Genomic DNA, 72,089 nt, shown 5'->3' on the forward strand with positions numbered 1-72,089 from the left:
ATGTATGGCAAAACCAATACAATGTTGTAAAGTAAAATAAATAAACAATTTAAAATTAAAAAAAAAAAAAGAAAGAAAATTGCCAGTAGTTAAAGCTTTCTACTTTCTTCCTCCCTGTATGAGTTATCGTCTATTGGATGAGTTCTTGGAGATTTATTTTGTAATATTCAACACATGATGTTAGCTCAGTTCAGTCACCGAGTCATGTTCTACTCTTTACAACCTCATGAACGGCAGCACTCCAGGCCTCCCTGTCCATCACCAACTCCCGGAGTTTAACCAAACCCATGTCCATTGAGTCAGTTATGTCATCCAACCATCTCATCCTCTGTCGTCCCCTTCTCCTCCTGCCCTCAATCTTTCTCAGCAGCAGAGTCTTTTCCAATGAGTCAGCTCTTCGCATCAGGTGGCCAAAGAATTGGAGTTTCAGCTTCAGCATCAGTCCTTCCAATGAACACCCAGGACTGATCTCCTTTAGGATGGCCTGGTTGGATCTCCTTGCAGTCCAAGGGACTCTCAAGAGTCTTCTCCAACACCACAGTTCAAAAGCATCAATTCTTCTGTGCTCAGCTTTCTTTATAGTCCAACTCTCACATCCATACATGACCACTGGAAAAACCATAGCCTCGACTAGACGAACCTTTGTTGGCAAAGTAATGTCTCTCCTTTTTAATATGCTGTCTATGTTGGTCATAACTTTCTTTTCAAGGAGTAAGCCTCTTTTAGTTTCATGGCTGCAACACTATCTGCAGTGATTTTGGAGCCCCCAAAATAAAGTCTGACATTATTTTCACTGTTTCTCCATCCTTTTCCCATGAGGTGATGGGATCGGATGCCATGATCTTAGTTTTCTGAATGTTGAGCTTTAAGCCAAATTTTTCACTCTCCTCTTTCACTTTCATCAAGAGGCTCTTTAGTTCTTCTTCACTTTCTGCCGTGGTGTTATCTGCATATCTGAGGTTATTGATATTTCTCCCATCAATCTTGATTCCAGCTAGTGGTTCATACAGCCCAGCATTTGGCATGATGTACTCATGGATACAATATACACCTGTTCTTTCCCAATTTGGAACCAGTTCATGGCTCCATGTCCACTTCTAGCTGTTGCTTCTTGACTTGCATACAGGTTTCTTTGGAGGAAGGTAAGGTGGTTTTGGTATTCCCATCTTTTTAAGAATTTTCCACAGTTTGTTGTGATCCATGCAATCAAAGGATTTAGCATAGTCAATGAAGCAGAAGTAGACGTTTTTTAGAATTCTCTTGATTTTTCTATGATCCAAGAGACATTGGCAATTTGACCTCTGGTTCCTCTGCCTTTTCAGGAATTCATTTACTAGGTTCATTAAGACTTGTATCTAAGAAAAAGAACTTTTTAATTGCAGTGATAATTATACACTTGGATGAACAGAACATATTAATAGTTCAGCAATCAATGACTATTAAATTCTGCTAGAACAGTGTATGTTATGCTAGATATAGTTTGCTTCTTATTATTTAATTTCTTATTTATTTCTTTCCACCATTATTTTTAAAATTTTAATATATTTATGATTTCCCTGTCCATCTCTTTTTTCTTTTAATTATGCTAGTGGTTTATTCATTTTAGTTAATTATTTTATTTTCAGGAATGAGCCGTTGAATTTATTAGTTATGCTTATTTTCTGGATTACAATTTTTAAGTTTCTAATATTCTTTATCAATTTTTTCTTCCTGCATTCCTTCAGATAGTTTAAATTGTTTTCTAGTTTCTTGAGATGAAATGGTTAGTTCACTTATTTTTACTCTTGTTTGATACAGAGTATTGCACATTTTGCTGTGTTCTATTGGCTCAATATGTGATATTTTCATCATTGTTATTTTTCAGCTCTTGTAATTTTTTTCTTAGAGAGTTAGGAAGATAGTGCTTTCACTTATCCTGACAATTTTTTTAACCCCCCCCCCTTTTTTTTTTAAATTTGTGGAGTTAGTATTTTATGATCAGGGAATAGAGCTTGTGTTGGTTGTAGTTTTTGGGATGGATCTTCCTGGTGGCTCAGTGGTAAAGAATCTGCTTGCTATGTAGGAGACACAGGTTCAATCCCTGAGTCAGGAAGACCCCCTGGAGTAGGAAATGGCAACTCACACCAGTATTCTTGCCTGGAGAATCCTGTGGACAGAAGAGCCTGGTGGGCTACAGTCCATGGGGTTGCAGAGAATTGGGCATGACTAAGTAGGTATGCACTGAATTTCTTTATGTAATATATGATCAATTTTTGGGACTATTATAGAGACCCTTTTAAGTTGGTATATGCTCTGTTTTCAGTGTGAAGTTTCTAAATACACGACTTAAGGTGGGCAAGGACTTGAATAAGGGACAAAGGGTAAGGAGCTACCAGAGATACCCCACAGGTTTTTGACTTGAGCAAACTGGTGATACGCACAAAGTGGTAAGGATGACCTTTGAAGTTTTACACTACCAGTTGAGATGTTGAACAACTCTAATATCATTTACTGAAAAGTTTTAATTCATTAAAGTCATAGTCTTAAACTGACACTTAAATTATCCATTTGGAATGTCAAAGTGAGATAAATGAATCATTTGAAATGTACTGTTTCTTCTGAAGAAGAGTTTTCATGTTTTGCTTCACTTTAGTTGCCAGATTCTAATGGCTTCCTGTGGCCATAACTAAATATTCTTAATGTCTGTGGCAAGAGCCCAGTTTGGTTACATGCCAAAATTCTTAGCATATCTTGTGGTACGTATAAGAACATAAAAAAGAAAAAACCTCTGGAAGTACATGTGTGTGTGTGTTTATAATGGAACTAATAATAGTGTAAAGCACTAGGAATGAAGTTAGAACTGTGTTGGATAAGGAGCAGCCTTTTCAGGGGATCATCAGAACTGGTAATTCACCAGTGTTCTCTCTCTACTGTTTGGACTATTATGTAGCACTGGGAGCTGAATCAACTCCTAGAACAAGAATCCATCTGATTGCTGTGATTTCTGCTGCTTCTAATTCATCCAAGACCAATGTGGATTCAGCTAGTGGAGTCATCTTTGGAGCTACAGAGAGCTGGGTATAAATTCCAGCTTTTATATCTCTATTATCTGTGCATCAAGGGGTAAATTGCATCTCTTGTCCGTCTCTCTTTCTTTTTCTTTTATGAAAACATCTGTAACAAAATCCACCTGAAATGTCATTTTGAAGATTAAATGATTTGTGTGAAAGCTAGGACATTGGCTTGCCCAGTATTATCTCTTCATTGAATTTAAGTCTTTGGAATACATGCTTTGGGAAATAAGAACTCAATCTAGGTTATGTAACTGACAGACTCAAGTTCCCTTCCTTAATCAGCAGTTTGGGGGCTTCAGAGTCCAGGAGCAGGGTTTACTCTCTCCAGGGTGAGAGAGTAGGGTGTCACTGTTTAGCGGTGTATGATTGTGTATGTGTGGTGATGTAGCCATGGACTCTGCAACCCTCTAGCTGGGGCCAGACCCCTGCCTCATCTCTCTAGTGATGTAATGTTGACCATAGTCATTAATCTCTCCAAGCTTCAGTTCTCTCCTGCTTTAAAACTGGAATACCAACAGTGCCTGACTCAGGGTTGTTGTGAAACACAAATTCAGTAAAGCCTGGGAAGCAGTGAGACTGCTACTGAGGGCAATTACCTGGTCATCGTCTCAGAAACGTGAGCCCGATCATTTTCTCTGTGAATGCTCGTTTCTGAAAGTTGAAAATAGCTTAAGTTAGACTTAAGTCATGAAACGGATGGTCTGAAGATTGTTTTTTCTTGTCTGTTTTCAAATTTTGATGATCAAGGTTTAAGGCAGAAATATTGAAATGCAGAAATAAAATGCTTCATTAAACCATCACAACTGTCTTAAGAAGGAATGTGACATGGATACTCTAAAGTAGCAATTAAGGTTGCCCCAGAATTAAAAACTACAGGTCTTCTATGGAATTACAAATTTCCTAAATATTTAGTCAGATCTATTCTACCCTGGTGGCTCAATGGTAAAGAATCTCTCTGCAACACAGGAGTTCCAGGTTTGATCCCTGGGTTGGGAAGATCCTCTAGAGAAGGAAATGGCCATCCACTCCAGTATTCTTGCCTGGATAATCCCATGGACAGAGGAGCCTGAGGGACTAACACTTAGAAAGGTAAAACAGAAACAAACAAACAAACAAAAAACAGGTCTATCTGTTTATAGGAAAGGCTATAAAGAGGGTTGAAGAAATTTAGGAGAATACAGAAATACTTGGCCACTCAGCCCCGGCTGGTTCATGACATTAACTAACTCTGGAGGGCATCCTTTCTTTCCTACTTCCTTCTTTCCTTTCTTTTTTTGGTTGACAGATTTGATTGAAATCTGTTTTTATTTACTGCTTTGTTTTTTAAAATAAAAGTTAATTGAAGAATAGTGGATTTGCAATGATGTGTTAATTACTAGGTGTTGGGCTGTCCTGTGTTATTTTTCAGCAAACCACAGGGAACTTCTGCATTGAGTTAGAATGTGTAAGTGGCAGCATGGGGTGAGGGGGGCTTTCCTTTAGAAGGATCTTTGGGTTCCAGCTGTCAGAAACTCCAGATGCCTCTGGCTATTTGAATGACACATCACAGGGAACAACTCCTCTTTTTGAAGGTTAAAAAACACACTATTTCTTTAAACAGAAGTAACAGATTTAAGTGAAACCATTTATCAAAGACCCCTGGACCCATGAACACGAGGGCTGCCCTGTGCCAACACCATAAAACCATGCTGCGAGTGCTAAAGGATGACTAAGTTACCCTATGCAATGCAACTTCTCAGCTTGACCCCAATCCTGGTGTCCCACTCTGTCATATGTATTAGATGATAAAACAAAAATAAAAGGATGGGTGATGCAAGACATCACACTTAGCATATAGAAGAGCCTGCATACCATTAATCCAAGGAAGATGGGTGACTTCTTAAAAAATTAATGTGTCTATTTTAATTGGAGGATAGTCACTTTACAATACTGTGATGGTTTTTGCCATACATCAACATGAATCGGCCATAGGTATACATGTGTCCCCCTGTCCTGAATACCCCCCCAACACCTCCCTCCCCACCCTATCCCTCTTGGTTTTCCCAGAGCACCCGGTTTGAGTTCTCGGCTTCATGCATTGAACTTGCTCTGATCACTTATTTTACCTATGGTAATATACATGTTTCAAGGCTGTTCTCTCAAATCATCCCACTCTCACCTTCTCCCACTGAGTCCAAAAGTTTGTTCTTTACATCTATATCTCTTTTGCTGTCTTGCATATAGGATTGTTGGCCCCGTCTTCCTAAATTTCATATATATGCATTAATATTTATTATTTGTCTTTCTCTTTCTGATTTACTTCACTCTGTATAATTGGCTCCAGGTTCATCCACCTGAAAATGGAGTTCCTAAGTTCTGGGAAGACAGCTGGGAATATAGCACCATTATTTAGGGAGGGACTCATGATTGGATTCATACTTTCACAATGAAGTATTAACAGAAAATAGGGCAGAAGTCAGCCTATGTAGAGATAAACCTTTCTTCCCACCTGCATATCCTAGGCTTTTTGTTGTAAATATGAAACCTTCCCTAACAGAATTTTATTCCCATGGAATCTATCAATAAATCCCTGGGCTGCAAAGTTCCTTGATTTAGGCTAAATCTGCAGATGTTCTGCAAAAGATACCTATTACACAAAAGCAACAGGGACTTAATTTCCAAGGAAGTATGTATGTTCTATCTGGGGCTTCCCTGGTAAAGACTCCACCTGCAATACAGGAGAGCCCAGTTCGATTCTGGGTAGGGAAGATCCCCTGGAGAAGGGATAGGCTACCCACTCCTGTATTCATGGGCTTCCCTGGTGGCTCAGATGGTAAAGAATCTGCCTGCAATGCGGGAGACCTGGGTTCGATCCCTGGGTTGGGAGGATCCCCTAGAGGAGGGATGGCAATTTACTCCAGTATTCTTGCCAGGGGAATTTCAAGGACAGAAGAGCCTTTTGGACTACAGTCCATGGGTTTGCAGTCGGACATGACAACAACTAAGCACATGTTCTGTCTATCCTGGCAGGCGGTGGAGGAGTACTGTGGGCCAGGACTCTAGGGACTTCACTTGCCCTGAGTGGTTTAGATTCCTCCAGGAATGCAATGAAAGTAACAATCCCTTGTACAAAAGGAGTTCAGTCCTTGCAGCAGGTGTATCCATCTATGCACCTTGCTTCCCTCTCATATCTTTAGTCTGTTTCCCCAATTATGTGTTTGTGTGTGTTAGTTTCTCAGTTGTGTCTGACTCTATGGGCCCCCAAGGACTGTAGCCCACCAGTCTCCTTTGTCCATGGAATTCTCCAGACAAGAATACTGGAGTGGATATCCATTCCTTTCTCCAGAGGGTCTTCCTGACCTAGGGATTGAAATTGGGTCTCCTGCATTGTAGGCAGATTCTTTCCCATCTGAGCTCTTTGGGGACTTCTTCCTCTATAAGACCTTTCCTCAATTTCTGGAGGGGCCACATCTGTGTTCCACCACTGGGGGAATGTCTCTTCCCTCAGGGTTTCTCTGGTGGCTCAGAATTCTCAGCAAAACACAAAGGACTTACTACAGAGTATTCCAGCATCAGGGCTGGATGGTGAAACACAGATGTGGCCCCTTCAGAAACTTGAGGAATGGTTACATAGAGAAAGAAGCCTCCAAAGATATAAAAATAGAAATTGCCTTTAGTAGTTGCTTCCAACTACAAACTCTCAGTATTTGGGAGGAAAAAGGAATCATTGGGCAGCAGGACCATTGTGGAAGATAGTGCTGGGCTGGTCTGATTTGCAGACGTGGGGCAGGTGCATCCGCAGACCCAAAACTCAACTGAGCAATACACTTCACTTTCCTGTAACTGAATGTAATTTGTATTTTGAGCTCATAGTCTTCAGATTAGTAGATCGTTAATCTCAGTCAGTTTGGGTTTGCATCTTCCTTCCATCAGAGTGGGGGCGGATGTGAGAGGAGCACCTCATGAAAAAATCAAAAGGCTGTAGTTTTGGTCCCATAGTCTTACAGCCCTCATTTAGTTTTGAATCTATTCATTTATGTTAACAACCGGGTTCTGAGGTTTGACTTTGGACTGAATCTGGAGGGAAAGGTAGGCAACTGAGGTAATAATAGAAGAGCAGGACTGCACCAAAGCAGTCAAAGGAGAAAGGATAAGGTGGGTATTCGATGTATAACTGGTAGTCAAGCTTAAATAGAGTGCATGCAGGCAGAGATGGGCAGGACATGGAATTGCAGAGACAGGGTGGGGTCAGACAAAATTGGGGACTTTGTCCTGTGAATTATGGAAAATCACTGATGACCTTTAATTGATGTGTTAATTAATGTTTGGTAAGCTTGTTATGGAAATTGTGTGTAGAGTAGGTCAGAGGAGAGAGAAAAAATGTAAGAAAAAGGAGTTAAAATGATGTAGACAATTTTGATCTCTTGAATACTCAGTGGTTTTTGTGAGCAGGAGATTACTGCTCACAAAATTAGTGGGATAGAAATTTTACCTCAATATCTAAAACATTATTTTTGATTGTTGAAAGCTTTTAATTTATGTGTTCTGTTGTTTTGAGGTCTATTTTCGGTGTTTGCTATCAACTTTTGCATACATATTTGATTTTGGCTTTTTCAATACATGCATTTCATCTTGAGGGCACAAGGCTTGAATTTAGTGACTGTTTAATGCCAAGAGCAGGGTAGGCTGCAAGCTCTGCTTGCTACCAAGGTCAGCTTTCAAACATCATGACTTATGGCTCTGAGTGGAGGTCCATTGAGAGCAAATGGGCTTGAACCCATCTCTGCCTTGAACTATTAGTTTCTATTGATGTGAAATTGACTATTGCAGAGTTGCCACTTAGGCAACTCAGAAACAGCATGTTTCTTAGATTTTTTTTTTACCACTTGCTGTACATGCATGTCTCAAATTGAGTTTTAAATAGATTTTTTTTTTCATCTGAACTGCATAAAGTGTTATTTAACAATGGCATTTTTGTTAAGCCAACATTTTATTTGTTTACCAATTTTTTAGTGCATCTAATGTTTGTCAGAAGAAAATCTTAAGGATGTGTTATTAACAATCTAACGATCAATATTAAGAAATACTGAAATTAATGATAATAGTTATAGTTAACTGAGCAATGTATTATGTGCCAGATACTGTGCTATAAATTTGACCTAGATTTTGTTGTTGCTGTTTAATTGCTAAGTCATGTCTGACTCTGCAACCCCATGGGCTGCAGCATGCCAGGCTTCCCTGTCCTTCACTATCTCCTGGAATTTACTCAAACTCATGTTCATTATGTTGGTGATGCCATCTAACCATCTCATCCTCTGTCGCTCTCCTCTCCTGCCCTCAATCTTTCCCAGCATCAGGGTCTTTTCCAAAGAGCTGGCCAAAGTATTGGAGTTTCAGCTTCAGCATCAGTCCTTCCAATGACTATTCAGGGTTGATTTCCTTTAGGATGGACTGGTTTGCTCAAAAGTCTTCTCTAGCACCACAGTTCAAAAGCATCAATTCTTTGGTGCTCAGCCTTCTCTATTGTTCAACTCTCACATCCATATATGACTACTGGAAAAACCATAGCTTTGGCTATATTGATTTGGTTGGCAAAGTGGTGTCTCTTCTTTTTAGTATACTGTCTAGGTTTGTCATAGCTTTCCTTCCAAGGAGCAAGCATTTTTTAGTTTCATGGCTATAGTCACTGTCTGCTGTGATTTTAGATTTAGATTTTAGTTTCTTGGAACCCAAGAAGATAAAGTCTGTCACTGTCTCCACTTTCTCTCAATCTGTTTGTCATGAAGTGATGGGACCAGATGCCATGATCTTAATTTTTTGAATGTTGAGGGTTTTTTTAAAAAATAAATTTATTTTTTTTAGGATAATTGCTTTACAGAATTTTATTGTTTTCTGTCAAACCTCAACATGAATCAGCCATAGGTATACATAAGCCAGCTTTTTCACTCTTCTCTTTCACCCTCATCAAGAGGCTCTTTAGTTCCTCCTTACTTTCTGCCATTTGAGTGGTATCATCTGTATATCTGAGGCTGTTGATATTTCCCCTGGAAATCTTGATTCCAGCTTAAGCTTCATCAAACCCAGCATTTTGCATGATGTACTCTGCATAGAAGTTTAATAAGCAAAGTGACAATATACAGCTTTGCTATACTCCTTTCCCAATTTTGAACCAGTCTGTTGTTCCATGTCTGGTGCTAATTGTTGCTTCTTGACCTGCATACAGGTTTCTCAGGAGACAGGTAAGATGGTCTGGTATTTCCATCTCTTCAAGAATTTTCACAGTTTGTTGTGATCCACACAGTCAAAGACTTTAACCTAGTCAATGAAGCATGAGAAGATTTTTTTTTTTAATTCCCTTGCTTTTTCTATGAGCCAACAGATGTTGGCAATTTGATCTCTAGATCAAACTGAGCAATGTATTATGTGCCAGATACTGTGCTATAAATTTGATCTAGATTTTGTTGTTTCTGCCTTTTCTAAATCCAGCCTGCCTCTAAATCTCTGCCTTTTCTAAATCCAGCTTGTACATAGGGAATTTCGGTTCATGTACTGTTGAAGCCTAACTTGAATGATTTTGAGCATTACCTAGCTAGCATGTGAAATGAGTGCAACTGTGTGGTAGTTCGAACATTCTTTGGCATTGCCTTTCTTTGGGGTTGTTATGAAAACTGACCTTTTCCAACCCTGTGACCACTGCTGAGTTTTCCAAATTTGCTTGCAAATTGAGTGAAACACTTAAATAGCATTATGTTTTAAAGTTTTAAATAGCTTAGCTGGAATTCCATCACATCCACTAGGTTTGTTCATAGTATGAACAAACAAATAGTGCTTCCTAAAGCCAACTTGACTTCACACTCTTGGATGTCTGGGTTTAGGTTAGTGAGCATACCACTGCAGTTATCCAGGTCATTAAGACCTTTTTTATATAGTTCTGTGTATTTTTGCAACCTCTTCTTAATCTCATCTGCTTCTGTTATGTTCTTGCTGTTTCTGTCTTTTGTTGTACCCATCTTTCCATGAAATGTTCCCTTGGTGTCTCCAGTTTTCTTGAAAAGATCTCTAGTGTTTTCACTTTATTGTTTCACTCTATTTCTTTGCACTGTTTACTTAAGAAGGTTTTCCTATCTCTCCTTGATATTCTCTGGAACTCTGCATTCAGTTGGGTATATCTTTCCCCTTCTCCTTTGCCTTTTGCTTCTCTTCCAGCTACTTGTAAGGCTTCCTCAGACAACCAGTTTTCTTCTTTCATTTCTTTTTCTTTGGGATAGTTTTGATCACCACCTCCTGTACAGTGTTATGAATATCTGTCCATAGTTCTTCAGACACTCTGTCTACCAGACCTAATCCCTTGAATTTGTTTATCATCTCCACTGTATACGATAAGGAATTTGATTTAGGCCATACCTAAATGGTCTAGTGGTTTTCTCTACTTTCTTCCATTTAAGCCTGAATTTTGCAATAAGGAGCTCTTGATCTGAGCAACAATCAACTATAAATTTGATCTATACCTTTTGAGAAATGTCTAAAGCAATGCTACAAGAAATGTATTCTGATCCCAATTTTACAAATGAGAAAATTAAGGTCCAGAGAGATTGAGAAACTTACTCAAGATAACACAGGTCGTAGAGAGCAGAGGATGTGTGACTTAACTAACATATTGTATTCTAGGTAAGGTCAGAGATGTGAAAGCAAATCTGAGAATTTTACCACGCAATAAAATGAAAACTAGAACATCAATGAACTCCACTTTGGTTAATGACAAACAAAGTCACAGTGTTACAACTGACAGTGTGAATTCTTACTCTTAGCAAGGAACTGACATGGTTAAGATGCAGCTACAGTTGATTTGCTTCATAGGTGGATGATGCTGCTAGCCCAGTAGTATAAGGCATGCATAAATGGAGTGACTTTTCTGAAGTGGTGTTAGATTTTTGCTGACTCAACCACACTCTTCTGATTTACTTTGCAACAGATGGATTCACATTTGCAAGGTGGCAGCCTTCAGGGAGTAGAGGGTAGCAAGGTGATGACATTAGCATGTTAGCCTGAACTGTAGAAGGATCACCCTTCTAGTTATCAAGCCTGAAAATCTTTATGGGACTTAACTAATTTATTTTAAATAAATGCATACTTTGATAAGATAGGTGCTATCTTTTTTTATGTCATTAGCCATTAGTCATTAGGAAAAGAGTTTCTCCTTGAGAGCTCAGGACATATATTGTCTCTGACAATTCATGGGTTCTGATAAGTGTCTGAAAGTCAGAAGGGCTTTTCGTCATTCAGGGATTTTCTGGTAAATTTTAACCAAAATTTAGAAAATCAATAAAACATCTTAATTGGGAGCTGTTTGAATAATTCCTGTAGACTACCTAAACCAAAATTTCCTTCATTTAAAGTGTTCACAAAGGAATCTTTTAATAAAAGATACTAAATCATTTCCTGTACTTTGTAAGCTTTTGCTATGACTGAGATCCAATAATAATATTCAGAAATGTAAAGAATGCATTTAACACAATTCTTTTATATTATTGAATGATATAGTATAGCTTTTCTGTAATGAGATATTTGTGAACTTGTTAGGCTGTTGGTTTTATGCATTTAAGTAAAAAGTGTTGAATATCTATCCTGTGATATGTGAATATTTTAGAAGAAATATAATATCTTACATTATTAAATTAAAAATTGTGAGATGGGTTGTCACTAATATCAGCAACAATATTATCAGGATTATTTGTTATCCTCTTGAGTTTTGGTTTATTGTGTGTTCAATCATTTATTCTTACAAAGGTGTTAGTAGTATATATTTTTAAAGTAATGTGATTGCAATATGCTTCGTTACTTTTTAAAAGTCCTAGCTTGACACATTGGATACTGTGATTTGAAGATCTTCTTCTAAGGGAGTTTATTTTCAGACTGAATTTAGTAGCAGTAATAGCACATGAAAATTTAAATGAAAGAAGTACATCACTAGTTGCACATATTAAATTATATCAGTTCCATCCTCAGTTATACAGAGGTTTTTTGTGAAAATTTGGCTCATATATTTTTATCTCTCCTTACATCAATCAGTTTTTCTTGTAAACAAGTCAGAGTTGTGTGTGGGAGTATAAACTGGGCAACATTTTCTGGACTATTTTTTTGCTACACACATTAAAAATCCAAAAACAGTTATATCCTTGACACAACAATTATGTTGCTATGTATTTATGCTAAAGAATTAAAGGGATACAGAGCCACCAAGCAGACAACCCACAAAATGCAGAACAATTATACCAAAGAAATTCTTGTACTGTTAAGAAAGTTCTAGGACCCACAACAGACTTCCCAACCTGGGGATTTGGCAAAAGGACAGAGAACACCCAGGGAATTTGACTTTGGAGGCCAGTGGGATTTGATTACAAAATGTCCACAGGCCTGGGGAAAAGACTCTCAGAGGGCACAAACAAAACCTTGTGTGCACCAGCAGCCAGGAGAAAGGAGCAGTGTCCCCACAAGAGACTGAGTCAGACTTGCTGTGAGTGTCCAGGAGTCTCCAGCAGAGACTCAGGCCAAACAACAGGGAGGGAACACAGCCTTACCCATCAACAGAAAATTGGATTAAAGACTTACTGAGCATGGCCTTGCCCATCAGAACAAGACCCAGTTTCTCCCACAATCAACCTCTCCCATCAGGAAGCTTCCATAAGCCTCTGGTTCTTATTTGTCAGAGGGCAGATAGAATGAAAACCACAATCACAGAAAACTAACCAAACTGATCACATGGACCACAGCCTTGTCTAACTCAACGAAACTATGAGCCATGCTGTGTAGGGCCACCCAAGACAGATGGGTCATGGTGGAAAATTATGACAAAATGTGGTCCACTGGAGAAGGGAATGGCAAACCTCTTCAGTATTCTTGCCTTAAGAGCCCCATGAAACGTATGAAAAGGAAAAAAGATATGACACTGAAAGATCAACTCCTCAGGTTGGTAGTTGCCCAATATGCACCTGGAGAAGACTGGAGAAATACCTCCAGAAAGAATGAAGAGACAGAGACACAATGAAAACAACGCCCAGTTGTGGATGTGACTGGTGGTAGAAGTAAAGTCCAATGCTGCAAAGAACAATATTGCATAAGAACCTGAAATGTAACTGGAAGTGGTCAAACAGGAGATGGCAAGAGTGAACATCGACATTTTAGGAATCAGTGAACTAAAATGGACTGGAAAGGGTGAATTCAATTCAGATCACCATTATATCTACTACTGTGAGCAGGAATCCCTCAGAAGAAATGGAGTGCCCTCATAGTCAACAAAAGAATCTGAAATGCAATACTTGGATGCAATCTCAAAAACGGCAGAATGATCTCTGTTTCCAAGGCAAACCATTCAATGTCATGGTAATCCAAGCCTATGCCCCAAACACTAATGCTAAAGAAGCTGAAGTTGAATGGTTCTATGATGACCTACAAGACCTTCTAGAACTAACACCCCAAAAAGATGTCCTTTTCATTATAGGGGGAAAAAAGTAGGAAGTCAAGAAACACCTGGAGTAACAGGGAAATCAGGCCTTGGAGTACAAAATGAAGTAGTGAAAAGGCTAAGAGAGTTTTGCCAAGAGAATGCACTGGTCATAGCAAACACCCTCTTCCAAAAACACAAGAGATGACTCCACACATGGACATCACCAGATGGTCAATACTGAAATCAGATTGATTATATTCTTTGCAGTTAAAGATGGAAAAGCTCTTTAGAGTCAGCAAAAACAAGGCCAGGAGCTGACTGTGGCTCAGATCATGAACTCCTTATTGCCAAATTCAGACTTAAATTGAAGAAAGTGAGGAAAACCACTAGACCATTCAGGTATAACCTAAATCAAATCCCTTATAATTACATAGTGGCTGTGACAAATAGATTCAAGGGACTAGACCTGATAGAGTGTCTGAAGAACTATGGACAGAGGTTTGTGACATTGTTCAGGAGGCAGTGATTAAGACTGTCCCCAAGAAAAAGAAATTGAAAAGGCAAAATGGTTGTCTGAGGAGGCCTTGCAAATCACTGAGAAAAGAAGAGAAGCTAAAGGCAAAGGAGAAAAGGAAAGATATACCCATCTGAATGCAGAGTTCCAAAGAATAGCAAGGAGAGACAAGAAAGCAGTCCTCAGTGATCAATGCAAAGAAATGGAGGAAAAAATAGAATGGAAAAGACTATAGATCTCTTCAAGAAAATTAGAGCTAATAACGGAATATTTCATGTAAAGATGGGCACAATAAAGGACAGAAACGGTATGGACCTAACAGAAGCAGAAGATATTAAGAAGAGGTGGCAAGAATACACAGAAGAACTATACAAAAAAAATCTTCATGACCCAGATAACCATGATGGTGTGATCACTCACCTGGAGCCAGACATCCTAGAATGCAAAGTCAAGTGGACCTTAGGAAGCATCATTATGAACAAAGCTAGTGGATGTGATGGAATTCCAGTTGAGCTATTTCAAATCCTAAAAGATGATGCTGTGCAAGTGCTACACTCAATATGCCAGCAAATTTGGAAAACTCAGCAGTGGCCGCAGGATTGGAAAAGGTCAGTTTTCATTCAAATCCCAAACAAAGGCAATGCTAAAAAACTACCACACAATTGCACTAATTTCACACTCCAGCAAAATAATGCTCAAAATTCTCCAAGTGAGGCTTCAACATTATGTGATCCAAGAACTTCCAGATGTTCAAGCTGGATTTAGAAAGGGCAGAGGAACTAGAGATCAAATTGACAACATCTGTTGGATCATAGAAAAAGCAAGAGTTCTAGAAAAACATCTACTTCTGCTTTATTGACTATGCCAAAGCCTTTGACTGTGTGGATCACAGCAAACTGTGGGAAATTCTTAAAATGATGAGAATATCAGATCTCCTCACCTGCCTCCTGAGAAATCTATGCAGGTCAAGAAGCAACAGTTAGAACTGGGCATGGAACAACAGACTGCTTCCAATTGGGAAAGAAGTACGTCACAGCTGTATATTGTCACCCTGCTCATTTAACTTTTATGCAGAGTATATCATGCAAAATGCCAGGCTGGATGAAGCACAAGCTGATTGCTGGGAGCAATATCAATACCCTCAAATATGCAGATGACACCACCCTTATGACAGAAAGTGAAGAGGAACTGAAGAGCCTCTTAATGAAAGTGAAAGAGGAGAGTGAAAAAGCTGGCTTAAAACTCAACATTCAAAAAACAAGATCATGGTGTCTGGTTCCATGACTTCATGGCTAATAGATGGGGAAACAATGGAAACAGTGGCAGACTTTATTTTCTTGGGCTCCAAAATCACTGCAAATGGTGACTGCAGCAAAGAAATTAAAAGATGCTTACTCCTTGGAAGAAAAGCTATGACCAACCTAGACAGCATATTAAAAAACAGAGACATTACTTTGCCAACAAATGTCCCGCCAGTCAAACTATGGTTTTTCCCATAGTCACGTATGGATATCAGAGTTTGACCATAAAGAAGGCTGAATGGTGAAGAATTGTTGCTTTTGAATTGTGGTGTTGGAGAAAACTCTTGAGAGTTCCTTGGACTGCAATGAGATCAAACCAGTCGATCCTAAGGGAAATCAGTTCTGAATATTCATTGGAAGGACTGATGCTGAAGTTGAAACTCCAATACTTTGGCCACCTGACGTGAAGAACTGACTCACTGGACAAGACCCTGATGCTGGGAAAGGTTGAAGGCAGGAGGAGAAGGGGATGACAGAGGATGAGATGGTTGGACGGCATCACTGACTCAGTGGACATGAGTTTGAGGCTCTGAGATTGGTGATGGACAACTGGCATGCTGCTGTCCTTGGGGTCTCAAAGAGTCAGACACAACTGAGCTAGTGAACTGAGTGCACTATTATTCAATGAAGATGTTTATGATCTTTTTCTTTATACTACTGAAAAAGTAGGAATAAGTTAAATACCAATAATTGGGGATGAGTTAATTATATTCTCTATACAATAAAATTATATTGCACAATTAAAATCATGCAAAATAGTAATGTTAATTTTAACATTAAATGAAAGATTCTAGGAATAATTCCTAAGTTTTAAATTGCACACCATTCTGAGAAGCAGGATGAAATCTGGCCCTATCCTGCTCCATCCCTTCTGTGATTTGAAGCATCCCTTTGTCCATGTTAGCCACTTAGTAATCGTTTAGGTTATCAGATGCACTATTGTGGTACCATGGTGCTTGTGTTTAAGTGACCCTGATTTTACTGAAAAATGGCCCCAACTCTCAAGACTAGCTATGTTGGCAACACGGATACACCAAAGAGAAGCCATAAAGTGCTTCCTTTAAGTGAAAAGGTAAAAGTTCTTCATGGATACGGCAAGAAAAAAAATTGTGTGCTGAGGTTGTTAAGATCTACAGTAAGAATAAATCTATCTTTGAAATTGTGAAGAAGGAAAAAGAAATTTTGTGTTAATTTTGTTGTGGCACCTCAAACTACAAGCTACACAATATTTCCTTAGTTGAGATGGATATGCATTAAATTTGCATAGTAAGATATTTCAATGGAGAGAAAGAGACCACATTCATGTAACTTTTATTAAAACATATTGCTATAATAGTTCTATTTTATTCCTAGTTATGATCATTACTCCTTTACTGATTAACTTTTAAACTTTATCACAGTTATGTACATATAGAAAGCAACATAATATAGATGGGGTTTGGTGCCATATGCAGTTGCAGGCATTACTGGTGGTCTTGGACCATATATCCTCAGGGAAGAGAAGACTACTGTATTTAATTCTGCGCTTAGTCGCTCAGTCATTTCCAACTCTTTGTGACACCATGGACAGTAACTTGCCAGGCTCCTCTGTCCATGGGGATTCTCCAGGCAAGAATACTGGAGTAGGTTGCCATGCCCTCCGCCAAGGGATCTTTCCAACACAGGGATCGAACCTAGCTCTCCCACATTGTAGAGCTGAGAGAAGCCCAAGAATACTGGAGTGGGTAGCATATCTCTTCTCCAGGGGGATCTTCTGGACCCAGGAATCGAACTGGAGTATCCTGCATTGCAGGTGGATTCTCTACTAGCTGAGCTACTGGGGAGGCCCACTGTATTTAATATATACCATTTAATGCACTTAAATACATTTCAAAATTCAATCTTTGTAACAATCTAATACCTGGAGATATTATACAACACCTGAAAGCCACATATCTGGTAAATTATGAAAACTGGATTCAGACTCAGGTATGACTCTTTGTAAATCTGAAGCCTATCAGACTTTATGAATATTTAATCACATGATTTATAGTGAAGCGAAAGGATGCAAAGTACTATATACAATATTATCACATTGAAAAAATTTCTTAAATGCATGGAAGGACATTACCAATGTAAAAGTAGTTACTCCTGGGTCTTGGGGCTACAGATGATTTTTTTTTTTTTTTTAGATTTTGCTTTGTTTTCCATGTTTTAGGCAATGAGCATGTGCTGCTTTTGTACCTAGAAAAACAAGTTTTTTCTTCCCCAATTTCTCTACTGCAAGATGTTAATTGCAGCATTATTTATAATATAATTTGGAACAACTTAAATGTCCAACAATAGATTTGTTTAATGAAATGTTGTTCACCAATTCAATGGAATAATACAAAATAAAATGATTTCTATGAAGTACAGGCAAAACATTGGGATAATGTTTATTAAATAATGTTCTGTGAAATCAGGGGGAACATAAATATTATTTACTCCAAGGGTACAGTGATTTATGCCATGATTCTGTATGTTCTGTATACACACTGTGAAAGACTGGAATGTATGGGATAGTTGAAGTTGTTGTGATGATGGTGAAGTTGGAAGTAATACAAATATTTTATCTAATGTTCTAATGGTGAATAATAATGTAAAAACATAAAAATCTCTGTAGCTAGGTAAATAACTAGATATATAAAAGGAAACATTTGGTCTATCTTACTACTTTCACAAAAGTCATTTACATCTCAGTGAAAGTCTCTCAGTCATGTCTGACTCTTTGTGACCCCATGGACTGTATAGTCCCTGGAATTCTCCAGGCCAGAATACCCAACCAAGAGATCAAACCCAGGTCTCCCGCATTGCAGGAGGATTCTTTACCAGCTGAGCCACAAGGGAAGCCCAGGAATACTGGAGTAGGTAGCCTATCCCTTCTCCAGCAGATCTTCCCGACCCAGGAATCGAACCGGGCTATACAATTAGACAGGTGTGGCTTGACTTAGAAGTATTAATTCACTTAATATAATTCAGCATCATCAGAAATAACACAACTACAAAGGCAGAGAGGCCCTGATTTTCTTCTCCTTCACACTCACCAGAGCAATTCTTATAGATTGCTGCCATCTCAAATTAGAAAGCAACTCGAGTAAAAGTCCCCCAGACACGTTGTTTCTGCTGCTTTGACAAATGCCATGTACTGTCTCCCTGAGGTCACTGCAAATGACAGGATGTGAAAAGTGAATACACAAAAATGCTTCCCTAGCACTCTCTCCTCCCAGGTTTGCTGAGTAAGTTGGGCGGTGCGGAAAACCAGCGACTCCAAGCCGTGAACTTCTGGAGAGGGCATCCACAAAGGCAAAACTCTCTCTCCTGTCTGGAAGCGGCGGTGCGACCTCAGCAAGTATTTTGCCTTTGGGGCGTCAGAACAAAAGCTGGCAGCTTGTAGTGTTCTTTCAGGTACAGAGGAAGCCAAATGCTGTGCTGCCTGTTTCTGCATCAAGTGACATACCTGTCTCCTTCCTAAGCTGCTTCCTATTCAAAGGTTGTCACCAGTAGATAAAAATGCATTATTCTGGTTACTCAGCTGGGTGCCAGAGACAGTGAGCTTAGCGACAATAAGTCAATGTCAACTAGGATGGCACAATTTAGCTGTTTTTTTTTTTTTTTTTTTTTTTTAATATTTTAGCACACTATTGGTTTTTCATGAAATGTAATTGTACTGTAGAAGTATGGACTTAAGCTGCTATGACAGTTTGGGGGCTGATTTTGATGTTTCAAGAGAACTCCTGGAGAAAGAAAGAGAAAGATGCACGGCAGGAGGTGGTGTTTCTTATTGGGACATAAAAATCCACAAGTTCAAGACATTTTTAGAGGTGGAAGTTCGCAAGTGATCGTTATTTTCAGGGTCCTCAATTTAGGATATTTGAGAGAGGTTTTCACAATAATTTTGGAGATTATTCTTAGCACTGAAAACATCTCGAGGAATTCTGATCTAAAGAACAATCAAAGAGCATGGTGCCTAGGGACACAGGTAAAGCTTGTAAATCTGTATATGACACAGCTTGGTGTCCCTGACAGCAATGCTTAGTACCATCAGCGCAGGGTCAAATAGAAACATCTGCTCTGAGTTTTTGGATTGACATTTAACAGCGCATATAAAGATTTGAGAAAGATAATAACTTAGAAACTATGAATGGATTCTATCACTGAAAAATCACTTAATCTTTTAAAAAATGCATAGTAGTAATAGTGCTTAATGGACTGCATAGTTCTTAATCACTCAAAAAAGAAGGTAGTTGTAATAACACAGAAAATTCAGACCAATCCAGGTTGGGCTTTCATTATGTGTCTTCTCATACCTATTTCCTGCCTTTTCTACCAATAGTCCCCCGACTTTCTAAGATGTTCCGTCTAATGGAACCATCCTTTTTCATTCTCATTCAATTTTGGGGGGGCCGGTTTTACCTACTCCTGATTTCAAGGTTGAGTTTTGATAATCTTAAATTGAGCTGGTCATCCCAGTTTCAGAGTCATACAGAGTTCAGAGATAGACACACAAATCATTCACAGGTATTAAGATGTAAGGAGATACTTGCCAGGCTTTTCTGGAAAAGAGAAGATTCTGCTTTTCTTCTATAGCAGATATACAATAAGCACGTGAGTCTCTTAGGTTTATAACTAAGGCATCTATTTGGCTACCATTACAGGTAGAGTCTGTTCATGTGTCTCTCTGTGCGTGTGTTGGTGGGAGGGGTCACTGGGTGTTGCTTAATGCCCATACAGGAAACTGAGACTGTAGAAGGCAGTGCAGAGAAATAAACTTGGTTCTGGGCAATGGTTTTTGAACTGCATGATCAATCTGCCTGAACTAGAAATTACTTTTGGTTATACATTCTCCTCATTAAGCTCATTTGATTTTTGATGTCTTGCAACATATGTAGCACTAACTGATACAGAATTTCAAGATTTTTTAACAGGAAATTCAACCATATGTTCAAAAAGATTATTTTATCTTTTTATTGAAGTATACTTGATTTACAGTGTTGTGTTAGTTTCAGATGTACAACAGAGCGATTCAGTTATATATATATGTATATGCATATGTATTCAGATTCTTTTCAATTATAAGTTATTATAAGATATTGAATATTGTTCCCTGTGTCATATATCAAATCCTAGTTGTTTATCTACCTTATATATAGTACTGTGTATCTGTTAATCCCAAACTCCCAATTTATCCCTCTTTCCCCTTTCTCTTTTGGTAACCTTAAGTTTATTTTCTATATCTATGAACCTATTTATGGTTTGTGAATAAGTTAATTTGTATCAATTTTTTAGATTACACATATTAGTGATATCAAATGATATCTATCTTTCTCTGATTTATTTCACTTAGTATGATAATCTCTATGTCCACCTATGTTGCTAAAAGTGGCATTATTTCATTCTTTTTTAAGGCTGAATAGTATTCATCTTCTTTATTCTTTTATCTTTATTTTTTTTAAAGATCTTCTTTATTCTTTTATCTCTTCTTGACCATTTAGGGTGATTGCATGTCTTGGTTATTGCAAATAGTACTTCAGTGAACACTGGGGTGTATGTATATTTTCAAATTAGAGTTTTCTTCAGATATATGCCCAGGAGTGGGATTGCAGAATCAAATGGTAGTTCTATTTTAAGATTTTTTAGGGAACCCATAGTTTATTTTCTTAATAAGGTGCAATCTTTTTGTTAGAGAATGGCACACAGATGTTCTGGAGATCAGTGGTGCAAGGAGTTAATTCAGGGTCAAAGTCTCAGGCATCTCTTGGCTGTGAGACGAGCTGGTAAACCTTACTTCACACTTTCTCATATTTTATCATAATGTGAAAGGACAGAAGTGGGGTCAGTTTAATTCAGGTCAATAAACATCTATTGAATGCCTAATGAAGTGGACTTTTATATATATTTTAACAGTTCAGAATTTAAATCCCCTTTTATGTTCAGAAATGTCTGGAAAAAAGCTAAATATTTGCTTTCTTAGCTCCCCTCACAGCTACGGCTTGGACATAAGATTTGGGCTCTGCTGATCAATACCCCTGGTGTAGAACTTTAGGTCAAAAGCTAGTGATGTGATGAAGCAGGGCCTGTGCAGAATACATTCTGGTTGTGGGTGTCAGAGGCAATGTGCTATGCGCTCACTCAGTCGTGTCTGACTCTTTCCGATCCCATGGATTGTAGCCCACCAGGCTCCTCTGTCCATGAGATTCTCCCAGCAAGAATACTGGAGTGGAGTGCCATGCCCTCCTCCAAGGGACTGTCCCAACCCAGGAATCAAATCTGCATCTCTTATGTCTCTTGCCTTGGCAAGCATGTTTTTACCACAAGCTCCACTCAAATCTATTACCTAGAAAATAGTGACTATAGTTTAAAAGGAATGTTCTCTGTCAGTTCTGTCAGAAGTATAAGATGAGTTCACTGTCAAGACTTATGCGTGTAGTCTTTTCATTGGATCATTTTTGTGGATCTTTAACTAACCAGTCAGTCCTTAAGACCCAATGATGTCTAAAGTGTCTGGGAGAATCAGAATTTTATGTAGCTGTGCTAAATTCCAATTGGAAAAAAAAGTTGCAGTGGTTTCTAGGACTTTAGAGAAAAATCAGATCTTCATCAAATAATTCTTTCCCTTTTGAGAACGAGCTCTTGCTTTGCTGTAAGGCTCTGAGAGAGACCAAAAGTCTTATCATAGTTCACTGGGTGATCACACAACAAAAGTTGCTCATTAATTTATATATATGTATATATATTATATATATGTAATATATACATATAATGTATAATTTATATATATTATCTTTTCAAAGAATCAACTTTTAGTTTCATTTATCTTTGTATATCATTTGGTTTGTCTCTATTTCATTTATTTCTGTTCTAATCTTTATGATTTCCTTCCTTCTACTAATTTTGCATTTCATATGTTCTTCTTTCTCTATTGCTTCAGGTATAAGATTAGGTTATTTGAGATTTTTCTTGTTTCTTAAGGTAATATTTTATTGCTGTAAACTTCTCATCTCATAAGTTTTGGATTGTAAGTGCTTCCATTTTCATTTGTTTCTAGGTATTTTTTTTTAATCCTCTTTGATTTATTCAGTGATTTGTTGGTTGTTTGGTAGGTATTGTTTAGCCTTTACATGTGTTTTGTGTTTTTTAGTTTTTTTTTTTTTTTTTTTTTTTACTGTAGTTTATATCTAATGTCATGGTGTTGTGATCAGAAATGATTCTTAATATAATTTCAATTTTCTTAAATTCAATGAGGCTCACTTTGTGGTCCAGCATGTGATTAACCCTGAAAAATGCTCCATAGGTGCTTGAGAAGAATGTATATTCTGGTGCTTGTGGATGGAATGCTCTATAAATATCTATTAAATTCATCTGATCTAATGTGTCATTTAAGGCTTGTGTTTCCTTACTGATTTTCTGTCTAGATTATCTGTCCATTGAGGAAAGTGAGGTGTTAAAGTCCCCCATTATTATTTTTTTACTGGCCAATTCTCCTCTTATTGCTGTTAGTATTTGCTTTATGTATTGAGGTGCCCTTAAGTTGGGTGCATACATGCTTACAATTGTTAAACCTTCTTCTGGGATTGATCCTTTGATCATTATGTAGTGTCCTTCCTTGTCTCTCTCTCGTTTTTTTTTTTTTTTTTTGTGATTTCTTTTTGTTTTTTCCATTTATTTTTTTTAATTGGAGGCTGATTACTTTACAATATTGTAGGGGTTTTTGTCATACATTGACATGAATCAGCCATGGATTTACAAGTATTCCCCATCCCAATCCCCCCTCCCACCTCCCTCTCCACCCGATTCCTCTGGGTCTTCCCAGTGCACCAGGCCCAAGCACTTGTCTCATGCATCCAGCCTGGGCTGGCGATCTGTTTCACCCTAGATAATACACATGTTTTGATGTTGTTCTCTTGAAACATCCCACCCTCGCCTTCTCCCACAGAGTTCAAAAGTCTGTTCTGTACATCTGTGTCTCTTTTTCTGTTTTGCATATAGGGCTATCGTTACCATCTTTCTAAATTCCATATACATGTGTCAGTATGCTGTAATGTCTATCTTTCTGGCTTACTTCACTCTGTATGATGGGCTCCAGTTTCATCCATCTCATTAGAACTGATTCAAATGAATTCTTTTTAATGGCTGAATAATATTCCATGGTGTATATGTACCACAGCTTCCTTATCCATTCATCTGCTGATGGGCATCTAGGTTGCTTCCATGTCCTGGCTATTATAAACAGTGCTGCGATGAACATTGGGGTGCACGTGTCTCTTTCAGATCTGGTTTCCTCAGTGTGTATGCCTAGAAGTGGGATTGCTGGGTCATATGGCAGTTCTATTTCCAGTTTTTTTTAAGAAATCTCCACACTGTTCTCCATAGCAGCTGTACTAGTTTGCATTCCCACCAACGGTGTAAGAGGGTTCCCTTTTCTCCACACCCTCTCCAGCATTTCTTCCTTGTCTCTTATAACAGTTTTGATTTTAAAGTCTATTTTGTTGGATATTGATGTTACTACTTGAGTTTTCTTTTGACCAGTCAGAATGGCCATCATAAAAAAAGCAACAGGCAATAAATGCTGGAGAGGGTGAAGAGAAAAGGGAACCCTCCTACACTGATGGTGGGAATGTAAATTGGTGCAGCCACTATGGAGAACAGTATGGAGACACCTTAAGAAACTAGAAATGGAACTACCATATTATCCATCAATACCACTCCTGGAATATATATATATTCCAGGATATATATATTCAACTGAGGGAATCACATAGTTTGAAAGGATCTATGCACCCAAATGATTGTTGCAGTGCTGGTTACAATTACCAAGGCATGGAAGCCACCTAAATGTCCACCAACAGAGGAATGGATAAAGAATATGTGTACATATATGCAATGAAATATCACTTAGCCATCAAAAGAATGAAATAATGTCATTTTCAGCAACATGGATGGACTTGGAGATTATCTTACTAAGTTAAGTAAGTGAGATTGAGAAAGACAAATATCATTTGGCATCACTCTTATGTGGAGTCTAAAAAAATGATACAAGTGAACTGATTTACAAAGCAGAGACACACTCACAGACTTAGAGAATGAAATTATGGTTACAAGGGGGGAAGGGTTAGGGGAAAGGATAGACTAGGAGTTTGGGACTGACATTTATTTAAAATAGATATACAATGCAGACCTACTGTATAGCACAGGGGATTTTGCTCAATATTCTGTAGTAACTTAGATGGAAAAGAATTTGAAATAGAATACATACATGTGTATGTATAACTGAACCACTTTTTGTATACCTGAAAATAACATATCATTGTTAATCAACTATACTCTAACAATATAAACCAAAAATTAGAAACCAAACTTCCCAAAATTGATATATCCAGTTGTAAAGTTGGAGCATGTCTGGAAGGACTCCTTAATCAGACTGAGTGGTAATATGGGGTTAGATCTGAGCAGACCTTAAACACAAATAAGATACATGTAGAGTTGACTCATAGAATGTGCTTATTCCTTTAACCCACAGTTTTGCTTGCATCAGGTTGCCTGAGGTGAATCAGTCCAAGGTGCACTGATGAGGCATTCCAGTCTCCTCAGGTGTGGTCTGCAGAACAGTGGAGGAGGGAACAATTCCTGGCAGATAGAGACTCATACTTTTCTTTTCTAGAAAGAGAGACCCTTGGAGGCATGGATTTACCTCAGTTCACAGGATGCAGCAATTAGTTTGGCTGAATGGTCAGGAACTTAAAAGACCCACAATTGAAGGAGAGGAATAAAGAGGTATGGGGAAGAGTGAGATAGACCTCTCAAAGTGGGCTTGGGATGTGAGAACATTCTATCCCGTATGAATGCTGACCTAAAAGCTCTCCCTGCAGTGAATTCACTTGACCAGCAAATGTAAGAGAAGATAATATCTAAATGAAAAATGAACATAGGAAAATGTGCCCAACTTTATTAGTCAGCAGGAAAATGCAAATTAAAACTCCAATAAATTCCCACTCAACACCTCACAGAATAGCTAAAATTAAGATCAAGAATACAGTTAAGTTTCACGTGTCACACTCAACACCTCACAGAATAGCTAAAATTAAGATCAAGAATACAGTCAAAGTTTCACGTGTCACATGTTGGCAAGTGTGGAGTAACCAGGATTCACAGTGTTGACCCAATGAACTGCTTCAGTTATATAACATATATATATATATATATATATATATATATGTTATTTTCATAGTCTTTTCCATTATGATTTATTACAGGGTATCAAACCCTGTGCTATACAATAGTACCTGTTGTTTATCCACCCTATATATAGGGTTAATCAAACACTTTCAATATCCCTCTGCACTACCACCCAGCAACACAAGTATATTCTCTATGTCTGTTTGTCTGTTTCTGTCTCATAGATAAGTTCATTTGTGTCATACTTCAGATTCTACATATAAGTGATATCATAAGATATTTGGTTTTTCTTTTTCTGACTTACTCTGCTTAGTATGAGCTCTAGGTCCATCAAGACGGCATTTTCAATTAAAAAAAGCGTTACTGACTGCAATGGATTGAAAAGTATCAAATACACAAGATTCTTGAATTCATAATGATAACACTAATATCAATGTCCACAGATTGCTACTGGGCACCAGTATACTTTTAAGTATTTGGGTTATAGTTAAAGAGTGAAGGCAAGAGGACAAGGGGACGACAGAGGATGAGATGGTTGGATGGCATTACCAGCTCAATGGACATGGGTTTGAGTAAACTCCGGGAGTTGGTGACGGACAGGGAAGCCTGGCATGCTGCAGTCCATGGGGTTGCAAAGAGTCAGACACAACTGAGTGACGGAACTGAACTGAACTGATAGGAGCCAAGCTTTTTACTTCTTGTCACTTGCCACTGTGATACTCCTATTATGTGTCAGGATCAGTTTAGGTCCAGGAGGTTCATGGTGAATAAAATATATCTACATTCTTAGGTTAGTTTGGCTGGGCAGCCTACATGATATCCAGCTTTGGAGATCTAGACCCTTGAAGGCTACATTTTTCAGCTGACTACTTCAGCTCTTTTAGCTCTTCATTTAGGTTTGATGGACAGTTATCCTTTTCTAATCTAATTGAAGTCAGGGAAGTTGCAATTCATTGGACATGTAAAATGCCTTGTCACCTTTGAATATCCAACTATAGATGCCCAAGTTTAGGTATTCCTCAAGTCACTAATCAGTGGCCTAGCAAAATGGGTTCCTTTTCTTGGAATTGGTCAGTTAGCAGTGGGGCTGTGTGTGGAGGGTAGAGTGAATGCCTCTCACCCCTTACCCTGTCCTTGTAACTCCTAGAAAGGGATAGAAGGAAAGCAAGAGAAGAACAAGGTTTGAATAAGTGTGAAAAATTCTCCAATGATTCATTTCTAGGATATTTCCCAGGAAGTTGATACCCACTTACCTACCAATCTTTATTTCACTTATTTATAGAAGGCAGAATCTTCTTTTTTTTTTGGTTCTTTCAAATGTCCTTCTAACAATTTAAAAATTGACCATTTAGATAATGGCCCAGAATTTAGTCAAGAGATAAGGCCATGGGTTAAAAACTTAGTGACTTACTTTTATGACTTTGGACAAGTTCATGCTGTCTCTGTTTTTTTCTCATGGATAAATTGTATATTAACACACAAACCATGTTTTAAATAAATGCAAAGTTTATCTTGCTTAGATAAATTTTTCTAAATTCTTGGGAAATAGCTGGAAATAAAGACGTTTCAAATATTTTCACACTCTCAGAACTTATCAGATGAAAGATTTGTAAACCCAACACAATAGTTAATGTTATTCTCTCACATGGAGAGTCCCTATTGCTTCTACTTTGTGCGCAGTCACATTAATCTTAAGCTTATGTGGAATTAAAGCTCTTTTAATTAAGGATATCACTTGATGCCCTCTAGCCTTAAATTTGAAGATGATAAAGCATTTTATAGTGGTCAATGAATTAAACACTCTGGGTGCTTTTGCAGACATGATTAGAAAGGTTAACTTCCAATTATCCTAAATATAGAGCTTAAAGATCTGCAGTAGCCAGCCAAAAAGTTGGGCCTCTGAAAAGTTTTCTTTCTGGAAAAGAGTGGAAAGTTGCTGAGCCAAGAAGAATCATTTGCAATACTGGAGTATTAAGGATGTACTTAATCATTCATTCAACAAATACTTATTACGCACCTACTCTATGCCTTCTTCTAAGCACTGGAGACACAATAGTGACACAATCATTGGTCTTCAGACCTCACACTCTGGGGGAGGAGAGAGAACTAATAGAGAGTGTTCTTGATGAAGGCAGACTAGTGTTTCAAATAAAATGCCCCACTGAATTTAACTAAAGCCTCTGGACACTCAAAAAATCTGCTAGAAGTGCTAATGCTAATAAGTGCTAATAAGACAGTGCTAATAAGACAGTGAAGAATTATGGGGTCAAGATGAGGAGAGCAGGGTCTCTGGGCAGTGAACCTGCTGCTGATGTTTGCCCCCCTCAACCACTCTCTCCTGGATGGGAGCACAACTGTCAACGCTGACTGGGTGGTGGAGACTTTCAGGAGTGTCATGGGCTAGGGCACAGTGACTAGTGAGAAGACTTGAACACTATTAACAATCTTGACCTCTAAACATACCTACAACACTGTTTCTCTCAAACTGCAGAATATGCATTCTTTACAAGTATATGTGGAAGAGTTATAAAAATTGACCACATGTTGGGCTACAAAGTTATACTCAATACATTTGAAAGGATTGAAGGCATGCAGAAATATGGCATTTTACCATAATGCATTTATGTTAGAAATTCATAGCAAAAAAGTGACTATTAATATCATATCACAATATGCTTTGAAATAAAAGATGCATGTATAAATAATCTGTATATCAAAGAAAAACAGTGGGAATTAGGAATACTTTGACTCAAATGATAATGAAACTACTTTATATAAAAATTTCTGGTATAGCAGTAAAACTGGAATTAAAAGAAAATTTATTGCCTTAACTGCATATATTGGAAGCTTTAAAAAATAAAACTGGAAAAAATCAGTAAGCATGGTGTCTGTGCCAAGAATACAAAGAATAGAAAGAAAAAAGTCAGATTTAGGAGGAGAAATTGTGGCTATAGAAAACATATAAACAATAGAGACATCAACTATAGTTAATAAGTTATAAGACTTGATCAAAAAAATTAAAGAATGCAAAACTAACCTTAAGAATGCCAAGGAACACATTGCTACAGATTCTGCCCATAGTAAAATGATAAGAGGATATAACTTACATAACTTAGTGACAACATATTTTAATGAAACGGATAACCTAGAAAAGTGTCAGTCACTCAGTTGTGTCTGATTCTTTGTGACCCCATGGACTGTAGCCCACCAGGTTCCTTTTTCCATGAGATTCTCCAGGCAAGAATACTGGAGTGGATAGCCATTCCCCTCTCCAAATCCAGAAAAAACAGTTTACAAAAACTAATAGTAAGAAGAAACAGAAAAGCTACCCACTGCTTTATTTATTAATCAAATTTGTACACAAAAGCTGCCTTCAAAGAAAACCCTAGGTCATTGACAATACGTCCTCCTTGACCAAACTCTCTTCAGGCCCTTTTGTCAACTAGACCTCAGTCTCTGGACAGACTTGTTCTTTGTGTCTTTGTATCACCCGGGTTTTAGCAAAAATCTTGCTTAGTCAGTTAAGGTTGAAGCCTCATCCTTCCTTCACCCTTGGGTCTGATCACCTGGCCTACCTTCAGCAAGAATCCTGCTGTCAGTTTGGCAAGAATTCCCCTGACCTTTGATACCACTCAGTAATTTTTTATCCGCTGACCCCCATCAAGCTCCTTGTTTATAAATCCCTACTTGTCCAGGCTGTATTCAGATTTGAGTCAAGTTATATACTGAGGTATCTTCTCCCCTAGTGCAATAGTTCATGAACAAAATCTGCTTTCATTGTTATTTTATAATAACTTCCAGATGGCTTTGACTTTCTTTAATACCCCTAATAGATGGCTTTTGTGAGAGCTTTCTTTTTCCTCCTTTTCATGCACCTCAAATCTTCATGAAAGCCAATGTTAATCTAGCCCTAATATTCTTTCAAGAAAGTGGGGTGACATACTTTTTAGCACTGGCCAGGAAAATTTAAAGTCTCACTTTTGATTGTTTCTGAAACCTTAATAGAAGCTCCAAACTGTAGAAAATAGCCTTTTCTATTTAGGTCTCTTCATTTTACCATAACTGTAGGCTTAATCCTCACCATAACCTGATGAGAGTTATTATCTTTTCAAAATTAGATGAAGAAACGATGACTGAGAGTAGTTAAGCCATTGTTTTGCCACAGAATTATTGAAGCCAGCTTGTAAAATGTAGGTTGTTCTGAAACAACACAACTTTTTCCCTCTATGTCCTATTGCATCTTATTTTGCAGGACAAGGTTGAATGATACAAACATAATGAAAAGGAAACTCAGCAAAACCCTCAAGCATTGTGCTTCACTGGGAGGTAGACATGGGTCTTATTGGAATACATTGAGTTCTTCCACTTGTTAGATATGACCTTGATTGATTTACTTCACTTCTTTGTGTCTTATATTTTTAAATCTGTGGAGATACTCATTATAATACCTACCACACGAGAATATTATGGTGAGAGTTAAATCTAATTATATTTGAAAGCATTTATATAATTACCACCTGATGCTTAATAGGTACTTTAGATTTTTCTGATCAGAATGAGATGTCTCAACATAGTAGAAAGATCTAAGCTTAGAATATTTCCTCATATTGTGCTTTTTATCCACTTATAAAAAGACTGAGTGCTATTTTCTAAGATATAGGTATTTCTTGCTCTTTTAAAATAATCTCTTAAATCTGACCTGACTCCCAAGGAAAGTTCATCTCCTTTTTAATTTTGACATTACTATGGGCACTAGATGCTAACGTGATAAGTATCTTTGAAGTAAATATTTCAAATAGGATTTTATTGCTTTAATAAACTGTTTTCCCTCTTCTCTACTTTCTCATTTTGATCCGCAATGCAAGAAAACACCTAGATGGAATTGTCAAGTCTCATCCATCATAAAAAATGAAGTCAGAAATCTGAATAAGAATCTCCAGGCACTCCCAGTAAATCAGTTGTTTCTTTAATATTACCTCTGTGCTATTTTCTTTTCTAAGATCTTCCAAACTTAATGCATATATGCTCCCCCCAAATGACAAGAAAATAATGAACTTTACTGGATTCAGGATGAGGTAGGAAGCCATTGTTCTATTCATGCATAATGGTATTCAAAGTATTCATGAGCACAAGGCATTAACAATGAAATAACTCTATAGCTGATGATTAATTGAGTGGGGAATTCATCAACTGAGTTTTAAGTGTGAAATAATGAACTTCTAGCTTTTCCACATTAAGGATTTTCAAAGTAGAAGAGAATTGCAGTGTTTTTTGTATCCTCATAAAAAGACACTTAAAAATATGATTCTCCTTTATTAGTTCTGAATAATAGGTCAGAGTAGATTAGCAGTAATTCGGGTTTATTTTTGCCCTGTATATACTTTAGAGAGATATATTTAAAGCAGGGAAGAAAACACCAACTTTTAGTTGAGGAAGTTTGTGTTGAGGCCCCAGCTCTGCCTGTAGTTTATAATTAATATAACAGTGACTGAACTGAGCTGAACCTATAATTTAAGCATGCTATGTCCGTTTCCTTATTTTGTTGTTGTTCAGTTGCTCAGTCATGTCTGACTCTTTGAGACCCCGTGGACAGCAGCACCCAGGCTTCCCTGTCCTTTATTGTCTCCTGGAGTTTGCTCAAGCTTATGTCCATTGAATCAGTGATGCCATCCAATCATCTTATCTTCTGTCACCTGCTTCTCTTCCTGTCCTCAATCTTTCCCAGCATCAGAGTCTTTTCCTATGAGTTGGCTCTTCCAATCAAGTGGCCAAGTATTGGAGCTTCAGCTTCAGTATCAGTCCCTCCAATGAATATTCAGGACTTATTTCCTTTAGGATGGACTGGTTTGATCTCCTTGCAGTCAAAGGGACTCTCAAGAGTCTTTTCCAGCATCATAGTTCAAAAGCATCAATTCTTTGGTGCTCAGCCTTCTTTATGGTCCAACTCTCATATCCATACATGACTACTGGAAAAACCATAGGTTTACGGGCTCAATGTAAATACTGGTGCAATGACAACGACAGTGTCTGCTATGGACTCCCAGTTCATCTACATAGCCTGCAGGCTTTTTACCAAACCTCATGCTTTGGAAGCCAGGTAGAATGCAATCTTAGAAATGGTGGTACCTCTAGGCCCTCAAATACTCTCTTTGAAAATAAAATTTGTGTTGTAAAGTCATGTGATTATAGGTTACGTAATAAACTGAGTTGAAGGTCTCCCACAGGTCAAATGAAATTTCTCTTGCTTTATTTCTTTTCCTTTGTTCCTCTTTTCTCCTTGAGGAACGCATAGGAAAGTAATTCTGTTTATTGGAAGTCCAGATATTTAGTTTCTAAAATTCTAAGAGTTTTAAAAATTATATTTGAATATCTTTACCTTCAAAGGTGAATAAATTAATAATATTTATGTTTTGATAAGTTAAGTAAACATGTTAATACCTTTATCTAGTGCTCTAGATAAGCATACACACACAAAATAGAAAGAGTACATTACTTTCAAACTAGTTGAAGAAAAAAAGAGAAGAGGTAAAAGTATCAGTTTGAAAGCAAAAAGCACAATAAAAATATGGAAAAGGATTCATAAAAAATAAGAAATAAACTGGATTATAGAATATATTAGAAACTATAATAAAAATAAGTAGATTAGATGCTATAGTTAAGAGTTAAAGATTATTAGATCAATAAGCCAAAATTCTGCTATTAATGCATATAATTTACAAGTGACCCATCTGTATAATTTGGAGACAGCTTGAAAATCAAAGACTATCAAATTATATCCTGAAACAATACTAATAAATGCTAATACTAATAAAGCTGAGATTGCTCTATTTAATCTTCAGTCAAAATAGAATTTAAAGTAAGAAGTATTACTAGGAATAAAAAGTCAATTTCATGTTGATAAAAACTCAAATGACCTAGAAGATATAATAATCTAGACTTTTATGTACCTAATACCAGCCTGCAAACTATATAAAGACAGAACTGACCAAGTACAAAGAAAATTAACAAATCAATACCATGGTGGGAAATCTTTAGCACACACAATTTAATGATTGAAATAATAAGTGTGCAAAGGTATTAATGATGATATAGAATATTTATTTGAATAACCTAATTGATAAGTTTGCAACAGGGACTGCAAGCTACATACTCATGTCTTAATACACAAGGAATATTTCTGAATATAATGCATAATGGGCCATAGGACACATTTTGCAAGATGGATTTCAGGGACTTCCCTGGTGATCCAGTGGTTGAGTCCTCCTTGCAATGCAGGGAACGCAGGTTTGATTCCTGGTCAAAGAATTAAGATCCCATATGCTGCAGAGCAACTGAGCCACAACTACTGAAGCAGCCCCCGGCCCCCTCTGAAGCCCTACACCAATGCACCAAAACTGTAACTAGAGAATGTGTGCACTGCAACAAAAGATCTCAAGTGATGCAACGAAGGTTCTGTGTGCTACAACTAGACCTGACCCAGACAAATAAAGAAATAAAACTAAAAAACGATGGATTTCATATCCATTTCATTCTCTGACTCCAATGAAATTAACACAATAAGTACATGTATATGAGTACAAAAGATAGAAGAATTCCATATGTTTGCAAATTTAGAAATACATTCTTAATATAATAGTTGAAGAATCCTAAGTATAATATAGAAAATATTTTGAACTGGATTATAATAATATGGTGCATATTAAAATTAGGGGGATCTAGATAAAGTGATATTTTATTATCAAATAATTTTATATTTTATTATCAATCAAATATTATTATACAAATAATATTTGTATTATAAAAGAAGGAAGTTTCAAAATTAATGGGCTAGGTGGCTAACTTAATATGCAAAAGGGTAGTAAACACAAAGACTGTTGAAGGAAGGAAATGATACAGATAACAGAGGAATACATGGAGTAGAGAACAAACATGTAATAGACTATATCTACAGAACTGAAAGGTGCGCTCTGAAAGACTGCAGTTGAGAATTTCTGTCAAGCTTAATCAGGAAAAAAGTGTGAATGCACAAGCAAGTGATTTTAGGAATAAAAAAGGAGACAATTACAGAGATTTTAAAAACAAAATAATATGAGTAACTTAATGCCAATAAATTTGAAAGTTTTGATGAGAGAACAAATTAAAAAAAAATGACTCAAAGGAAACCAGAAAGACTTAACAGTTATATATCCACAAAAGAAATTAAAAGAACAAATAAAAAGTTTACCTCATTGGAGTTATCAGGACCAGAGAATTCTTACATATGGGTTCCATCAACATGCAACAAATTATTACAATATTGCAAAACTGTGCAGAATACAGACAATGAAAGAATGTACTCAATTCATTATTTATTAGGCTAGAATTATCTTGTTGTGAAACCCAATCTAGGACAGTACAAAGAAAGAAAATTACAGACCGATATCATTTATAAACATGAATGCAAAAATCCTAAAAATATTAAGAAACTGATTATTGCATAAAAAATTGACACATTATTACTAACTGGGGTTTATTCTAATATTGCACAGTTGGTTTGACATTATAAATAATTTAATTCACAACATTAGCACAGTAAAGGAAAAGAATCTGATTATCTCAATAGAGGCAAGAAAATAATTGATCAAAATTCAATATACTTTTATGGGAAAACCTCTTAAGACATTAGCAATAGAGTCAATATATTTAATGTAATAGAAAATGACTACAGAAAAGCTATGGGGAATATTGTACTTACTAGTAAAATATTAACAGCATTCCTTTTGAGATCAGGTTAATGAGTTGTCAACCATCCCCACTCCCATTCAATATTGTGCTGGAAGTTCAAATTAGTTTAGTAAAGCAAGCAAGCAACCAACCAGCCAACAACAACCAAAGGAAAAAAAACCACAACCAACAAACAGCCCAAGAAACAAAAATACCAAAACCACAAATGAAGGAATTAACATTGGGAAAAGGATAAATAAAATTATCATTACATATCTATGAATAAGTCTAACCAATGAGGTGAAAGACTTGTACACTGAAAACTATAAGACACTGATAGAAGAAATTAGAGAAGATATAAATAAAAGGAAAGATGTTCAGTGCTTATGAGCTGGAAAAGTTAATATCTTTAAAATATTAATTTTTTAATCAGCCCCCCCAAAATAGTCCAATTAAAAACTGAATAGAAGATCTGAATAGACATTTTTTCCAAAGAAGACCTACCAATGACTAACAGGCATGTGAGAATATTCTCGACATCATTAATCACCTCGGAAATGAAAATCATAACAGTGAGATATTATCTTACACCTGTTAGAATGACTATTATTAAAAAGACAAGAGATAACAAGTATTGATGAGCATATGGAGAAAAGGGAACTCTTGTACATTGCTGGTGGGAATGTAAATTGGTGTAGCCACAATGGAAAACAGTATAGAGGCTGTCAGAAAATGAAAAATAGGGCTACCAGACAATCCTGCAATTCCATTTCTGAGTATTAGTCCAAAGAAAACTAAAATGCTAACTCAAAAAAGATATATACACCCCTATGTTCACTGCAGCATTATTTACAATAGCCAAGATATGGAAAACAAATTAAATGTATATAAATGGATGAATGGATAATAAGGTCACTCCCTTTATTTACAATTTTTTATACATAATTTTCAGTTAGCATTATATACAATGAAATATCACTCATTTATAAATGAAATCTAAATAAAGATGTCATTATTCACAGGTGATATGATTATGTAAGTAAAAACAAAACAATCTATTTGTAAGTTATTAAGATGATGATAAGAGAGTTTAACAAAGTGCCTAGATATAAAAACATCAATTGTATTTTTATACTCTATCAGCAGAAAATTTTATTAAAAAGTAATTTTTAAATATACTGTTTAAAATAGCATTAGAATGTAAAACACTGGAATAAATCTGATAAAATATAAGCAAGAGTTTCATGGAGAAAGTCATAAAACTATTACCATTACCTCAAATATAAATAAATGAGATACCAAATATAAATTTTGAACAAAGCCAATTGATTTATAGACTAGTCTATAGTGATGAATAAATTGATCTACAGAGAATGTGATTCCAAAAATCTCAACAGGTGCTCAGGTGGAATTTGGTGAGCTGATCCATATATATAGAATTGAAGAACTCGCCAAAGGATCAAAACACTCTTAAAGAAGTACAGCTTGGAAATACTTATCTTACCAGATGAAAGAAAACTCATACCAAATTAGATAGTGGGGCACTGGTGCAGTGATAGGTGAAAAGACCAATGTAATATATTGTTGTACAGTTGCTAAGTTGTGTCTGACTCTGCAACACCGTGGACTGCAGCATGCCAGGCTTACCTGTCCTTCTCTGTCTCCTGGAGTTTGCTCAAACTCACATCCATTGAGATGCCATCCAGCTGTCTCATCCTCTGTCATCCCCTTCTCCTCCTGCCTTCAATCTTTCCTAGCATCAGGGTCTTTTCCAATGGGTCAATTCTTCGCATCAGGTGGCCAAAGTACTGGAGTTCCAGCTTCAGCATCAGTCCTTCCAATGAGTATTCAGGGTTGATTTCCTTTAGGTTTGATTGGTTTGATCTCCTTGATAGATTATAATCTCATATATATGGAATCCCCACATCTATATGGAAACTTAATTTTGTTAAAAGCTAGCACAATAGTTAAGAAAGAAAAGACTTTTAAAAATGGTGTTGAAACAATTGGAAAATATATAAAAAATTAAGGACACATGTGAAAGGAAAAACTAAAAATGTTTTTACAAGACCACATGAGCGTGTATATTTATAACCCCCAGGTAGTGAAAAATCTCTTAAATAGGACACAACAAGCACAAATCATAAACAAAGTTATAAATTTCACTAAGTTAGGATTAAGAACCTCTGTTCATCAGTTGATGCTTTAGAACAAAGAGAAACATAATCTACAAAAGAGATAATACATTTGGAGCACAGAAAACCATCAGGGGATTATAATCTGACTCAACAGATTCAATACCAATGTGACAACTCAACAGAAATATAGTTCAGAGATATGAATAAACATTTCACAAAAGAAAGGAAGAAAACATGAATGACACATAAACACATGAACACATGCTTAGATTCATTAGTAATCACGGAGATGCAAATTAAATCACAATGAGATATCATTTTTCATGGGTTTGCAATTTTAAGGCAAGGATGTGGCATGATGTGGGTTCTGAAGCACCCTTTATGTGAGAACGTTTGGGAGAGATTTGGGTGACTCTTGCACTTATTTCAGGAGACAAGGCCAAAAATGTAACAGGAGGAAAACTGGAGGCAGCTCAGAAATCCAACGGACTTTCCTGGTGGCTCAGACGGTAGAGAATCTGCTTGCACTCTGAGACCTGGGTTCGATCCCTGGGTTGGGAAGGTCCCCTGGAGGAGGTCATGGCAACGCACTCCAATATTGTTGCCTGGACAATCCTCACGGACAGAGGAGCCTGGCGGGCTACAGTCCATGGGGTCACACAGAGTCAGACACCACTGAGCAGCTAAGTGCAGCGCACAGTACAGAGATCCAAAGTAAAATGAATAAATAATAGGGGTACATTCACACACTGGAATAGTAGAGCATCATGAACAATAATGAATGATAAGTATTAAATAGTATGACAAATGACTCTCAGAAGCAACAAACTCAAGGGAAGCACTAAAAACATCTCTGGAGAAACTTCAGAGATGCCAGTTTTGTTGCTCTCATCATCTTGAAGTTATGTTGCTGAATAATCACACAACTGTAGTGAATTTTTGTAAAGACAACTATAATTCACTATTTAACATTCATTTATTGGAAGTGAGAAACTAAAGAAAGTTAAGGCATAAGGATTACTGTCACAATAAAGCTTTCTTGCACCTCAAAGTATTTTTTTTCCCCCTTAGAGCATTATATGCCTTTCCTAAATACAATGGCTATTCTAATTATTGAACTTAGAATGTTGGACTATTTTCAGTATTCTATTAAACAGTAAAGTGTGTGGATGAAATGATAGGGATAAATCAAGTTGCAAAAAATATATATATATAACGTGACTATTTATACAATGTTCAACACCATGTATACTAAACAGTAATCTCTCAGGGATATAAAACATATGTGGTAAAACTTTAAAGAAGAGCAAAGGAGTTATACACTCAGAAGGCTGTGCTTACCTCTAAGCAGAGAGAATCAGAATGGGGTTGGGGAGGGACTTGAAAGAACCCTCCCGTGGAAGGTTACCACCCTTTCAGCTAAACTTAGTATTGGGCACACAAGTATTTGCATCACTGTTCGTCATAATTCACATACCTTTTATATTCTTTTCTAGCTAGTCGATATTTGATAAAATGATGAAAACAAAACTAAAGCAGAAGCACAGTTTTGAAATGGCTGAACGAATCTTGACTGTCATTTAGGGTGGACGTCCGCAGGTGTAATTCACCAGAGCCTTGGCTCATGTCACCTGGGGTTATTTTCTGAGTGACCTCAGATCATCAGCAAGGAATGGGACTTCAGGCTCCTAGCTGACGTGTCCCTGAGAGTTCTTAATTCCATTTCAATTATGAGATGCCCTTCGGCACTCATTAGCAAGAGCTTGGCTCTAAGTTGTCATTTCTATGTGGTCCTGGAGGAAGAGGTGCTTTGTGTAGAATCTACACCCACATGTGTTGCTATGGGATCCACCTGTCCTCCAGACACTTGGGGATTCACTGTATCCTGGAACTGCCCACCTGCCAGTTCTGACCTTGTGTCTTTCTATCTTTGGGGTAGCCAAGGGCTCTCATCTTAGTCAAGCCTCGAAAGTAGGTTGAAGGGACAGTGGATCTCTTTCACATCTCATTTTGTCTTTTAACCTAGAAATTATAAAACAACAGCAAGTAAAAAATCAGCAAAGAGCTCCCAGAAACAGAGATTAAATGAGATGAAATAATCCTAAACATCACTAACGAGGGCAGACAGAGCTTGCTTCTAAAAATTTCACAGGAAATGGTGTTAAGAGTTTTTGTCTGGGTGGCAATCCTGGCTCCTATTTTCTGTTCTGCTGTGGATCACAGTTGTTTAATGGTAGAAAGGCCACAAACTCTCGGCATCAAAATTTCTTCACCTGGTGAACATTTATTGTCAACTTGTCATTTTACTCATTTTTTAGAGTGTTTTTGATGTGGACTATTTTTTAAAGTCTTCACTGAATTTGGGACAATATTGCTTCTGTTTTTATGTTTCCATTTTTTGGTCCCTAGGCATGTGGGATCTTAGCTCTCTGACCGAGGATTGAACCTGCACCTGTACATTGGAAGGGGAAGTCTCCAACGCATCGTTTTAAAGAACACAGCTCTCATCCTTAAAATAACTCTGAAGATGTAAGAATTATTGTTCCTGTCTTATTAATAAGGCAACTGAGGCTCAGGTTAGTTAAGTGTTTCAAGGTCAAGTAGCTTTAAACAATAAAGACAGAACTTAACGCACTTTCCCTTTGGCACCCCAGTCAGACTGATTCTTTCCATTTTGTTTTCTTTCCTAAGAGCCATGAAAGAGAGGGCTTTGGGATAAATCATTGCCCTCTATGGTTCCTCACAGATCTAAGTGTTTATCGTGCTTGTTCTTCTCCTCATTTGACACTAATTAACACCAATGTTGTAAATCTTTTATACCACATTGTATTAGTAGCTGGGGGGAAGAACAGAACCATGGTCTTCTTCCCCTGCACAGGTCCGTTTCCACACTCACTTATAAACAATCAACTCAGTTGCTTTCAGCTACCACTTAGAGGAGATTAAAAGGTATCTTTTTTCACTTTGTCAGTTATTCTGGTCTTGAAGAAGAAAGTCTGTTGTGTTGTTGTTCAGTCATTAAATCATGTCCGACTCTTTGCAACCCCATGGACTGCAGCACGCCAGGCTTCCCTGTCCTTCACTATCTCCTGGAGTTTGCTCAAACTCATGTCTATTGAGTTGGTGATGCCATCCAACTATCTCATCCTCTGTCACCCCCTTCTCCTCCTGCCCTCAATCTTTCCCAGCATCAGGATCTTTCCCAATGAATCACAAAAAAAGTTGGACCTAACTTAGCGACTAAACAACAATGAAGAAAGTCTAGTATTCCTAAATTGAGAAAGATGTTTATTTCATGGTTTTGTGGTAAACGAAACAATCTGGGAGATAACGTTTGATCACAAAAGAGCTGATATCTTTGAGAACTGTCAATATCTAATTAAGAAAGGTGAAAACATCATTTGGAATTAAGATTTTTCCTTTGTGGCAAATTTTATTTGCACACCCTTTGATTTGGAAAGTTAGGGTTTATGAGAGAGTGGGGAATATTCTTACTGCTAATAAAAGGTAGAAGAGCCCACCTCAGAATTTTTTTGTTTCTCTCAGACTGGCAACTTGGTCATGTAGAGGGCACTACAGAAAAACTTTTTGGTCTTGATTTTTAAAAAGATTTATTTTTCTGGAATCTTTATATTCACACACACACACAGAAACACTCAGTCCTGGTCTTGGTTGAACTTCTCAGCTCACCGACATCTTCATTTGATTTGTTTAAATTTTGTTTAAATTTTAAGGAGGCATCACACGTTCAGAAATGCTCTTACTTTTCTGCTGGATGGAAAATAGCAACTCTTCATCTGTCTCAGAGGGGCAAAAAAAGAGTAATTAATTTTTTAAAAGTACTGCTCTTGGGAAAAATTGTAACCCCTTTCCATTGAAACATAGATGTCTGCTTGTACTTCTAATGGAGCAAGTGACGACTTAAATGAATAGCATGGTTTGGAAACAAGTAATCCAAACTCATACTCCAGTTCTGTGATCACAAGCATGTCACCTCAACTCTATGATCTTTCTTTTGCACTTGTAACATGGATATGCTCATATCTACCTTTTAGGACTTTTTCCAAGTCTGGATTTAGAAATGTTTAGACAATGTTTGCAAAGTGCTTGTCATGCGAGAAGCACCCTTTCCAGGGTTGCTGTTATTATCATTACTGTTGTTGCATTGCTATTATTATTGAAATGCACCCTTCTCTAAGGGATGGTGTTGTATATCTTAATATCACCTCTAGGAGAACATTGAGGACATGGGTTGTAAAACTCCTCTGGTCTAGACATTTTTAAGGAAAGAGTAGATATGACTCCATATTATACAATAGATGTCAGGAATGTCAGAGACCTGTGATTCAGCCATCCCTCCACTTTCCTACTGTGTGCTTTAATATTAGCTTTTGCATCAATTCAGACAGAAGCATTGATAGGGTTTTCTTTTCTGCTTGAAATTAGCAATGAAATTTTGCAATACCTGGGTGAAGCCCTTTGTCTAGTCTGTGTGATCTAAGTTGTTATTTCTTTTGAATTGGACTAGAGGAGTTAAGGATCATAATTAAGAACTCAAGTTACGCCTGTAATCTATTTCGTCATTGTACTTTCTCCAAAAAATCTATTTTTTTCCTTTAATGAAATGGACTGATTTTTAATCATATTCTCTAAGAAAGTGGGAGATGGACATATTTGAAAGAGAAGAGGCAAAGAGAATTTGAATGATATGTAAATATATATCTATATATACACACACATTGTATGTACTTAAAGTGCTTTTTGATACTTTAAATATAGAGAAAAATCATCCTAAAAATAATATTTTAAAGTTATTTAATGGCACATATTAGTTAAATTATTTAATCAATATTTATTAATTTTTATTATTGATTAGATCAATTACATTCATTTATTATTTTACTAATTGTTATTATTTATTAATATTTGGTTATTATTAAATTACTTAATGAACTTTTAGGTAAAACTAAAGAAGGGAAAAAGTATTTACTAGTGACTGCATTTCAGAAGCAAGCTAAGCACAGTGGGAAAAATGGTTACAGCAGTAGAGAAAAACAAAATGAAAGGCTATCCCATTCAATTTTGTTTAATTCAACAAGCATTTTCTAAGTGGCTGCAGAGGGCATGTAAATGTAATACTTGGTTTTCAGACGGTTCTATTCCAGAAGAGGAAACAAAAATATAAAACAGCAAGTTAAAATATGAGTGGCAAAGTCACAGAAAGACTTCTACTGTTGCATTTACAACAAGATAAGAAACTACTGGGATTAATATATATACACTACTATATATAAAATAGACAGCCATCAAGGATGTGCTGTATAGCACAGGGAACTATGCTCAATATTATGTTATAACCTACAAGGGAAAAGAATCTGAAAAAGAATATACATATATATATATATATATATGTATATACATATATAACTGAATCAGTGTGTTTTATACCTGAGACTTACATGATATTATAAGTTAACTACACGTCAATAAAAATAAGAAGCAATCATAGCAGAGACGGAAGTGGTAAACTCTACAGTGTGGTGGAGGAGAGAAGAGGTTAACTTCCTTGAAGTGTGGGATTTGACTGATAGGGGAGAGGGATCACTGAAGCATCTTAAGAATTTTTAGGGCTTCAACTCAGTCATCTATAAAATGAAACAACTCAACCAAATGAGATCTGGGGTTACTTTTAGCTTTAAAATATTGTTGCATGGAATAGGAGAGGTAAAGTGAGCAGGTTGTGGCTAATTTAATTCTCATTGAGAGTTGATTAATTCAATTTAAGTCTACTTCTTAGAATTCCAATATAAACTTCTCATTCCTTCTTTTATTAATCATATACAAGTCTCAAAGATCAAATTAAGATGAAGAACATTTTAATTCAAAGTCTATATTAGAATCTACTTAGGATAGTGCAAGTAACATGTATGACTTTTGAATTTAGGCAAAGTTCAATTCCTAGCTCTGCATAGTCACTGGGGGGGAAGCCAGTGAGTCTCAACACGGCATCCACGGACCTGCAGCCTCACCAGTACACCTGAATCATATGTATTCTGGGGCCCCAGCCCAGATTTCCTAAAGGACAAACACTCAGGGCAGAATCTAGCGATCTATTTTCTAACGAGCCCTTCAGGTCTTACTGGTGCATTGTAGCGTGTGAGAACCACTGGTGTATGATATGGACTTGATAACTTACCTTTCAGTGTAAGAAAGAGAGTAACACGTATATAGTGGTTGGCAGGCTCTAATGACATAGTTTTTATTACTTAGTCCTCATTCTTTTCACTAAACTATTTTAATAAACATAATTTAAAATTTACTATTACTATTCTTTTTACTTATCTCAATAATATTAAAATAACCATTGTTATCCCTATAATTAACTGAGGATTGTACCTGTGTTTTATATTCATTTGAACTTCTTACAAACATAAATCTAAATTTGTTAAATGCATCATATTTCTTTGAAAGGAAGTATCCCACTTGGTGAGGCAAATGTATTATTCAAAAAATGCTTTCTAGAAAACTCAATATATTGGGTGATTGTTTAAATTTCATTTAATTGGCATGGAGTATTGACCATTCATGGCATTCATGAATCCCTCTGACCTTGTCACCTTTGGCTGTAGCATACAGGAAGCTAGCAGGAACCAAGTGTGCTCTAGGGGACAGGGTTCAGAATTAACTGTTACTATTTATGACTGTAAGAAAATCCTGGGACTTTAATGACTCTCATTTTCCTCATCTCTAAAACTGGAGTCATAGTATCTTCCCACTAGGTACTTGTAATAATCTAAAGAGATACATATTGGTTAAAGTCTTTTGTAAAACACACATTGGTTGCCACACCCAAATTCAAATTTGACAGAATTAGATGATCAATTATTCACTGCACTTAACAAATATTTATTGAGCACTTAACAACATGTATTGGAAAATACTGCACATAGACAGAATCTGTTTTTGAGTTGAGTGATGGCACAAATATGTGTGACTTTTTTATTCAGGAAGCTAATGAATGCTGTATGTAGAAACTGATTTGTTCCAGGAATGCTTTACCTCTTGGAAAAGCATCACTTTAAAATTAGGCTCCAAATTTGATAAGAGTGATATGAAATGACAATTCATAAATATAGGTGGGTACAAATTTGTTGGAGAGCAATTCATCAATATGTGTCAAAACTTATTTAAATAATCTACCCATCACTTCTCTGACCTGCAGAACCTATTCTAAGCAAATACTTAGGGAGGTACAAAGATGATATGAAAATTCTTATTATCAATATACCTGCAGTAGCGAAAAATCAGAAATAATGCCTAACAACAAGGGAATGAGCAAATGAGTTTCGTTAACATGCATGGTGTAATATCATAGATATTTAATGTTTAATGAAGTGTTAAAATCCCCACAATGGACTATTAACTAAAAAATGAAATCACAATAGATACATTCAAAATGATTCTAGTTGAAGGATGCATATTCAAAGAAAAAAGATTTTAAAGGAAACGGGTAGGTAAGTCCCCAACACAATAGTGAAAAAATGGACCAAAATAAGTCCTAGGGTGGGTTATTTTAATTTTCATTGAATTCATATATTTTCTAGAAGGAACATTTTTTTCTTTTATAATCAAAAGTTTCCTGCATGTTCTCCCCTCTCATTGGGTATGAGAGAAGTATTTTCTCTTGCCTTCCCTTGCTAGCTTTTAAAGGTGCAATCAGGGACTGTGGAAGAGAGGTATGACATTTATTGTACCTGAATATGTGAAATATTCACAGCGATCATGTAGATGGTGCGTGTGGGGGTATATTTTCATTCAGCAGTTGAGACAGTGACTCATAGAAACAGTTGCCCATTTTGACGAATGTCATCTATAAATATAGCAGATCTCCTTATAGATGAGCTTCAAGGAAGGTAATCCTTTCTTAAGTCTGGAATTAACTGATTTTCTACCTCTACCTTCCATATGGTTTCCTGGTGTTGTAGTGCTATTGGACAGGTGAGTCAGTTAGCAGGAATGTGTCTGAGATCCTTGGGCACCCCTTTATGAAGATTATTTAGGCACAAAAGTATAGAATAATGACACCTTTTAACAGTGACTTGAACACATTAATTTAATGCTCCTAGGTTTGGGGGTGGGTATAGTGAAAGCTCACTTTCAAAAGTAATAAATGTTTCAAAAATTAAAACAACAAAAACAACAACAGTGATTTTAAAAACAGTGTTGCTTAGCAAATATCAATGCAGCAAACTGGCCTTACTTCTGTATTTGCTGAGGTTCATCTGATGTTAACTCTTAAAATATTCATTTTTAGGCAATGGAGCGTAATGGCATGACCATAGTTTTGGAGTGAGAAAAGCTTCTGCTTTGAATCTTGCCTCTCTCTCACACAAGATCTTTGACAAGTTACTTATTCTTTCTTGTCTCTCAATCCATCTTGAGTAAAATGGGAATATGAATGCCTATCTCAGAGTAACTTTGAGAATGAACTATTAATTAAGAATATATATGCTGGAATTCTCTGGTGTTCCAATGGTTAAAACTCCATGCTTTCATTGTGGGTGCAGTTCGATCTCTGGTCAGGGAACTAGGATCTCACCAGCTATATGCTATGGCCCAAAGGATAAATAAATAAATATATATATTGTAATAAATGAGTATATATGCTGAGAGTCTAGCATAGTGTAGCACATACTAATTGCTAAACATGTTGTAGCAGTTAACCTTTTGTTTTTATCATAAGAACAGCTCCCAGAAACACTGCTTTACTATTTTCTGTTGCAGTTGTTTAGTGCTAAGTTTTGTCTGACTCTTTGAGATGTTATGACTGGAGTGGGGTGTCATGCCCTCCTCCAGGGGATCTTCCCAACCCAGGGATGGAACCTGCATCTCTTTTTTTTTTTTTTGAACCTGCATCTCTTGCATCTCCTGAACTGGTCTGTGGATTCTTTACCACTGAGCGACCAGAGAAGAAGCCCTTGTCTATTTTCTCAGTTCAGTTCAGTCGCTCAGTCATGTCCAATTCTTTGTGAACCCATGAATCGCAGCACATCAGGCCTCCCTGTCCATCACAAACTCCCAGAATTTACTCAAACTCATGTCTATTGAGTCGATGATGCCATCCAGCCATCTCATCCTCTGTCGTCCCCTTCCCCTCCTGCCCCCAATCCCTCCCAGCATCAGGGTCTTTTCCAATGAGTCAACTCTTCGCATGAGGTGGCCAAAGTATTGGAGTTTCAGCCTCAGCATCAGTCCTTCCAATGAACACCCAGGACTTATCTCCTTCAGGATGGACTCGTTGGTTCTCCTTGCAGTCCAGGGGACCCTCAAGAGTCTTCTCCAACACCACAGTTCAAAAGGATCAATTTTTTGGCACTCAGCTTTCTTCACAGTCCAACTCTCACATCCATACATGACCACTGGAAAAACCATAGCCTTGACTAGACGGACCTTTGTTGGCAAAGTAATGTCTCTGCTTTTTAATATGCTATCTAGGTTGGTCATAACTTTCCTTCTGAGGAGTAAGGATCTTTTAATTTCATGGCTGCAGTCACCATCTGCAGTGATTTTGGAGTCCCCCAAAATAAAGTCTGACACTGTTTCCACTGTCTCCCCATCTATTTCCCATGAGGTGATGGGCCCAGATGCCATGAGCTTAGTTTTCTGAATGTTGAGCTGTAAGCCAACTTTTTCACTCTCCTCTTTCACTTTCATCAAGAGGCTTTTTAGTTCCTCTTCATTTTCTGCCATAAGGGTGGTGTCATCTGCATATCTGAGGTTATTGATATTTCTCCCGGCAATCTTAATTCCAGCTTGTGCTTCTTCCAGCCCAGCGTTTCTCATGATGTACTCTGCATATAAGTTAAATAAGCAGGGTTACAATATACAGCCTTGGAGTACTCCTTTTCCTATTTGGAGCCAGTCTGTTGTTCCATGTCCAGTTCTAACTGTTGCTTCCTGACCTGCATACAGGTTTCTCAAGAGGCAGGTCAGGTGGTCTGGTATTCCCATCTCCTTCAGAATTTTCCACAGTTTATTGTGATCCACACAGTCAAAAGCTTTGGCATAGTCAATAAAGCAGAAATAGATGTTTTTCTGGAACTCTCTTGCTTTTTTGATGATTCAGCGGATATTGGCAATTTGATCTCTGGTTCTTCTGCCTTTTCTAAAACCAGCTTGATCATCTGGAAGTTCACGGTTCACATAATGCCTAAGTCTGGCTTGGAGAATTTTGAGCATTACTTTACTAGTGTGTGAGATGAGTGCAATGGTGCAGTAGTTTGAGCATTCTTTGAGATTGCCTTTCTTAGGGATTGGGAACGAAAACTGACCTTTTCCAGTCCTGTGACCACTGCTGAGTTTTCCAAATTTGCTGGCATATTGAGTGCAACACTTTCACAGCATCATCTTTCAGGACTTGAAATAGCTCAACTGGAATTCCATCACCTCCACTAGCTTTGTTCGTAGTGATGCTTCCTAAGGCCACTTTACTTCACATTCCAGGATGTCTGGCTCTAGGTGAGTGATCACACCATTGTGATTCCTGGGTCGTGAAGATCTTCTTTTGTACAGTTCTTCTATGTATTCTTGCCACCTCTTCTTAATATCTTCTGCTTCTGTTAGGTCCATACCATTTCTGTCCTTTATTGAGCCCATCCTTGCATGAAATGTTCCCTTGGTATCTCTAATTTTCTTGAAGAGATCTCTAGTCTTTCCCATTCTGTTGTTTTCCTATATTTCTTTGCATTGATCACTGAGGAAGGCTTTCTTATCTCTCCTGGCTATTCTTTGGAACTCTGCATTCAAATGGGAATATCTTTCCTTTTCTCCTTTGCTTTTAACTTCTTTTCATTTCACAGCTATTTGTAAGGCCTCCTCAGACAACCATTTTGCCTTTTTGCATTTCTTTTCCATGGGGATGGTCTTAATCCCTGTCTCCTGTACAATGTCACAAACCTCTGTCCATAGTTCATCAGGCTCTCTGTCTATCAGATCTAGTCCCTTAAATCTATTTCTCACTCCCACTGTATAATCATAAGGGATTTGAGTTAGGTCATACCTGAATGGTCTAGTGGTTATCCCTACTCTCTTCAGTTTAAGTCTGAACTTGGCAATAAGGAGTTCATGATCTGAGCCACAGTCAGCTCGTGGTCTTGTTTTTGCTGACTGTATAGAGCTTCTCCATCTTTGGCTGCAAAGAATATAATCAATCTGATTTCAGTGTTGACCTTCTGGTGATGTCCATGTGTAGGGTCTTCTCTTGTGTTGTTGGAAGAGAGTGTTTGCTATGACCAGTGTATTCTCTTGGCAAAACTCTATTAGCCTTTGCCCTGCTTCATTCCGTACTCCAAGGCCAAGTTTGCCTGTTACTCCAGGTGTTTCTTGACTTCCTACTTTTGCATTCCAGTCGGTAAATAGTTACATCATTAACATGAAAGACAAAACCAGCAACTCAGGGACAATTGATAATTAACAAGGATTTCCTTTCTATGTGCTGCCTCAACTCTTATCTTGAACAGTTCATGTTGCTCTTCAAAAGTAAAATGTCCAATTTATATCCCCTCCCCTGAAAATGCCTCTCTGCATGTTCTTAAATGCAGCTCAGGATTTTTATTGTCTTACAGAAAACATCAGCTAAAGAAAAGGAAACCAAGATTGTCAATAAATCTTTGGTATTTATAAATGGATTGTGAAGATTTTGCAGCACTCTGCCTTTTCTAGCATCACACATTTCTTCCCCAATACATCATTTGTGAACACACACTCGCATATATACAATATTTTCAGCTGTCATTCAGGGAAGCATGGAACTGGAAATATGAATCGCAGGTTGAATTCCAAGAGACAGCTTGCCCACAGATTGTTCCAGGAAATATTTTTTTCTCTATTTGGAAGCTCAAGGAATTTACATATGGGGTCTTGGATGCATTTGAAAAGAAAGCATTCTACAAAACTTATCCCTTGAAATAAAAAGGGTAGACAGACAATAATTTTTCAAAATCAGCGTTTATGGATCTGATTTGTTCTTCAGCTTTAGACTGACAAACAGCCTTGTTTGGGGAGCTGGGCTGGGTTTGGGCTATAGCACTGAGCCCTGGGTTTGTAGTGGATACAGATCATCACGTGGATAATGAGTCTGATTTTCACTTGAGACCACTATTTAGGTCCTACCCATTTGTGAAACTGACTCGAATGTTCACTTTGACCCAAAGCCTTGGCTGAAAAAAGAAATCAGCTCTTTTGGCTAAGCTCAGATGATAAAAGTTTCATCTTTTATTTCTGTTTCTCTAAGGCCACAGTTATCCTGTGATGTTGGAAGCTGATTTTCCTTTTCTGACCTCTTTGCCAAAAGTCAGAATATTTTATTTTATCATCAAGTTCCTAGGACAGTAATGATGGTAGTAATATTCATAGCAAATTGTCCAGGTCCCAAACTGCTTTTGCAGATCATTTGTGATAGCATAGTTTTTGCAACAGCTTCCCACCAATGCCCACTCAAGAGCATGATGGAATTTGCATTTCAACTGTGGTCTGAAACATAAGGCCCCTGATGCATTGGACGGGAGAGTTACTAGTCCAAAGAAGGGTTGGCTGTTGCATTGGTGTTTTTTGTTGTCGTTGTTGTGTGTTTGTTTCATTGTCATTGATAGGTAATTTGAGTAAAGCTGACAAGCCCCTGCTGGCTTTCAGCTCTGGAGATTTTTGCCTGTGTCAGTTTCCCTGACATACTCATAAACTCTTCATTCTGCAGGCTTTTTGCTAGTATAAAGTGCTACTTGGACTCCACAAAGCCAGATTGGATCACAGATGTATCTTCATAAGCTTTCTTTATCTAATATGCTGTCGTCCCCTTAAATGTTTCCCTTTTCTCTGTCCTATTCCCATCCACCTGGCTAGCCCAGGCTGCTTCCTGGGGTGCTACAATCAGAGCAGCCTTTGTTCAGATGACCTGAACTGATGAGCAAATGGGACCTTTCTCTGTGCACTCAGACACACTTGCCCTCCTAGGAGTTAAGTTTGCTCCAGAAGGCAGGAAAATGTCTATCTCCCAGCCTGAAAGGCTGAAATCTGCTGTTACCTATGAAGTGGCCTTTTCTTGATCCCTCTTGAAACCTGTTTATTTCTTTTCTTTTTGCTATGTCATCTTGCCTCCTCTCCCCCCTTCCCCTCTACTCCAAGCCTCTCCTTAGCCAGATGCCTGCTTCCTTGTCTGTTGAGACTGGCTACTGCAGGCAATTGCTTACATCCTTCCCTGTGCGTTTCTGATCTTTGTCTTTGGTGTCCCAAGTTATAAAGCCACTCCATCTTGGATTCTTTTCTGAGCCTCCTGCTGGTGGAAGACTTTACAGCTTGCTCACTGCTTTCCACAGTGGTTGCCGCTGGAGTGCTTTGAGTCGTGGGACTGTTAAAGGAGCATAAAAATCAGGCTTTAATAAAAAAAATATCTTTTGAAGTCTTCCCTTTAGTAATGCTGGCCAGACTGCCACATAATCAATAAGAGAACTGACTCTTTTTTTTTGTTGTTGTTGTTTGTTTTGGGCTGAGCCATGTTGCAGAAATAGTCATATTGGGACTCTGTAAAGAATCTTTAGAAATTTGGGTTGATATCTATTATACTTTTTTTCTATTTTGGTTTATAGTAATTAATCCATTTTGTCTCTGAAAGAATACTGTTAGCTGCTTCAGTTTTCATAAACAAAATTTGAGTAGTTCATATAATCTGGAGAGAGGAATAAATCAGATTCCCTTACTTGAATGTTATGCTGTAACAGCCTGATGCTGAGAATGGACCTGTGTTCAACAGGACTGATTGAAACTTTTCCGTCACTAAATGAAGATGACACCAGATCTCACCTTCTCAGCAGTTGTATCTAGAAGGCAGCCCTTGGTATCCCTTATTTAGAAAGCAAGGGTTAAGAAGGTAACCCATGATTTCCTGGCCAGAATATCCCTATTGGGGAACCTTAGGAGGCACAGGGCAATAGCTGGCCAGATTTGGGATATATATATTTGCCTTCATGGCACAAATGAACAGCACCTGTTTTGTATCAGGTGAATTCTGGAGTCACTATAACTCTAGCTCTGCAAATCTAGTTGAGAAACTAACCTCGGTGAATTTTATTTTTCTCACTGTGAGGAGGTGGTGATGGTGGCATAATCATGATGCTGTCACATAGACTGGAGCACTTTATAGAACAGAAAACTTTATATTATACAGAGAGCATTATATAATACCATAAAACATGTAGTATACATGTGTTCATTATTATTTAGTGATATGTCTATCAATTATAGAGTTTGGTTTTAAATCATAATTATTTCATATGCTTGTAAGCTTTAGTAAGTGTTTAGCTCTGCTTTAAACTTTTTTCCCCTTCTCTTTCAACCTGTAATATATCTTGTGTAAAGGACTGTAAACTGGTTGAGTGAGACCACATACACAGAAGGGGTTATTTTTCACTGGAATTTTATTTGCTATAAGGAGTTGACAGTTTTTTTTTTTTTCTTTCAGTAGATGATTTTCAATGGTTTTTATGACTTGAAAGTCAAATGAGCCAAATAAGTTCAAAAGTAAAGTCTAAACAGCCAGTATAACCTTGAGGTTATTCCTGGATAGACTTTAACTCACCTTGTACAAATAAAGCCTGAATATTTGTTGTTATCACATAGTATTACAGCTTGTTGGATTAATTCTTCTGACAGATTCAAACTATACATTTCTTGAAAATTTTCCTTCATTAGTCACATTTCAAAATTATTTAGTCACTACCACTGTTGACTCTCAAAGGCCTTCTTACAATAAAAAAATTGCAGAATTATTGCAAAGATAATTCCAGGAAAACCCTTATGTTTTTATGTTGAAAACATATGTTTATCCTTTGTATATTAATCTGGAAAGGGTTTAGATAGCCTTCACATAGTTTGTGTCTTTTTTGAAAAAATGCTTAAAATCCAAACAGTTCATAAATGCTTCTGGCATCTCTGTAGTAATGAAGGGTCATCACAGGTTTCTGTTTCTAAGCCAAGTATGGGAGAGACTGGGTATATTTGCATCACATTAAATTTACAATCTGGCAAGTTCAACTAGAATAGTTAATATAACAGTAACATAATTCCATTATGATGGTAAAAGGTAAACACACTTTGCTGTGTATACTGCTCTTACACAGGTTGACAATGGTATTAGGTACCCTTATATATGCTGCGTAACCACGATGGTGTAATTACTCACCTACAGCCAGACATCCTGGAGTGTGAAATCAAATATGCCTTAAGAAGCATCACTATGAACAAAGTTAGTGGAGGTGATGGAATTCCAATTGAGCAAATCAGATCCTAAAAGATGGTGCTGTTAAAGTGCTGCACTCAATATGCCAGCAAATTTGGAAAACTCAGCAGTGGCCACAGGAGTGAAAAAGGTCAGTTTTCATTCCAATCCAAAAGAAGGGCAATACCAAAGAATATTCAAACTACCACACAATTGAACTCATTTCACATGCTGGTAAGTTCATGCTCAAAATCCTCTAAGCTAGGCTTCAACAGGATGTGAACTGAGAACTTCCAGATGTTTAAGCTGGATTTAGAAAAGGCAGAGGAACTAGAGATCAAATAACCAACATCCATTGGATCATAGGAAAAACAAGAGAATTCTGGAAAAACATCTACTTCTGCTTCATTGACTATGTTAATGCCTTTGACTGTGTGGATCACAAGAAACTGTGGAAAATTCTTCAAGAGTTGGGAATATCAGACCACCTTACCTGCCTCCTGAGAAACCTGTATGCAGGTCAAGAAGCAACAGTTAGAACCAAACATGGAACAACAGATTGGTTCAAAATTGGAAATGGAGTGTGTCAAGGCTGTATATTGTCACATTGTTTATTTAACTTATATGCAGAGTAGATCTTGTGAAATGCCAGGATGGATGAAGCACAAACTGGAATCAAGATTGCCAGGAGAAATATCAGTAACTTCAGAAATGCATATGACACCAGTCTTATGGAAGAAAGTGAAGAGGAACTAAAGAGCCTTTTGATGAAGGTGAAAGAGAATAATGAAAAAGTTGCCCTAAAATTCAACATTTTAAAAGCTAAGATCATAAAAATGACCCAGCAATCCCACTCCTAGGCACATACCCTGAGGAAGCCAAAATTGAAAAGGACACATATATCCCATTGTTCATTGCAACACTATTTATAATAGCTAGAACATGGAAGCAGCCTAGATGTCCATCAACAGATGAATGGATAAAGAAGTTGTGGGGCATATATACAATGGAATATTACTCAGCCATAAAAGGAATACATTTGAGTGAGTTCTAATGAGGTTGGATGAACCTAGAACCCATTATACAGAGTGAAGGAAGGCAGAAAGATAAATATCATATTCTAATGCATATATATGGAATCTAGAAAAATGGTACTGAAGAATTTATTTACAGGACAGCAGTGGAGAAACAGAAAACAGACTTATAGACACGGGGAGAGGGGAGGAGAGGGCGAGATGTATGGAAAGAGTAACATGGAAACTTACATTACCGTATGTAAAATAGAGAGCCAACGGGAATTTGCTGTCTGGCTCAGGAAACTCAAACAGGGGCTCTGTATCAACCTAGAGGGGTGGGATGGGGAGGGAGATGGGAGGGAGGTTCAAAAGGGAGGGGATATGTGTGTACTTATGGCTGATTCATGTTGAGGTTTGACAGAAAGCAGCAAAGTTCTGTAAAGCAATTATCCTTCAATTAAAAAATAAATTAAAAAAAAAAAAGCTAAGACCATGGTATCTGGTCCTATCACTTTATGGCACATAGATAGGGGAAACAATGGAAACAGTGAAAGACTTTATTTTCTTGGGCTCCAAAATCATTGTGGATGGTGACTGTAGCCATGAAATTAAAAGACGCTTGCTCTTTGGAAGAAAAGATATGACCAACCTAGAAAGCATATTAGAAAGCAGAGACATTACTTTGCCAACAAAGGTCCATCTAATCAAAGGTATGGTTTTTCCCATAGTCATGTATGGATGTAAGAGTTTGACCATAAGGAAAGCTGAGTACCGAAGAGTTGATGCTTTTGAACTGTGGAGAAGGCTCTTGAGAGTCCCTTGAACTGCAAGAGATCCAACCAGTCACTCCTAAAGGAAATCAACCCTGAATATTCATTGGAAGGACTGATTCTGAAGCTGAAGCTCCAATACTTTGGCCACCTGATGTGAAGTGCCGACTCATTGGAAAAGACCCTGATGCTGGGAAAGATTGAAGGCAGGAGGATAAAGGGATGACAGACGACGAGATGATTGGATGGCATCACTAACTGAATGGACCTGAGTCTGAGCAAGCTCTGGGAGATGGTGAAGGACAGGGAAGCCTGGCGTGCTGAGTCCATGGGGTTGCAAAGAATCGGACACGGCTGAGCAACTGAGCAACAGTAGCAACAATACATCCAGTGCTCACAGATGGACAGGGGCTTTGGCCTTAGAACAGAATTGGAAGGATTGGTTTGTCACAGTGAGGCCCAATTTCCCCATCTTTTCAATGTACTGCTGTTCAGTCTCAAAGAAATATTGTATATATTTTATATGAAGCCCTAATACTTATTGCTTGCCAAAAAAAGTGATGTTGCAACAAATGGTAGATGTTTCTTTCCTGTGAATTCCTAAGAAAATCATTAGTGTTAGTTGTATATGAATGAGGGAACAGCATCATGAATGGAAAAGGGGGAATGAGTCTTAAGTGGCACCTTCTCTGGTTTACTGGCTTCTAGAAGGTACCATGCTCCCCAGTCCCCAGCAAGGTATGAAAGCTCCCTGTCAGTGGTCTGTTGAGTACCACTATTAGTAGTTATTGATAAATTCCATCCAGGATGACATATGCCAGAAGTCAATCTTTCCTTTGTTGTTTAGTCACTAACTAGCGTCCAAATCTTTGTGACCCTATGGACAGCAGCACACATGTCTTCCCTGTCCTTCACTATCTCCTGGAGCTTGCTCAAACTCATGTCCATTGAGTTGCTGATGTCATCCAATCATCTCATCCTCTGTCACCCCCTTCCCGTGCCCTCAATCTTTCCCAGCATCAGGGTCTTTTCCAATGAGTCAGTTCTTCGCATCTGGTGGCCAAAGTATTGGAGCTTCAGCTTCAGCATCAGTCCTTCCAAGGAATATTCAGGGTTGGTTTCCTTTAAGACTGACTGGTTTGATTTCCTTGCAGTCCAAGGGACTCTCGAGAGACTTCTCCAGCAAAACAATTCAAAAGCATCAATTCTTCTGCACTCAACCTTCTTTATGGTCCAATTCTCACATCCATACATGAATACTGGTAAAACCAAAGCTTTGATTAAATGGACCTTTGTTGGCAAAGTGATGTCTCTTTTTTTTAATATACAGTCTAGGTTTTTCATAGCTTTTCTTCAAAGGAACAATCATCTTTTTAAATTATGGCTGCAGTCACTGTCCACAGTGATGGAGCCCAAGTAAATAAAATCTGACACTGTTTCCGTTTTCCCCCATCTATTTGCCATGAAGTGATTAGACTAAATGCTATGCTTATGGTTTTTTTAAATGTTGAGTTTTAAGCCAGCTTTTTCACTGTTCTCTTTCATCCTCAACAAAAAAGCTGTTTAGTTCCTTTTTGCTTTCTGCCATTAGAGTGGTTTCATCTGCATATCTGATGTTGTTGATAGTTCTCCTGGCAATCTTGATTCCAGCTTGTGGTTTATCTGACATGGCATTTCACATGATGTACTCTGCATATAAGTTAAACAAACATGGTGACAATATATAGCCTTGATGTACTTCTTTCTCAATTTTGAACCAGTCCATTGTTCCATGTTCAGTTCTAATTGTTGCTTCTTGACAGGTTACTCAGGAGGCAGGTAAGGTATTTCTCAGGAGGCAGATGGTATTCCCATCTCTTGAAGAATTTTCAACAGTTTGTTGTAATCGACACAGTCAAAGGCTTTAGCATAGTCAATGAAGTAGAAGTAGATGTTTTTCTGGAATTTATTTGCTTTTTCTACGACCCAACAGATGTTGACATTTTGATCTCTGGTCCCTCTGCCTTTTCTAAATCCAGTTTTTACATCTGGAATTTCTTGGTTGAAGCCTAGCTTGAAAGATTTTGAGCATTACCTTGAAAACATGTGAAATGAAGGCAATTGTACAATAGTTTGAACATTCTTTGTCATTGCCCTTCTTTGGGATTGGAAGGAAAACTGACCTTTTCCAGTTTTGTGGCCACTGCTGAGTTTTCCAAATTTACTGGCATATTGAGTGCAACACTTTAACGGCATCTTTATCAGTAATCTTTCCTTTAGTCAACCAGAAAAACAAAGTGCAAATTATCATTTGATGCCCAATTATGTTCAAATTTCAGATGAAAGGAATTACAGTAGCTCAGTTCATAGAATTTGCCACAGTGTGATGAGAATTCACCTACTGTAGCAGGAACTTTAATCTCTCTCTCATTAGATATGGTTGATCCAGGAAGCTCTGGCAACTGAAATCTCATTATTGATCTTAGTGTTTAAAAGTAATCCTTACTTTTCAAGGGAAAAAATACTTGAAAGTTCTGTTTCATTTGTGGCCTAGAGACTCTAGTCCTGGTTGTCCTTTCCTTTTGTCTTCTGTAGTTGATAATTTTTATTGTTCATTATCATGGAAAATTGCATTCATAAACACAGTGTTACTGGTGTAACACTGGTGTAGTGAATTGGCCTTCTACATCAGTATGGGTGAAAATGTTTTAAAAAAGACTTATTAAAGCACATTTCTTAGCATGCTCATTTTAAAGGAATGGAATACTTTCCCTTTCAAATTAAAAGCACAATATAGAAGAGCAGAAGATAAATTTCTATTTTGATAAAACGCAATGCAAAAGAGAGAGAGAGGAAAAAAAAAAAAAAACAACCTGTCAATCCTAAAGGAAATCAACCCTGAATATTCTTGGAAGGACTGATGCTGAAATTGAAACTCCAATACTTTCATCCTTTGATGTCAACAGCTGACTCATTGGAAAAAACCCTGATACTGGGAAAGATTGAAGGCAGGAGAAGTGGGTGACAGAGGATATGATGTTTGGATAGTATCACTGACCTAATGGACATGAATTTGAGCAAACTCCAGGAGATAGTGAAGGACAGGGAAGCCTGGCGTGCTGCAGTCCAAGCGGTCACATAGAGTTGGACATGGCTTAGCTACTGAACAACAATAACAATGTAAACGAGATAGAAGTTTTCTTTGTTCTCTTGAGACCACTGACATATAGAAGCTTTTCAAATTGATTAATTTGGAAAGATACAATAGCGTGACAAATGTGCTGCATTTTGCCAAAGTACACAACTTCTTTATACCTTTCAGTTCCATTTTAACAACAAAGTCTTTTAAGACAAATTACAGTGGATATAAACTCTGGGTCACTTTTTGTTTCATGGTGGTGAAAGAATACTGGAGTGGGTTGCCATTTTTTCTCCAGGGAATCATCCCAACCCAGGGATTGAGTACAGGTCTCCTGCACTGCAGGCAGATTCTTTACCAACTGAGCTAACAGGGAAGCCCTTGTTCCGTGGGTGAAGAACTTATGTAGTAAGGAGGTTTGTATCAAGTAGCAACTCTATCAAATATAGCTATCAAATGGTGTTTAGTTGTTGATACACATCTATGTTCCTCCATAGACTGTGCAGAGATTGTATACTATATATAGTTGCATATTCTCAGCCTTAACTGAACATTAGGCATCTAATATTAAGTTTAAATAAATATTATGTGCTGTTAAAGGGCATCATATAAATTAATCAAGAATATTTTTCATAACTAGGCAATATAATCTTTCCAGTCTATCTATGACTTAGTGCTGAATTAAGCTGAAATATTGGTTGAAAATTAAAAAAAATAATATAAGAAGTTTTATTTAGATAACTTTAAATATATTAATAAATTCTTGGCTTAGCATTTTAGGAATGAAATAAAGAAAGCATGGTAAATATGGACTATCTGTATGACATTCTAAAAATGCCATCAGATAAGAATAAAAAATGCAATGAGAAAAACACAGTCCTGAAAACAAATGTATGTACATCATGATTATAAATTCCAGTTCCTTGTTTTTCTTTTCATTGACTATTTGGAGATTGTATAGAAAATGTGAAAAATTATCTGTGGTCTATTTTTAAACCAGAAGCAACTGTACTAAGTGAAAACTCTGAATAGTAATTTCAATTGGAAGCTGGCCCTGCCTAATTAGGAGAATTGTTCTGCGGTTTGAAACTTTTCTTCCAGTTTATGCTGTAATAAGGGCTTCCTGTGTGGCTCAGTGGTAAAGAATTCACCTACCAATGTAAGAGATGTGGGTTCAATCCCTGGGTTGGGAAGATCTCCTGGAGAAGGAAATGGCAACGTATTCCAATATTCTTGTCTGGAAAATTCCATGGACAGAGGAACTTGGTGGAGCACTGTCCATGGGGTTGCAGAATCAGACATGACTGAGTGCGCATGCGCGCGTGCACACACACACACACACACACACACACACACACACACACGCACATGCTGAACTAAATAGGAAGAGCTAAGATTTTTATTAAAATTTCTTCTGTTCGCTTGTTGAAACAAATTTACACAAATGGAATATTATGCAGGTAGGATTGATCTGAAACTTTAAGCTCTGATTTGATCCAGTTCTAATAAATGCAATCCAAAGGTCATTCATTAAGAGGTTTTCCCTAAAAATTTTTGTTTATGTCTTCATTTCTAAAGCACAGATTTATTAAACTAGATTAAAATTGTGGGTAAATTATAGTCTAGAAACTACAGCATCTTAAATATTTTGTTTCATTTTATTTAAGATCCTTATATAGGTACTTTGTATTTTGGGAAAGATAGATTACAAAATTTACATCAAATATATGGCACTTTGAATATACTGTGTTGATTAATAGTTGTCCGTTAATATTGACAAATATAATAAAAACTAAAAGAATATTATTATTATAGTTTAAGAAGATTTGAAGCATCAGGCTTGTGATATACTCTTAATGAAACAAAATATTCTGGATAACAGATCTAAGGAAGGACGACTGAACATTTAGTCAGTGTTACCGTTGTTTCTATTTTCTGGGCCATCTATATTCTTCAATATATTTGATACTTCTAGTTGCCTACCCTATAGCCATTTTCATGTTTTAAAATAGTAACAGATTCCTGACTTTTCCAGGGAACAATGTGCTCACCTAAAGTACCACGTTTCTGATCTTCAAAGCTGTTGTTGTTCAGTCACCCAATCATGTCTGACTCTTTGAAACCCCATGGACTGCAGAACACCAGGCCTCCCATCCCTTACCATCTCCCAGAGTTTGCCCAAGTTCATGTCCTCATAGCTAGAGGTGGTCAATTACATGCTAGTAGAAGTTATTAGGTGATTCTAAGGTTATTTAATTAAAAAAAAACAAATATATGGCATGTTTTATTTTCCTCTTGAAATTTTCTATTTCCTGTTGCCTGGCAAGTGGTCACGATGGTTGCCTTCCGGTTGCCTTCATCTTCATGGAGCTTCACCAGCCATTTTGGACCTAAGTGTAACCTTGGGAATGGGGCCTAGGAATGACCTTGGAAATGGGGTCCATGTGTGTTATATCATGAGAAAATACAAGGTGAGTAAACTCTAGGTAGGTTTCTTGGGCCTCTTATCCTCCTATTGGAGCATTTACTTTCAAAAACTTTCAATTCTAAATACTTTTTCTGCCTCTTTAAAATGTAAATCTTCTTCCAGCTTCCTATCAGTTTTACAACCCAGGAATATAACTCTCAAGGATTTAGGAGCTATCCCTTTGAATTGTAATAATCAAGAAAGATAGCTACTCTATCCTCCAGTCTCTGTAGGAGGGTAAAAACTAACTAAGCTAAAATTAGCAAGCACAGATGGCCCGAGCCCATTGACTAACCACCCCCTTTATGTCCTCTAGTACTTTCCACTGCCTCATCCACCCCATGCTTAAAAGCCCACCTGTCTTTTGTTTCAGCAGAACTGAATGTCGCCTCCTCTATTGGAACAGTCTTTAATAAAGTCTTCTTTGTCTGTTTGCCTTAACCAGTGAAATTTTTCTTTGACAGTCTGGAACATATTGCTGTGCTAGAAGACCTCATCTTTGCAGAGGAACGCTAGTTAATAAAGAAGGAATAATAGAATCAAGAAGGGGCTTCTCAGGAGGTGCTAGTGGTAGAGAATCTGCCTGCTGATGCAGGAGACACAAGAGTTTGAACCCTGGCTTGGGGAGATCCCCTGGAGTAAGAAGTGGCAACTACTCCAGTTTTCTTGCCTAGAAAATTCCATTAAGAAAGGAGCCTGTGTGGGGCTGAAATGAGTTGGACATGGCTGAGTGTGGGCACACACACACATGGTAGAATTAAGACAATTACCATGTGCTGCCCGTCAATGTAATAACTATTCAAACAATGACATCCAAAGATGCTGTAGTCATTAGGTAAACAGTTGTAGGGGAATAGGATATATCAGCATGGTACCAAATAACACTATTCAGATCACTTCAATTGCAAAGGAACAAGGTATTAATACCATGAAACCAGAGATATCTGGCTGTCACCAATTTAACTAAATGTCCTTACATAGCATCACTAATAAGAAGCAACCTGATATTATGTGACTCCTGGTGTGATTTAATATGAAATACACAACATCACCTTCGACATTTCCTTGCCAAAAATATTTTGTTGAATCCAACCAAGTCTCTAGACCTAGGTACAGGTTTACAGGAAGCCATTATTATTATTATTTTTTTTAATGAAAATGCTTTTCTTTTAGAAGGTAGAGGGTCTCAGAGAGAAAATATTTTCCTCTGATCTTCACAATTAGAACCTGGATAGGAGACTGGCCTGGATTCTTTGTGTTACTTGGAATTGCTGTCTCTGGCTGGTAACTCTGTAGACTTGTTTTTGTGTGACACAGGAATACAGTGTCTATAAGACACTGTATTTTGAAGTTTCTACTATATGACATGGACATGGATATTAACTGAAAGTTCAGAAATCTGAATCATAATTTATTTAAATCAGCAAAAATCATAATAACATTCTTTGCCACACTGACCAAACCCTCATCTCTGTATAAATGAAGCAAAGCCACAGAAAGAATGAAGTCAGTAGATAAAAGCTACTCATACACATTTAAAACAGAACAGTCCAAAAATGGTGCAGGTTTGTATACTGATCACATAATCAAAAAACCTAGGTAGCATCACACAAAATTAAAATATAATGAATAATAAATAGATAAATATTCTTGAATACATAAAATTCTGAAAGGAGCAAAAAAAAATCTTTAGTTCAACCTTCTCTTCCTACAAACGTGAAGACAATTTCTAAGAAGCAGAGTGACTTTCCCAAGGTTTAACTTGTTAGCAGCACAGTTGGGACTAAAACTCAAGCCTTTGCATTCTTACCACTGTTCTCTTTTTACTACCAGGTGTAAACAAGGGAAGAACTGAACAAGTCCTCAAGGAGAAGAATACACTTCAGAAGGTCTACTGAAATTATGAAAAGGAATCCTCAATCAGGAGAATTTCCCTAGGCTTACATGGCTCTTGAATGGGATTTGAAAAGAGAATAAAGTACATTCAACATTTCATCAGAATAATACAAATATAAAGTTTCATTTCATGCAAAGATGGGCTCAATAAAGAGAAATGGTATGGACCTAACAGAGCAGAGGATATTAAGATGAGGTGGCAAGAATACACAGAAGAACTGTACAAAAAGATCTTTGACTGTGTGATCACTCACCTAGAGCCAGACATCCTGGATTGTGAAGTCAAGTGGGCCTTAGAAAGCATCACTATGGACAAAGCTGGTAGAGGTGATGGAATTCCAGTTGAGCTATTTCAAATCCTAAAAGATGATGCTGTGAAAGTGCTGCACTCAGTATGCCAGCAAATTTGAAAAACTCAGCAGTGGCCACAGGACTGGAGAAGGTCAGTTTTCATTCCAGTCCCAAAGAAAGTCAATGCCAAAAAATGCTCAAACTACTGCACAATTGCACTCATCTCACATGCTAGTAAAATAATGCTCAAAATTCTCCAAGGAAGGCTTCAACAGTATGTGAACCATGAACTTCCAGATATTCAAGCTGGTTTTAGAAAAGGCAGATGAACCACAGATCAAATTGTCAACATCCGCTGGATCATCAAAAAAGCAAGAGAGTTCCAGAAAAACATCTATTTCTGTGTTATTGAGTATGCCAAAGTCTTTGACTGTGTGGATCACAATAAACTGTGGAAAATTCTGAAGGAGATGGGAATACCAGACCACCTGACCTGCCTCTTGAGAAATCTGTATGCAGGTCAGGAAGCAGAAGTTAGAACTGGACATGGAACAACAGACTGGCTCCAAATAGGAAAAGGAGTACTCCAAGGCTGTATATTGTCACCCTGATTATTTAACATACATGCAGAGTTCATCATGAGAAGCGCTGGGATGGATGAAGCACAACCTGGACTCAAGATTGCCGGGAGAAATATCAATAACCTCAGATATGCAGATGACACCACCCTTATGGCAGAAAGTGAAGAAGAACTAAAGAGCCTCTTGATGAAAGTGAAAGAGGAGAGTGAAAAAGTTGGCTTAAAGGTCAACATTCAGAAAACTAAGATCATGGCATCTGCTCCTATCACTTCATAGCAAATAGATGGGGAAACAGTGGAAACAGTGGCAGACTTAATTTTTATGAGCTCCAAAATCACTGCAGATGGTGATTGCAACCATGAAATTAAAAGACGCTTACTCCTTGGAAGGAAAGTTATGACTAACCTAGAGAGCATATTAAAAAGGAGAGACATTAGTTTGCCAACAGATGTCTGTCTTGTTAAGGCTATGGTTTTTCCAGTGGTCATGTATGGATGTGAGAGTTGGACTTTTAAGAAAGCTGAGTGCCGAAGAATTGATGCTTTTGAACTGTGGTGTTGGAGAAGACTCTTGAGAGTCCCTTGGACTGCAAGGGGATCCAACCAGTCCATGCTAAAGGAGGTCAGTCCGGGGTGTTCATTGGAAGGACTGATGCTGAAGCTGAAACTCCAGTACCTTAGCCTCCTGATGCAAAGAGCTGACCCATTTGAAAAGACCTTGATGTTGGGAAAGAGTGAAGGAGGGAGGAGAAGGGGAATGACAGGATATGGTTGGATGACATCACCGACTCAATGGACATGAGTTTGGTTAAACTCTGGGAGTTGGTGATGGAGAGAGAGTCCTGGAGTGCTACGGTTCGTGGGGTCGCAAAGGGTCAGACACGACTGGGTGATTGAACTGAACTGCAAGTTTCCATCACTTTTCAAGAAAGGATGAATACATTCATTGCTGTGTAGCAGCATAAAAACACATCCTCCAAATATTAGAATAAAGAGCTGTTCTATTTCGACCAAAGGGAAAATTGGCAATAGATGATCTATTTTAAGGGCAAATAGATATTTGATGATAAATCTACCAATGATCACCTTCTTCTAATTTATTTTTGGGAACAAAATTCTCTGTCAAACCTTAGAAACTTGCTACTCAAATTCCTCTACGACTCTTCTGCCTGTCTTTCTCTGCTTTGGCCCAATTTCAAGGTTTTAATGCAGGTATTAATATAAGATCTCCTAAATGGTATACTTATTGTTCTGTGTTTGTCAAGAATTTATGAATTGGGATAAGGTCTATTTTGGAATAGATATGGCAATAAAAATCAATCACAGGTAGACTGACCTGAAAACCTTCATTATGTACCAGATATTTGTACAGCATGTGGAAAGTTCTCTAAAATCATTTACACTAGCCCTTCCTCATAGTGATTTTGTGATAGTCCTCTATAGATGTTATTCATTGTTCATTCATTTCATTCATTTTCTTTCACTTTTTCATTCATTTCTGTTCTTGGCTTATAAATCAAGTCCTTCACTTCTGTGAACATTTAAACATAATTAACTTAAGTCTTTCATATTTTTATTCTGCTTCCTCAGCCCTGTTTTGTTCATATTTTGGACAGAGTTCATCCTTAGCAATGGCTTTCCTACAGGTCGCGCCCAACGGCCATGGAGGCTGTCTGGGTACCATGGCTCTGATATTCTTGCATAAAATCCATCCTCCTCAGCTCACATGTGTGACAGAGCTCCCTCTGCTTCTAGTGCCTGGGTGGTATTTTTTTTTTTTTGTATTTTCATTGTTTTTGATTTACCCTGTCAACATCAGCTCATTCTGCCATGATGATTGTCTTGAACCCTCTATATTATTGTTCAGGAAAGATTTTAATTTATAACTGATAACTCCCTATATAATTTATCTTCCAAACCACACAGATGATTCCTAAAATTTTTTTCCACACCCCATGGCACACAAAACTTCCCCAGCCAGGGATTGAACCTGTGCCCCCTGCATTGGAAGAGTAGACTCTTAACCACTGGACCATCAAGGAAGTCCCAAGGAAAGCATTATAAATTTTTATACCACAATTAACATAAACCAGAACCGCTCTAAAAGGAAAAGAGCACACACAGTTCCTTTCCTGTTGCTCTCTTGTGATAGTGGTATACTCTAGAGGAGTTGACAGATAATATAGAAGTCAAGTAGCTATAAACTGCTTCATACAGTGAGACCCAAAGCAGCTTCCCTTTTTCCTTGCCCACTCCATTGTCTTGTAGTTATAGTACCTTTAACCCAAAATCTTCTATAAGAACCACATTTCCAGCATCTTTTTTTTCCCCTCCTTCCAGTTTTATTGAGATGTAATGGACATGCAGTGCTGTGTAAGTTTAAGGTGTAGAGTGTAGTGACCTGACTTACATATGTTATGAAATGATGACCACAATGTGTTCAGTGAACATCCATCACTTCATATAGGTACAATGTTAAAGAATTAGAAAAAAAAATTTTTTTTCTTGTGATGAGGACTCTTAGGGTTTACTCTTTTAATAACTTTCTTATAACAAATAGCTATGTTAGTATTTATCACGTTGTAGTTTATATTATCTAGTACTTATATATATTAAACTGAATTTGCACTTTTTGACTGCCTTCATCTAAGGTCCCCTCCTCTCACACACCTCTTAAAATTGGGGTTAAAAAAATACATTATTGCAAATAATCTGCCCTGAGAATGCTACCTTATATAAGCATAGTTTTAATGTACATTAGCTTCTTGGTATTACATATTTAGCTATGTATAATCCTGTAGCATTTTCCCTTTAATTATTAAGAGCTCTGTGGCGAAACAGTTGGTGAACCCTAGCTTAATGGAGATTTTAATTTTCTTGTTGCTTATAAGAAGAAGGGAATAGATCTATTTTGACATATATTGAGAGCTATATTCAAGTGTTCTCATTTTGTTACACTGAGGAAAAATAGTTGTTATTCCAACAGAGATGAGCATTAGAGCTTCATAAAAGATAATGGTTATCAAATGTGTCCTACGTATTCTTGCTTTGCACTTGATGTCCAAGCTACTGACCACCAAAGGTATAAAGATTGAGGATTTAAAGCTGGGAAACATTACTGGAGAATAAAGTTAGAAATAATTTCTTAAGATTAGTCTTTGTTCACTGCTTTCCACATTGTATTTTTTTCATTGTCTGTAGGGGCTTGAGGATGTGTCCTCAGAATGCTGGGGTTTACAGAATTATATTTATTACATGCATTTATGTGTATTGTGCTATAGGTGGTAACCTTAAGGATTAAATTAATGTCATAAAAAATTCTCTAACCCTGACCTCTTTTATGAAAAACTTCTACTGAATCAGCAAAGCAAAATTTTTGCTAACTCAAAAGGAGTACTATTGCTTAGTGAAATAAACATGATATATAGAAGATAAAGTTGAAAAGAAATGAAAAAGATATCCCACATACATTTTGAAAAAAATTATATGAGCATTTTAGTTAAGGGTATATGCAAAAACTTGCAAAATTTAATTTAAAGTATTTTATAACTTAATTTTAAATTATTTTAATTTGCATGCAAAGATTTCCTAAATGATTATTCCTTAGCATTTTAAGATAGAATATGTAATGTCTAGAAGCTTAAGGTTTAGAATCAGAGAGACCTAAATTTGCATTCTTGCAAGTTCTCTCCCTAAGCCCCAGTCTCATCAATCAAACCAAAATATAATAGCACCAGCCTTGTGGGATTAGGGTTAGGGTTTTGTTTGTAAATTGAAAGTTTGCAAAGTTCTTTCCACAGGGCCTGGCATACAGGCAGAACTCAAGAATGCTAACACACTGTTATTATTATTATTACCATTATTATTATGATTAGTGTGGCATGCGGGCTTCCCAGGTGGCCCAGTGGTAAAGAATCTCCCTGCCAATGCAGGAGACACAAGACACACAGATTCTATCACTGGGTCTGGAATATCTCCTGGAGTAGGAAATGGCAACCCAGTCCAGTATTCTTGCCTGGAAAGTCCGATGGGCAGAGGAGCCTTGCAGACTACAGTCTATGGGATCACAAAGAGTCAGACACAACTGAATGATTGGCACAAGGACAAGCACAAAGGTTGCGTGTAAATATATTATCATGTATTCCAAGAGACTGTTCCAGTGCAGACAGTCACAGTGCTACAAAGTCCTCAGCCATGATAACTGTGAAAAACTATATCTGAAGTCTTATTATGTCTTTTTCTTAACATTTAGTGATGTCTAACAATGCCTTCAATGTTGTGGGGCTACTGTCTTTTTCTAGAGGTTTGTTTTATTTCCATATATGATTTGTCCTCCATAGTCCAAGGTTCTGTATCTATGGATTCAAGCTAAAGATGAGAAATATTTTTTAAAAATTCCAGAAAGTTCCAAAAGCAAAACTTGAATTTGTCACATGCAGATAACTATTTACATGGCATTTGCATTGTATTAGGTATTATAAGTAATCTAGAGATGATTTAAAAGATATAGGAGGAAATGTATAGGTTATATGTACAAGAGCTTGCTTGAATATTGATATCTGAGGGAATCTGGAACTAGCCCTTCTGCAGTTACTGAGGAACAAGTGTGTTCTGTTTAGTACATTTGGAAATGTCAGAGTCAAGAGATTTATGTAGTCAAGCAGCATCGATGAGAGGAAAATCAACTTGTCAAAATTTTATTTCAAACACTTTGGAAAAAAATCTTTAAGTGAAAGGTACTATATAAGTGCTGAGTTTTAGGCCATGTGACACTGAAGAATTAAATGTGAATGTTACTTCTATGGACAGGGATCAGAACTTTATGCAAATAGTAATATTTTGGCAATAGGAATATTCATAGAAATAAGGAAACAAAAAAATATTATAGTTTAATAGATTATTTTTGAGGGAGGGCAGATTGCCATGTTATATCTTTTCTGTTTTTTAGCTGAAATGTGGCAAGGGCTTTCCAATGTTTGTACTAACTCAATCCTAAATGGTTCTCTAGTCAGAATGGCCAATTGTGACAAATTATGCTCAATTATGTGACTACTTGCTACCAGAGACTGAGCTAAATTGGATTTGCTATTGGAAGTCAGAGCCAGTGCCTTGGTAAGCCAAACTATTTTTCAGATTTTGAAGAGCTGCAAATGGGCTTATTTTTTGCTATATTTTATAGACTCTCTCTCTTCACACACACATATATATGTACATATATAATTGTATGCTCAAAGAACAATAAAAATAATGCACATAAGGATGTCATTAATTTCAATGTGAGTTTAGATGGTCTGAAAATTGATGTTTACTAATCAATGCAGTGGCACCCAGGAAGCTTGTCATGAAACTGATACCAGTGAGTAAACCTAATGTCTGAATTGTCTAGTGGTTTCCCCTACTTTCTTCAATTTAAGTCTGAATTTTGCAGTAAGGAGTTTGTGATCTGAGCCACAGTCAGTTCCTGGTCTTGTTTTTGCTGATGATATAGAGCTTCTCCATCTTTGGCTGCAAAAATTATAATCAATCTGATTTCAGTATTGACCCTCTGGTGATGTCCATGTTTAGAGTTGTCTCTTGTGTTGTTGGAAGAGGGTGTTTGCTATGACCATGTGGTCTCTTGGCAAAACTCTGCTAGCCTTTGCCCTGCTTCATTTTGTACTCCAAGGCCAAACTTGCCTGTTACTCCAGATGTCTCTTCATTCTTACTTTTACATTCCAGTCCCCAGTGATGAAAAGGACATCTTTTCTTGTTGTTATTTCTAGAATGTCTTGTAGGTCATCACGGAACTGTTCAACTTCAGTTTCTTTGGCATTAGTGCTTGGGGCATAGACTTGGATTACTGTGATATTGAATGGTTTGCCTTGGAAACAGAGATCATTCTCTCATTTTTGAGATTGGACCCAATTACTGCATTTTGGACTGTTTTGTTGACTATGAGGTCTACTCCATTTCTTCTAAGGGATTCTTGCCCACAGTAGTAGATATAATGGTCACCTGAGTTAAATTCACCCATTTTGGTCCATTTTAGTTCACTGATTCCTAAAGTGTCGTTATTCACTCATGCTGTCTCCTGTTTGACCACTTCCAATTTACCTTGATTCAGGGACCTAACATTCCAGGTTCCTAGGCAATATTGTTCTTTGCAGCATCAGACTTTACTTCCATCACCAATCATATCCACAACTGGACATTGTTTTCGCTTTGGCTCAACCTCTTCATTCCTTCTGGGGCTACTTCTCCACTCTTCTCCAGTAGCATATTGGGCACCTATCGACCTGGGGAGTTCATCTTTCAGTGTCCTATTTTTTTTGCCTTTTCATTCTGTTCATGGGGTTCTCAAGGCAAGAATACTGAAGTGGTTTGCCATTCCCTTCTCCAGTGGACTATGTTTTGTCAGAACTCTCCACCATGACCCATCTGTCTTAGGTGGCCCTACATGGCATAGCTCATAGTTTCATTGAGTTAGACAAGGCTGTGATCCATGTGATCAGTTTGACTAGTTTTCTGTGATTGCAATTTCTATTCTATCTGCCCTTTGGAGGATAAGGATATGAAGCTTGTGGAAGCACTCTGATGGGAGGGACTGGTTGTGGGGGAATTTGGGTTTTGCTCTGATGGGCGGGGCCATGCTCAGTAATTCTTTAATAAATTTTCTTTTGCTGGGCAGGGCTGTGTCCCTCCCTATAGTTTGACCTGAGGCCAAACTATGTAGGGGTAATGGCTGTAATGGCGATCTCCTTCAAAATGACTTAGGCCAGCCTGCCGCAGCTCCCAGGACTGTTCTTCAGTGCTGCCTAGACCCCGCAGCAGGCCGCTGTCCACCAACGCCTCTGCCAGAGATGCTGGACACTCACAGGCAAGTCTGGCTCAGTCCCTTGTGGGGTCGCTGCTCCTTTCTCCTGGGTCCTGGTGCACATGAGGTTTTGTTTGTGCCCTTCAATAGTCTGTTTCCTCAGGCCTGTGCAAGTTCTGTAATAAAATCCCACTGGTCTCTAAAGTCAAATTCCCATGAGTTCTCAGTCCCTTTGCCAGATCCCCAGGCTGGGAAATCTATTGTGGGTCCTAGAACTTTTGTAACAATGTGAGAACTTCTTTGGTATAATTGTTCTCCAGTTTGTGGGTCATCTGCTCAGTGGCTCTGTGGTGGGGCTAAAGGCGACCTCCTGGCAAGACGACTTATGATGTGTGCCATGCCTCCCGGGTCTGCTGCAGCCAGAACCCCTGCCCCAGTGGCAGGCCACTGCAGGAGACACTCAGACACTCAACACAGGTCTGACTCAGTCTCTGTGGGGTCACCTTATTGCAAAATTCAGACTTAAAATAGGGGAAACCACTACATCATTCAGGTATGATCTAAATAAAATGAAGCTCCAATACTTTGGCTACCTGATGGGAAGAACTGACTCCTTAGGAAAGACCCTGATGCTAGGAAAGATTGAAGGTAGGAGGAGAAGGTCATGACAGAGGATGAGATGATTGGATGGCATCACCAACTCGATGGACTTGAGTTTGAATAAGTTCTAGGTGTTGGTGATGGACAGGGAAGCCTGGTGTGCTGCAGTCCATGGGTTCACAAAGAGCCAGACATGACTGAGTTAATGAAACTTAATAGCTAAAACCCACTCCCCTTGGAGCACTGGTTCCTCCTACTTTATTTGTTCAAAATTTGATGTGATTTTTCTCTACAATAAAAATTGAATATATGGCCATAATATTTAAATTTTTGACATGTTTCCTTTTGAGGGTAATTTCTAGGTATGATGATGGAGTCACAGCTGGAACAGTGTTTTCACCTAGGATGACTGTACTTTAAGTGGCTGGAAAGAAGAATTACAACATTCCTTTCTGCTGTAGGATAATGGACTTGGTTATGAATTACTGTACTTCCCCTGTTGCAATATGAAGCCTGGAAAAGCTGAGTTGAGAGGGGACAGAGAGTAGGAGAGCTGCAGATGCAGATGAATTGTTCCCAAATATGAACAAGGTGATAGAATGGTCTCAAATTGCACACCTTTTCATTTTTAGAAGAAATGCTTTTTGGTTTACATGTGTGTGTTCATCTTAAATGATCTTTGAAAAGAAGTTTTGTTGAAGCACCAGCTGAATGTTTACAGTATCTCAGCAAGATTGTTCATTGTTTAGTCGCCAAGTTGAGCCCAACTCTTTGCAACCCCACAGACTGCAGCACGCCAAGCTTCCCTGTCCTTCAGTATCTCCTGGAGTTTGCCCAAACTCATGTCCATTGAGTTGATGAGGCCATCTAACTTTTTCATATCCTATCTCTTGGTTCAGAATTTCTAGAGTTATTAGTGTTGAGGAAGTCAAATATAATCTTTGATTCCAAATGTAAAATGGTTAATTTTTCAATGTATAGCTCTTTCCCTTAATGTTTTGTCTGTGTGGGGAATGATGTTGGCAGCTATACAACTCATTTGTAAACCTGGACCCAACCTGCCACCTGGTTTCTGGAGGAAGGAGGGAAATGGGGTGAGGACAAGCAGTACTCTGTCTCTGCAAGTTCTTGGGGATGAATGTTTTCACAATGTACCACAACCAAAAAACCAAGTTTAAATGAGTTGGTTGGACTGTTTGATTTATTACCTCTGTCTCTGCCAACAAATTTGTTTTTCTATGTGGGAAGCCTAGATGAGGTAGACTTGGAGGTAGGTTCCATTTAATATGAAGTTCATCCAAGTCTTGTTAGCTCTGAGAAAGAAGCCATGGTCTGGCTCTGTTTCCTTAGCTTTCTGCAGAATTACAGACCAGATTCTGTGATCCTTCTTCTCCTTCCCAGGTCTGAGATTTGAATTTTGTGGATTTAAAGGTTATTTCTTGTTTACATAATACCCTGTTATTTCTTAATGCTTTTTATAGCAAAGGTGTTTAAAATTATTAATTGCTGAATTTCATATTCTATAATTAGGTTAGCTTTGTATGTTTTGTCAATATGTGACTACCTTATTTGATTTGCTTTGGATTTTTTCCTCAGTTAAAATAATTTTTACTTATTTTAAAAGTTTTATTGGGCTTCCCTGGTAGCTCAGACAGTAAAGAATCTGCCTGTGATGCTAGAAATCCAGGTTCAGTCCTGGGGTTGGGAAGATCCCCTGGAGGAGGAAATGGCAACCCACTCCAATATTCTTGCATGAAGAATTCCATGGACAGAGGAACCTGGTGGGCTACAGTTCATGGGATCATCAAGAGTCAGACACGACTGAGTGACTAACACACATGCACTATGGCTGAATTTACAGGTTTGTGGACTTTCTATAAATGACTCCTTATTGTTTAGACTCATTCTTTGTAAAACAAATATTTACTGAATGCCACCCTGGGCCAGGTAATTTTCTGTAAACTAGAAATAAATCAGTGAGCAAACTCAATTTCCTACACTCTTGAAGCATATATTCTAGTGGGATAAAGAAAATAAGTAGAATAAACAAGTAAAAATGAAGTATATATGTTTATATCAGAGTAGACATAAAGCCTGTAAAGGTAAATAAAGCAAGGTAAAAGGGTGGTGAGTTAGTTGGGGTATGGATCAGCTAAGCCTAGCTCAGGTTGCTTGGTCACTGAAGATCTTTCTAAGGAGCTATCTGAACCGAAGAGCTGGTGTCGTCTTTGTTAGCAAATGTAGACTTCCTCTCCCTTCATTAATCATCTCTTTATCACGTGGAGTAACTTCTCCAAGACAGTAGTTGGCATGCTGTGGTTGTTCACTTGCCCAGTTGTGTCCGACTCTGCGACCCCATGGACTGCAGTGATGTAGTTGGCATACATTACTTTTAAAAACCAATCAAGCAAACAAATCCCCCAAACTAAAAAACCCAAACAAGCAAAACCACAGATATGCAAGATCTCCTTAGTTTGCGGAGGGAAAACTCTAAACACCTCATCCAAGGGCATGAGGTGCTCCATAATCTGGCACTTGCTTCGCTGTCAGCCTCATAATTCGCCCTTTCCCAACGTGAAACTTCCACGTCCAACACATGGATTTATTTCTTGTCTCTAAACCTTCTAGCATTATTTTTTCCTCTGGCATTACTTCTTTCTGCTGGGAGTGTCTTCCTTTCCACTTTTTCAAGATATCTGTTTTTAAAGATTCAACTTCAAGACACTTTCTTAAATAATTATTTACTATAGCTATGAATAATGATTTATTTGACAATTATTCTAAAGACATTTAAGAATTCATTCTTTTAGCATTAGACAAATACAAAAATTTATAAATTGTTCATAACCTGTTTTCTTGCATTCTTAAAATACATAATGGTAAACATCATTTAATCAGCTTCAGTAATAACTGATACTGATTTGTGTATGAACAGCGCTCATATCTTTACTATTTATTTAGTA

This window comes from Dama dama, chromosome 28, assembly GCF_033118175.1.
Source record: "Dama dama isolate Ldn47 chromosome 28, ASM3311817v1, whole genome shotgun sequence".
NCBI classification, from domain to species: domain Eukaryota; kingdom Metazoa; phylum Chordata; class Mammalia; order Artiodactyla; family Cervidae; genus Dama; species Dama dama.